Source organism: Pristiophorus japonicus, chromosome 6 (assembly GCF_044704955.1).
Source record: "Pristiophorus japonicus isolate sPriJap1 chromosome 6, sPriJap1.hap1, whole genome shotgun sequence".
Taxonomy (NCBI): Eukaryota; Metazoa; Chordata; class Chondrichthyes; family Pristiophoridae; genus Pristiophorus; species Pristiophorus japonicus.
The window spans coordinates 157,238,710-157,292,883 of NC_091982.1; the positions used below are offsets into that span (position 1 = coordinate 157,238,710).

The window sequence follows — 54,174 nt, forward strand, 5'->3', positions numbered from 1 at the left end:
CATAGACCTTTTGGGCTGGTTTTTATGCTATAAATACTATAACGTTCCTTGACCCAGTGAACCACAAATAGTGCTATTTTCAAAGAATGACTGGACACAGGCATTCAGTGGCGTGCTGAGTTGTGACACACCAAATTCCATTGCAAACACAATGTTTTTTCAAGGAACACTGAACAAGGAACAGCAGCAGCAAATATTACACAAAAGGGGAACAGGAGTTAAATTGTAACCTGCTTGATTTATAATCATAATCAATTGAGGACTATTGGTAGAAAAACATTGTGTATGTGACAGTTTATCTGTAGTTAAACTCTCAAGGTTCGCAAACCCCACTCAGTACTTAACTGAGAGCTGATAAAAGCATTGAGAAACAATCGATTATCGTTCATGGACATTATTTAAGTCTACACTTCACACTTTTAATTTGGTTAGCCAAGTATAATAGTCATCATCATCATAGGCAGTCCCTCGAATCAAGGATGACTTGCTTTCATGTCAAAAAGTTCACATGTATTTCAATGAAGGACCTAAAATTCGAGGTCCCGAACTAAATCTTGAAGGGTGAAAGATGCCTGTGCATGGATTTTTTTTTTTTTAAACGTGTGGTGACTGTTGCACACCAGCCACCACACAGGCTTGACAGAGCTAGGTCTTGGTCCAGTGGCAAGGATTATCCAAGACTGGAGACCAGCTCTGCTGCACAGACCTAGTGCGCACACATATCGCAGTGTGGGCTGGCCCATGCTAACCCTGGGCCCTCGCCTCTTCTGGGCTCTGAACTCATGCCTCTCCCGATCACATCGCTCTACAATCTCTTGCCGCTCCTTCGCCCCGACCTCGCTGCTCCTGCTGTACCTGCCCACGCTCCAATCACCGACCTGGATCTCGGTGACGTCCCTCTTCATTGCCGTTGCTCTCCTGCTCCAGCACGTGCTGCTTCCTGGAGTGGTATGCTGCCACGCTGCTCCTTCCGCTCCCCCGCCTGCGCTGACTGGATGGCTTACTTGTCTGAAGTATGCCTCTGTATTGGCTACAGAAGCCTTGAAGCTGGGTAGTTGGTTTGAGACAATGATAGCTGTGGCTAACAATGAACCTTGTTTCTTATTTACAAATAGTTGGGCTAAAAAGAACTTCTATTGAAAAACTATACCTAAATGCATTGTATTTAATCTGTACTTCATACTTTTAGTAGACTTGCTAAGTTAAGTATAATATACGGATTGAGGCGAGGTCACGCTGTCAAGGACTGAGTATCACAGCAATGTGGTAATTCATTGAAAATAGCATTGCAAAACAGTGCAGTAGTATTACAACAGTAATTACACAATGTGACAGATTGCAGCACTTCATTGAAATCTAAAAAACTTCTTTTATGTGTTAATACAAGGTGCAAGCACAGGAATTGTGTTATGAGCAAATGTCTCATATATTTGACCGTGGTGGTTGCTGGAAGCACAGGAAAACAAAGAAACTGTACGGGGACTTTGCAACGGAGAAGTCAGAGTTTTCTTACACTTAATGGGCTGAAAATTGTGGCCTCTCCGGGTGTGTACGATGTGCACACGCACCAGAAGAGACCCCGCAAAAGCCGGTTCTCAGCGCGCAATGTGCATGCACTAAAAACCGGCTTTTGTGATCTGTCAAAATTTCTTTAGACAGTCCCTATGCATCCCCGCAGGAAGGACATCCGTGGGGCAGAGAATGGGCTATTTGCCCAGCGAATGTCCTTCAAACTCAGGCATATAGCTTACTTTTACCAGCATAAGAGTTTTAAAACATAGAAAAATTTAATTTACTCATTTTCATATTAAAAACCATGTCCATTAATGCAAGTTTATTTTTAACCCTATTAAAACACATTAAAAAAAATTTCAAACAAATATTTTTTTTCTGAAATATTTAATTACATTCAATCCAATGAATTTTAAATATGGGAGCTGTTTTTAAAACATTTATTGTGCTGTGTTTCTTGTTTTAGGAAGGTATTGGAAGGCGTACAGAGTTTCCACTATCAATAATACCACGAGATCGTGACTGGTGGTCCAGTCCCAAGAGATTCCAGCAGGTGCGTTCGTAAGTGGAAGATACGTTCCCATGCACTGCGCAGTGAATGAAGGCCTCTGACCGGAATCCTACGTTCCTCTGGGACCACCAGGTATTTCCGTAGATTTTTTTTCGGGTAGGAGGCATTGGTCTGAAGCCTCCGACTGCAATTTTCGGCCCAATATGTTATTAGTCTCAGCTTTTTCATCTGGTGGCAGTGATGACCATTTTGTTCACTACACCCAGTATGACCCAGCTGTTAGCATCCTTGCCTCGGAGACAGAAGATTCTGGGTTCAAACAGCACTATATTCTTGAGCACATGATCTAGACCGACACTTCAGTGCAGCACTGTTGGGAGGTGCTATGATTCATAAGAACATTAACTGAGAACCTGGCAGTCTACTCAAGTGGACGTAAAAGACCCAATGGCTCAATCTGAAGAGTTCTCCTAGTGCCCTGGCAAATACCACCCAAAAATTTGACCGATCATTCATTTGCTCTTTGGTGGACCGAGCTGTGCCCAAAGTGGCTGCTGTGTGCAACTGCTTTTGAAGAAGTAACCCATTGGTAAAGTGCTTTGGGACATTCTGAGAATGTAATAAAAGTGCGATCTAGAGGTTAGCTGGTCCTTCAATCAATTTAGCTATTGGCTCTCGTGACGTTTCATTCTGAGGAAGGCACAATTAATCAAGATGGTGGTGGGGGTGAATTAGCTTTGCTAGATTGAGCATAAACTAGGAGAAAGACAATGGGGGGAAAATACAAATTCCAGGATTTGCAGAGCTCAAATTCAGGGACCAATGTATCTCTGTCCTAAAAATTATGAAATGAATACTTCAGTTTCTTCATTTTCATTATTAGATTGTACTTTGCATGCTCCAGCAGCCCTTCCTATTTTACCCCATCACCAACTTTTTTCAAAGAAAAAAGCCTGTGCCAATATACAATGTATACAGAAACCCCAGATTCACCTGCTTGAAATACAGGTTCCTTGTGCAAAGCCAACGAAATGACAAGAACAGATAGTGTTTCAAAGGAACTCCAGGCTCAACTTTCAGCCATCTGATGGCTGCTTCTATAAGGAAAATTGCTCTTAGTAACCTGAAAAGCAACCTGTTTTTTCTTTGCTCTTTTCCGTTCCAGCTTTTATATGAAGACATGCCAAATAAAATATGGAGATGATATTAATGAATCCAATTGATTTAGATGGACGCTTGGCGCTGATGTAATCTGAGTAGTGCACACAAAGCAATGCAGCATTTGAGACCTTGAAAACATAGGGTAGCCTTTTTGGAGCTGTGCTGACTCGGATGTATTCTTTCTTGTAATATGGTGAGATAAGTAAGATGGCTGAACGTGGGATGGAGTAGTCCCTTTACTGATTAGTAAATCTAAAGAAACGCCACGTCATCTGCAGCAGATAACATTCAGTTATTACATTCTGAGCATCCAAATATTTCAGCACTGGAGTTAAAGTTGAGCAGTTTATTTGCATCAGAGTTCATTGAACTTTTTCTATTTAAAATGCAACATGGTGGGGGAGGCACGGTGCATTGGACCCCCTCTCAAAGTGGGGGAACACAAGTCTGTCATTCTCCTGCACAGAGTCATTGAGAAATCCAGCCCATCCTTTGCACATACAGGCATGTGCCCAAGAGCAGGCTGCTCACTTGCTCAATCTGGCAACTAACCATGAATAGGCCATGGCAGGAAAAGGGAGTCTCAGACTTAAAACCATAATCGCAGCAAAGTATAAGCCTTCATAGCTGATCACTAAGCAATAATCAAATATGAATACCTCAATATTTCCAACCTTTAAGTCTGTCATTGGGGCTGATATTCTTCCCATTTGGCCCCAGAGAATCCTGCAATGCAATGGCCTAACAGGTAGGGAGGACCTGGCTTGGCAAGCAGTGGGAAGCTGCATGGGTTAAATTCCAGCAGTACCCACTCTGTGCAAATTGGGCTCCCTACAATCCTTGGCCCAGGATCTCTGAGCTTGAGTAAATAGGGTGTATCCCTTTGCATTCCATATCAGGCAAACGAACACCAACTGTGTAGATTTCTCAATCGTTCTCTTTGAAGTTTCTAAAACATGTGTTGGATTTGCACACGTCGGATACACTTGGCTGATCCAAAAAAAATTTTTTTTTTTTTTTTTAAATGCTTCAATTAGTTTAGTTTTTATTGGTAATCCATCCTACAGATAGGGAATGGGAGTGAACTGCTGGAAGTGTTTCTACAACATCACACATTATGGCATTTAACCTGAACAGGAACAGATTGCAAACGTAAATGATAATGGCAAATTCTAAAACGCTTCGAGCAACTGACTGTTTTTTGTTCCAACAGTTGATGTGAAACAGGTTTCAATTTTGTTTGTGGGGGGGTGGGGGAGGTAAATGTCTGGCCAGAACCTTTTCTTCTCAACGTTTGTTTACTTCTCACTGTACAGTTCTGCTCTGTAAATAGTCTAAATACACTCCTTCAGTAGCTAAAAATTTGCTGCAGTTTGAAGCTTTATATGAATTCGGGGTCTTGCTGTAAACTCCTGCCTTTGCCGGGGCTCAGTTTGCTTGATTATTGCCTCTGTCCCTCCAAAATAGTTCAGGATATCATTTTTTTTTCTAAAAAAATGCAACTTCTTGCCTAGGAGGGGCCATTTCCTCCATTCCCAGGACCCTTAGTCCTAATGTCATGCCACACCTTTACCAGAGGCTCTCTGTTCTTCCAAATCAGCTCGTGGCCGTAAAAGATATACCAACTGGAAGAAGAAAAAGGAGAGAGTTATTTTAATGAAGCAAATGCCAATCCCACAAGCGAGAATGCCACTTCAAACTATTTACCAGAGACACTAATTTCTGGGATCTCTCAGCAACTGTACGGGGACGCGGATGGGGTGTGTGTAAGGACATTTCAGTTAAATCATAAATGTTAAATTTTTGTTATTTACACTGAAAAAATTTATGATTTTAAAGTAAACCAGCTGTAATGGGAATTATTCCAATTATCGGAGATGATAACTGGGATTAGTTGGCTAGGTAAATCATTCAGTCAGGCGAACAAATGAGCTACTTTCATTAATTAGCTGCAGGGGAATAAAATGGCATCCTGCTAGGTTTCACATCACACCACCATGCAAATCACTTCTTTAGTTTCAAAAAGCTCTGTATTTTGTAAAATACATCAGAGCCAAAATACAGTGGATACCTGTGCTCTTTTGAGATTGGCAGTGGGGTGGGGGGGTGGGGGCGGGGAATGTGAACTGACGTGTGGCCTTTCACCTCTAGAATCTGGGGTCAAATCCAGCCCAGACACGAGATGGATGAGCTTGGGAGTCTCAATTCAGTTCCTACTTCCTTTGACCCCACAGCACAAAACCACCTCTAATTCAGTATTAAACCGTCAATGCCACTTCAGGATGGACAGTGGGAAGTGGTAAAATGTCACACTGGTGTAGTACAGAGTGCTGCAGTACAGAGGGAACTGGGGGTCCTGGTGTATGGAACACAAAAAGTTAGTATGCAGGTGCAGCAAGTAATCAGGAAGGCAAATGGAATGTTGGCCTTTATTGCAAGGGGGATAGAATATAAAAGCAGAGAAGTCCTGCTACAACTGTACAGGGTATTGGTGAGGCCACAACTGGATTACTGCGCACTTTTGGTCTCGTATTTAAGGATATAGTTACATTGGAGGTTGTTCAGAGAAGGTTCACTAGGTTGATTCCGGAGATGAGGGGGTTGATTATGAAGATAGGTTGAGTAGGTTGGGCCTATACTCATTGCAGTTCAGAAGAATGAGAGGTGATTTTATCGAAACATATAAGATAATGAGAGGGCTCAACAAGGTGGATGCAGAAAGGATATTTCCACTCATAGGGGAAACTAGGGGACATAGTCTCAGAATAAAGGGCCGTCCATTTAAAACTGAAATGAGGAGGAATTTCTTCTCTCAGGGGGTTGTAAATTTGTGGAATTCTCTCCCCAGAGAGCTGTGGAGGCTGGGTCATTAAATATATTTAAGGTGGAGATAGACAGATTTTTGAGCGATAAGGGAATAAAGGGTTATGGGCGGCGGGTAGGGAAGTGGAGCTGAGTCCATGATCAGATCAGCCATGATCTTATTGAATGGCGGAGCAGGCTCAAAGGGCCAAATGGCCTACTCCTGCTCCTATTTCTTATGTTCTTTTTCAACTTTCAGTTCTCTGGTGCTATCCTTAATCCAGTGAGCATTGGAAGATTATAACCAACACATTTCCAATTTCTTTCTACTTCTTTTAATATCCTTGAGTGGAAACCATCTGGCCGTGGAGATCTGTTTGGCTTCAATCTCATTATTTTGTTCTTTCCAACTGTTTTGTAAGTTTTTCCCCTTTACTGATCTCTCGTTTTCCTTGTATTTCTGCGATCACACGCTCCTTCTCATACGTGAAGATCCAACACTTCCTCTAAACCCCAATTCTCTGTCAAGCCTAAGTTTGTCTTTAAACTGGTCTACATCCATATTTCCCACTCTTTTTCTTGAGGTACTTATCAATACTATAAGCAAGTTTTTTCCCCAATACTCCCTCTTTGTCCTTATTACTTTCTTGTTCGCCCTTTGTTCCTTCTGTAATTCTCTCAGCTCATTCTTGTCATCATTCTTCACCCTTAAGTCATCTTCTTTTGTCTGACCACTCATAGACCACAGTTGGATGACCCCCAGAAGTATATTTTACTTGATTAATAATTCACTAATTACCCTCTAATAGATTACAACATTGGTCTGTAGATTAACAACTGATCATTTCTCCCAATCATTGTCTTTTGAAGTCATGATGCCCAGGTCACCTGGAGAGACTTTTCACTACATCATCATGACACAGACAGACACGGTGATGTGCCCACTAGATTCTTAACACAGATTAAAAGAAAATAGTTGATGACACTGAAAGGACCCCAGACTCACATTCCGAAAAGTGCACCACCCAAGTGAGCTGCATGGTCGAAAAACCTCCACTGCAGAATCAGGCCGACCGTATCCATGGCAATAATCGCTTTCAGAGCCTGCAACAGACAAAACCAGCTGAAAACACTGCTGCAAATACCCACACCAGCTGCTCATAGTTATACCTTAGATCAAAGTGCTAACTGAAACAAGCTATCCATAAATGTTAGTGCATCTTATATTTAGGGCAAGACATTGAGAGAAGTGCTAGGTCAGTGGCATATCTTGAGGTTCAGATAAAAGTGATGAAGTCATCGGAAAGAAAAAATAGCATTTATATAGCGCCTTTCACAACCACCGGACGTCTCAAAGCGCTTTACATCCAATGAAGTACTTTTGGAGTGCAGTCAGTGTTGTAATGTGGGAAATGTGGCAGCCAATTTGCGCACAGCAAACTCCCACAAACAGCAATGTGATAATAACCAGATAATTTGCTCTTTGTTATGTTGATTGAGGGATAAATATTGCCCAGGACACCAGGGATAACTCCCCTGCTCTTCTTCGAAATAGTGCCATGGGGTCTTTTGCGTCCACTTGAGAGCAGACGGGGCCTCGGTTTAACATCTCATCCGAGAGACGGCACCTCCAACAGTGCAGCACTCTCTCAGCACTGCACTGGAGTGTCAGCCTAGATTTATGTGCTCAAGTTCCTGGAGTGGAACTTGAACCATAACCTTCTGACTCAGGCGAGTGTGCGACCCACTGAGCCACAGCTGACACAGATCAAATCTGTGTTATTTTCTAATACATATAGAAATGTTTTTTTTTAAATACACTGAGCAGTTTTGAGACAACATTCTGCTGGGTACAGCAAATCTCGCTGAACACAGTTCTACTTTAAATGGCTCTCATGACTGTTCCACATGACTCATATGCATGGCTATTAATTTTACTTACACCCAAAAAAGTATAAATAGTATATAGATATGCAGTATGAATACTTTTATGCTACAGCAGCCTAGCAGTTATACTACTGCAGCCTAGCAACCCAGAGGTCACGAGTTCGAATCCCACCATGTGAACTTGAGAAATTGAATTCAATAAATCTAGAAAAAAGACCATGAAATTTATTGGATTGTCGCAAATACTCCACTGCTTCACTAATGCCCTTCAGGTAAGGGCCCCTGTCACTTCTACCAGGTTTAGCCTAGATGTAGAGGAACAAAGGGACCTTGGATTGCAAGTCCACAGATCCCTGAAGGTAGCAGGCCAGCTAGATAAGGTGGTTAAGAAGGCATACAGAATACTTGCCTTTATTAACCGAGGCATAGAATACAAGAGCAGGGAAGTTATGCTTGAACTGTATAAAATGCTAGTTAGGCCACAGTTAGAGTACTGCGTGCAGTTCTGGTCACCACATTATAGGAAGGATATGATTGCACTAGAGAAGGTATGGAGAATATTTATGGGGATGTTGCCTGAACTGGAGAATTTTAGCTATGAGGAAAGATTGGATAAGCTGGGGTTTTTTTTTCTCTGGAACAGAGGAAGCGGAGGGGAGACCTTATTGAGATGTATGAAATTATGAAGGGCCTAGATAGAGTGAATAGGAAAGATCTATTTCCTTTAGCAGAGGGGTCAACAACCAGGAGGCATAGATTTAAAGTAATTGGTGGAAGGTTTAGAGGGGATTAGAGGGGAAATCTGTTCACCAGAGGGTGGTGGGAGTCTGGAACTCACTGCCTGAAAGGGTGGTAGAGATGGAAACCCTCACCACATTTAAAAAGTACTTGGATGTGCATCTGAAGTGCCGTAACCTACAGGGCCAAGGACCAAGAGCTGGAAAGTGGGATTAGGCTGGATAGCTCTTTGTTGGCCGGCGCGGATATGATGGGTCAAAATGGTCTCCTTCCGTGTTGTAAATTTCTATGATTCTATGCGACTCTGAATGCTATTAGGCAATAAATGGTGACTTCAGTGTCAGTCACATCGCAAGACCTAATAACAAAGAGATTTATCGGCGAATGAGTCAATTACATTATTCTCCTTTATTGTAGGTGACAGGATGCGAATAGCCAGATGGATACAACCCGCTTTTCCAGACAGTAATTAAATTGCATCATACCTAGAGAGCGCAGCTAACACTTACATTGCTGGCTGTGAAGGTGAACATGGGCAGCAGGATGATGGCCAGCTTCGCTTCAGGCATTTTGGAGCAGACTGCAGCAAGGATAGCCATTATTGCACCGGACTGGAGTGAGGAGAAGGCAGAAAAGTAGGTTAAAAATGGTCACTATCTGGATATCAAAATAGGCTATAGGCAGTGTGATGTAAACTATCCTGGGTGTTGCCATACTGCACCAGGAGAATGTACACTGGGCACGTCCAAAGCCTTTATCATCATAGGCAGTCCCGCGAATTGAGGAAGACTTGCTTCTGCTCTAAAAGTGAGTTCTCAGGTGGCTGTACAGTCCAATGCGGGAGTTACAGTCTCTAACAGGTGGGGCAGACAGTGGTTGAAGGAAAGGGTGGGTGGGTGGGGAGCCTGGTCTGTGCTTGATTTCTGCATACTCTCGGCGATGAGACTCGAGGTGCTCAGCGCCCTCCCGGATGCTCTTCCTCCACTTTGGGTGGTCTTGGGCCAGAGATTCCTAGGTGCCAGTGGCGATGTTACATAGAAACATAGAAAATAGGTGCAGGAGTAGGCCATTCGGTCCTTCGAGCCTGCACCGCCATTCAATGAGTTCATGGATGAACATGCAACTTCAGTACCCCATTCCTGCTTTCTCGCCATACCCCTCGATTCCCCTAGTAGTAAGGACTACATCCAGCTCCTTTTTGAATATATTTAGTGAATTGGCCTCAACAACTTTCTGTGGTAGAGAATTCCACAGGTTCACCACTCTCTGGGTGAAGAAGTTTCTCCTCATCTCGGTCCTAAATGGCTTACCCCTTATCCTTAGACTGTGACCCCTGGTTCTGGACTTCCCCAACATTGGAAACATTCTTCCTGCATCTAACCTGTCTAAACCCGTCAGAATTTTAAACGTTTCTATGAGATCCCCTCTCATTCTTCTGAACTCCAGTGAATACAAGCCCAGTTGATCCAGTCTTTCTTGATATGTCAGTCCCGCCATCCCAGGAATCAGTCTGGTGAACCTTCGCTGCACTCCCTCAATAGCAAGAATGTCCTTCCTCAAGTTAGGACACCAAAACCGTACACAATACTCCAGGTGTGGCCTCACCAAGGCCCTGTACAACTGTAGTAACACCTCCCTGCCCCTGTACTCAAATCCCCTCGCTATGAAGGCCAACATGCCATTTGCCTTCTTAACCGCCTGCTGTACTTGCATGTCAATCTTCAATGACTGATGTACCATGACACCCAGGTCTCATTGCACCTCCCCTTTTCCTAATCTGTCACCATTCAGATAATAGTCTGTCTCTCTGTTTTTACCACCAAAGTGGATAACCTCACATTTATACACTTTATCAAGGAGGCTTTTAGGGAGTCCTTGAAGCGTTTCCTCTGTCCACCTGGGGCTTGCTTGCCATGTAGGAGTTCCGAGTAGAGCACTTGTTCAGGGAGTCTCGTGTCAGTCATTCAGACGACGTGGCCCGCCCAACAGAGCTGGTCGAGTATGATCAGTGCTTTGATGCTAGGGATGTTGGCCTGAGCGAGAACACAGACGTTGATACATCTGTCCTCCCAGGGGATTTGCAGGATTTTACGGAGGCAGTGCTGGTAGTATTTCTCCAGCGCCTTGAGATGTCTGTTGTATATAGTCCATGTCTCTGAGCCATATAGGAGGGTGGGTATCACTACTGCCCTGTAGACCATAAGCTTGGTGCAAGATTTGAGGTCCTGGTCTTCAAACACTCTTCCCCAGGTGACCGAAGGTTGCGCTGGCACACTGGTTGGACCTCGTCATCGATGTCTGCCCTTGCTGATAGTAGACTCCCAAGGTATGGAAAATGGTCCACGTTGTCCAAGGCCAAGCCGTGAATTCTGATGACCGGGGGGGGCAGTGCTGTGTGGCAGGGTCAGGTTGATGAAGGACCTTTGTATGCCTCGGTGAAGGTGTTGACAATGGCTTGGAGTTCAGCCTCTGAATATGCGCAGACGCAAGCATCGTCTGCGTACTGTAGTTCGATGACAGAGGCTGGGATGACCTTGGATCTATCCTGGAGACGACGTAGGTTGAACAGGTTCCCATTGGTTCTATAGTTTAGTTCCACTCCAACGGGGAGCTTGTTGAAAGTGATAGGGAATGTACACTGGGTGCATGTCCAAAGCCTTTAACACAAGCTTTGGGAGTGCTGTTTCAGCATGTCACAACAACTTACATTTATATACTGCCTTTAACATAACAAATCAGAGAACTCAGCATTTAAATTTCTGCACACAAGGGGAAAAGTTCAAGCTAGGGATCTTGTCCCTAGCTGAAGATCCTTCTGCACTGTATTGAGAACCATGGATGTGAATCCCTCTAACTGAATCTATGTGATTCAAAAACACTGGCAGCATGGAGGAGCAGTAGAACAGTTGAGCAACAGTGATCATAGGGTCATAAGTTTCACCGAAGGAAAAGGAATGAGTAGCAGGAGCATTAAGCTTTTAAAGTTTGGGAGGCAGATTTCATGGGGATGCACAAACTAAGAGAATGGACCATACCTTGATAATTTAGGCAGCAGTGACAATATGTGCAACGGAAGGTTAGAATAGAATGGTTACAGCACAGGAGGCGGCCATTTGGCCCGTCGCGCCTGTGCCGGCTCTCTGCAAGAGCACTTCAGCTATTAGAAATAAAATCGAGGCATAATTAGGAACTATAGAAAACATATGAGTTCTAATTCTGTGTCTGTCCTCATCATTGGAGAGGTAAAAACTGCGGGGGGCGGGGGCGGTGGCATCAGCGCTGAAACATGACTGAAGTAAGATCAATATGTAGAGGATTTAGTCAGGGCTATTTGATTTGGTACAGGACAGAAGAACAAGGGGGACACGGGGTATATGCTGAAAAGCAGTAGAAACAAGTAGGACATAAAAAGCATTACTGCACCGAGAAGGTGGGGGATTTTCGGAAAAGTTTACCAAGAAAAGCTGCAGGGGCCAGTAACTTAGACATCTTCATGGTCAAATTGGACAAGTATATTGAAGAGAAACACATGGCTGGTTATTACTATTAGGACAGCAGGAAGGTGGACTGGATGGGTCTATGGTCTTTTCCAGCCTCGAGATTTTCCATGTTTCACTCAATACCTTTCCAATACAGGGAATGGTGTTATTACATACTTCTCACTACTGAACATGACTGCACAGTTGCAGCTCTCACAACTTTATATACCTCACAACAAAACTTTTTAAAACAATTTAAAATCTGCCAAAATTTACAGCACACTTACAGCTCCAAGCGACGCCCCTAACCGGCCAGTGGCAGTTTTATAGACATAACTGGCAAAGGTGGAGATAACACCTAGAGAAACACAAGAGGCAGAAGGCAAAGAGCATTATCACCAGCTATTATACAGGGACATATAACAGAGGAAAAGAACAAATACTCAAAGAAAAATATCAGAGCTGAAGTTGCTAGAAATGTTAGAGTGATTCAAATCATCTTACAAAAATATAACTCTACAGCCCTCTACAGACTCAGTAAATCAATAATATGGAGCTGAACCACAGACCAGCGAGATCCCAATGTCACTGCTGCACTTTACTAAGCTTTTCAATCTTATGCAGGGTAGAAATGATGATGGTACAATCAACCTCTGTGTCTTTGACAAAGGAAGTGAAGGTACGAGCGACAACCTCCCCCACACACACTGTATCTGTCCCCTCACCTCCCCCACTAACACACTGTATCTGTCCCCTCACCTCCCCCACACACACTGAATCTGACCCCTCACCTCCCCCACTAACACACTGTATCTGTCCCCTCACCTCCCCCACTAACACACTGTATCTGTCCCCTCACCTCCCCCACACACACTGTATCTGTCCCCTCACCTCCCCCACACACACTGAATCTGACCCCTCACCTCCCCCACACACACTGAATCTGACCCCTCACCTCCCCCACTAACACACTGTATCTGTCCCCTCACCTCCCCCACTAACACACTGTATCTGTCCCCTCACCTCCCCCACACACACTGTATCTGTCCCCTCACCTCCCCCACACACACTGAATCTGCTCCCTCACCTCCCCCACTAACACACTGTATCTGTCCCCTCACCTCCCCCACTAACACACTGTATCTGTCCCCTCACCTCCCCCACACACACTGTATCTGTCCCCTCACCTCCCCCACTAACACACTGTATCTGTCCCCTCACCTCCCCCACACACACTGTATCTGACCCCTCACCTCCCCCACTAACACACTGTATCTGACCCCTCACCTCCCTCATTAACACACTGTATCTGTCCCCTCACCTCCCCCAACACACTGTATCTGATCCCTCACCTCCCCCACTAACACACTGTATCTGTCCCCTTATCTCCCCCACTAACACACTGTATCTGACCCCTCACCTCCCCCACACACACTGTATCTGACCCCTCACCTCCCCCACTAACACACTGTATTTGATCCCTCACCTCCCCCACTAACACACTGTATCTGTCCCCTTATCTCCCCCACAAACACACTGTATCTGTCCCCGGACCTCCCCCACAAACACACTGTATCTGTCCCCTCACCTCCCCCACTAACACTGTATCTGTCCCCTCATCTCCCTCACCAGCACACTGTATCTGTCCCCTCACCTCACCCACTAACACTGAATCTGTCCCCTCACCTCCCCCACTAACACACTGTATCCGTCCCCTCACCTCCCCCACTAACACACTGTATCTGTCCCCTCACCTCCCCCACACACACTGAATCTGACCCCTCACCTCCCCCATTAACACACTGTATCTGCTCCCTCACCTCCCCCACTAACACACTGTATCTGTCCCCTCACCTCCCCCACTAACACACTGTATCTGTCCCCTCACCTCCCCCACACACACTGTATCTGACCCCTCACCTCCCCCACTAACACACTGTATCTGTCCCCTCACCTCCCCCACTAACACACTGTATCTGTCCCCTCACCTTCCCCACACACACTGTATCTGTCCCCTCACCTCCCCCACACACACTGTATCTGACCCCTCACCTCCCCCACTAACACACTGTATCTGACCCCTCACCTCCCTCATTAACACACTGTATCTGTCCCCTCACCTCCCCCAACACACTGTATCTGATCCCTCACCTCCCCCACTAACACACTGTATCTGATCCCTCACCTCCCCCACTAACACACTGTATCTGACCCCTCACCTCCCCCACACACACTGTATCTGACCCCTCACCTCCCCCACTAACACACTGTATTTGATCCCTCACCTCCCCCACTAACACACTGTATCTGTCCCCTTATCTCCCCCATAAACACACTGTATCTGTCCCCGGACCTCCCCCACAAACACACTGTATCTGTCCCCTCACCTCCCCCACTAACACTGTATCTGTCCCCTCATCTCCCTCACCAGCACACTGTATCTGACCCCTCACCTGCCTCACCAGCACACTATCTGTCATGTATCCTACATGGCTACTGTTTGTACTATCACCAGATGTGCCACCAGAGGGCACAGTAGTGGGAGACTTGTAGGTTACCTGTACAGGTGTGCCTGGCCCAGTATAAAAGGCAGGCCACCAGATGAGATCCTCACTCTGGAATGAACAAATAAAGGACTAAGGTCACTACAGTTCAAGTACAACCTCGTGGAGTCATTATTAGAGCATCCAAGGATAAAATAGTATCTATCCCTGACCTCCACCTCTAACTCATACACTGTGTCGCCTCATCACTGGGCTCTCTGGTCAATGTCTTCGATTTTCTGCTTGCAGATATCTTGCAACAAATCACAATCTAAAATTAAAGACCATTTTATTTAGCGCTGTAAGTCAGACATTGGAGCATTTCTGCTGCTTTTCCCTCGTCTAACAACTGTGTTCACTCTCCTGATCCTTCTTTCTGAATCAATAAGTTGCTGATGTTATGCTAGCCATATGGCAGGTTCCATACCCACCCCTCCCCTGTTTGACTCACAGATCTTGGTACATAACACGCTCTACTCTGTTATACTGTGATGGCTGACATCAAGTCTTAGCTCTGTGTTATCTGTCAAATCATCTGCTTTCTAGACACCAATAATCCTGATGGTACCTTTTCTATTATTCTCAAGATGTGTGCCTTGGAATATTATTCCTACCCCTTATGTCTCAAGCCATTCTTACCCCGGTCAACCTTGTCCTCAAGAAAATATACTCATTAATCAAAATACTTTGACTCGTCATGATCTTGGACATCTTCAAATCCCTTTTCAAGATCTGCCACCATGCACTTCTAAACAATGTGCCATTATATGGTCTTTCACAAAGCTCTATTCAGGGCTATGTAGCTTCCTCTCACATGCCTCTACCTCTTATGGTTGATGGCTCCCCCTAGTTATTCACCCCCACCTCCATTAACTCAGGATTTCCTCAAGGCACGGGTTTTCTCTCCCCTCTGCCCCATCTCTTACCTCAGTCAGCTCCACTTCAAGTCCTTTTTCATTTATTGGTACTCTGGTTCTCACTGTCTCCTTCGAACTCAAACGCATTAATGATGCTGAAGTTTTGGTTTCACCTTGTGTGCTAAACACTTTTTTATCCTTAATATTCTGTAAATTAATTCTATAAAGTTCATCCAAGACTTGGATCCTGCTACCATCTCTGGGGAGGCTCTTTCAACATGTCACAATCGTGGACAGGATAGAAAAAAAGGCCAATAGCCGATTCATCTCTCACTGCTAGCCATTTCTTGTGTCTCTTGTGTCTTTGCCGTTCTGAATTTTCCTCACTTGTTTCTCCAAGATCCAAATATACTGTGGTACATATTTTTTCGCCTTCCTATAATCTGACAGTTGAAATAAAGGCTCATCGTCTTGTCTCCGAATCTAATTCATTCATGCCCAGTGCTTCACAATGAATGCTTCACTTACACAAATATAAATTGTACGGGGAGAATATATATTTTAAATAAAGTGCAGTTCCTTAAATTCTACCTCTAATCAAAAGAAATTGTGTTACCTGCTGATAAGTAGACGGCCACAAACTGCTCCTGCCCGAGAAGTGACACGATGCTGGAGGAGAAGCTCCACAGGACGTACATGTTTGCTGCCATGTGAAAGAACGAATAGTGGCTGAAGGTCGACAGGACCATGGGTAAGCACAAAGTCTCTGAAAACAAGAAATAAAACTGCCCATGAGTTACAAGCATTCCCATGCAAGGACTGCCCGTCCTTAAACAGTCCTAAATATTGTGGCTAAGCAGAATGGAGTGCCAGCAAAGCAATGTGATTCAGGGTTATATTGGTGTTCTCCACAGAAGGGATTTCCAATCTAAGGAGGCACAGAGTGATGGCAGCATTATCACCTCATTAGTCAACGTGAAACCAGTGTTACAAAGCACAAGTCACGGAGTCCTGGGCTGAAAATATCTGCAATTACACTCCCCCGATCAAAAATGCAGAGAGTAACAAAATGATCCACCAATACTTGCAGCACAAATGGAGGAGTCAGTAACCACACATATTAAAACTTCAGTTTCAGAGTGCAGTTACACTGTAACTTCACCATTAGGATGTAGTAACATTATAGAATCATAGAAATTTACAGCACGGAAGGAGGCCATTTTGGCCCATCGAGTCCGCGTCGGCCGACCAAGAGCTATCCAGCCGACTCCCATTTTCCAGCTCTTGTAGGTTACAGCACTTTAAGTGCACATCCAAGTATCTTTTAAATGTGGTGAAGGTTTCTGCATCTACCATCCTTTCAGGCAGTGAGTTCCAGACCCCCACCACCCTCTGGGTGAAGAAATTTCTCCTCATATCTCCTTTAAAGCTCCCCTCAATTACTTTAAATCTATGCACTCTGGTTGTTGACCCCTCTGCCAAGGGAAACAGGTCCTTCCTATCCACTCTATCCAGGCCCCTCATAATTTTATACATCTCAAATCAGGTCTCTTCTTAGCCTCCTCTGTTCCAACGAAAACAAACTCAGCATTTCCAATCTTTCCTCAGCCAAAATTCTCCAGTCCAGGCAACATTCCTGTAAATCTCCTCTGCACCCTTTCCAGTGCAAATCACACCTTTCCTGTAATGTGGTGACCAGAACTGCATGCAGTACTCCAGCTGCGGCCTAATCAGTTCAAGCATAACCTTCTTGCTCTTGCATTCCATGCCTCTACTAATAAAGGCAAGTATGCCATATGGCTTCGTAACCACCTTATCTACCTGGCCTGCTACCTTCAGGGATTTTGCGGTTAAAATAAAGGAGAGGCTATCAGCACTCACCGTTGCTATGTGTAAATCTGACAGTAACTTCCAGCATCCACAGTTAAACAGGGAAATCTGAAAGTACTACCAAACAATCTCTCTGGCATGAAAATTAACTTTTATAAGTGTGAAATAATTTTTAAAAACTTTTTCTTTGTCTCTTTTATCGTTCCCTCTTAATCCCATCTTTCTCTGCCTCTCTTTATTTTGCTTTTTGTACATGATTTTACATTGAATTAAATATTTTAACTTATAGTTCCTGGTTTAGACTCTGCGGGGCCAAAATTGCCTCCCTCCACAAGGTCCATGGCGGTAAGGCCTTTCCCACTGGGGACAAGCGGATGGGCCAACCCATCAGAAATTGCCCCCAGGCGGGGGAAGTGGAAACAGGTTTCCGTCCCACTCGTGCTGCCGCCCTGTCGGGCGCGGGCCGACGGCGACCCGTTTCTGCCCCGTGGGAGTGGCGTGCCCACCGGCCGTTGCCACCGACAGTTTTTCCCAACGGGAAACTGCTAATGGCTGGGTGCTCCGCCGTGGCCACCATTTTATTTTAATTGTCGACCAACTCTGAAGTCGGCCCGACAATGGCGGCCACGGAGTTCGGCCGGGCTGCCTGCACCTCTCTTTGGTGCCGGACCACTGGCCAAGCCGAAGCCCTCCCTGGTGGTCCAGTGGGCGCCACTAAAGTGGCTGCAGAGCTCGCAGCGGCCCTCCCCTTTAATTGGAGGGACGTTGCAAGCATCAGCGTGACGCGACACATCCTCGTCGCGCTGACATACTCAGCACGGCGCTGATGACACCATCCGCCTTCCGCCCTGCTCCCGCCCCGCAGCTGCCCGAAACACCACCCCAACTGAAACTCAAACAAACAGAAGGCAAAATCCCTCTCTTCTCTGGGGTGGAAATTAATCAATCATTCATTTCGAAAGGTGCGCCTCGTTTGGAGCGGAGGGCAATTTCGGCCCCTGCATGGCTCAGGAAAGGATTCTTCAATCTGACTGGTTGAAGAGACACCCTGTTCACACAGGTCACAGATCCCCTGTAGAAGGTGCCATGCTGAAAAGGCTCTCTAATTACCATAGGTTGCTGGCAAAAGGGATGTGTTTATTTATAACACCTAAAGATCAGATTGGGCCCCCTAGATGACACGGCCCGATTGCTGATTGGTCCCCTTGGAGGATAAGACACACCTAGTAGTCTTTGCAAATTGTAATTTGAGATATTGATAGAACAGAAGAGAACACTCTCACAAGTTAAGACCTTTTCCCACAACCCTAAAAAAGTTCCTGCCCCCACCCCCCAAGTTCCTGACCTTCTTCCCCCACTGCACTCCTCCCCCTCCCCGGGTTCCTGACCACCTTCCCCTGCCCAAGCTTCTCCCCACGGATTCATGACCTTCTCCCCCCAAGTGCCCCTCGCCATAGATGGGGGCACTGTGTGTGGGTCACTGATTGCTAACAGATTTATTGGGTATGAAGTGAATAGTGAGTGTCGTGACTTCTGAATTTGTGACGTTTTCTGGATCACATTCTCGCTCTCAACCCCCCCTTTAGAATTGGAAAACGTTCTTCCCCCATTCTCACTATGCACTTTTTACCCCCACCGAGTTCCTGATATCCTCTCTTCCTCAAATCTCCCCCTCTCTCTTCCCCCACCCCTCCAATCCCCACTCTCTCTCCCATTTTCCTTTCTCCAATCTCTTCACTCCCCCCTCCCATCTCTACCTCTCTGCCCCCCTCTCCGATCTCCCCAGTCTCTCTCTCTCTTTGTCTCACCCCCCCCACCTCGTTCTCCGCCGTCTATCTCTTCCCCGTTTCTCCCCTCTCCCCTTCCCTCCCTTCCCCCCTCCCCCCCCCCCACTTCCCTTCCCTCCTCCTCCTCCTCCTTCCCTTCCCTACAACCCCCACCCCTCCCGAAAATGTTCATGCAGATAATCACTTCACGGCAAAAGCCTACGGGCAGCTGTAAGCATAATGTATGGTGAGCGCCGTTCATTTGCCGCTGACCGCAAAATTCGGGCCTAGATATTCAGCATTAGCATGTAGTTACACTGTAACTTCAACATCAAGATGCAATTACAGCATCTTGGAGTCATTACACTATAAATTCGGTATTAGGGTATCGTAAATCTTGAGCATCAGATTCCAGCTATACTAACTTCTGGTACACTGTAACTTCAGCATCAGGGTACAGTTACACTGTAACTTGAGCATCAAGATTCATGTACCCTATAACTACAGCACAAGGTTGCTCTCTCCGAGGCAGCAGAATTAAAGAATTATCCTGATATTCCAAACCAAGCGCAACCTGACTGAAACATGAACAGCAGCTACTGGTCCCAGTGCAAGTGCCTCAGTGGTAGACCAGTTATAAACTTATTTTTAAAAAGATCCTCAAATTTAAAAATACATTTTCTTTGAAGGAGATGTTGTTTGAAACCACTGCACTACTTTTGATCCAGGTGGTTCGCTCTTTGTATCAACAGCCAGAAAATCAGATTTCAGGCCTGTGTCACAGCTCTGTGGGGACCTGGCAGTTTGCAACAAATGAGTGCCCCTCCGCTCCCTCCCCCAAATTCCAGCAAGGTTCTTGTCTGAGGCAAACATCATTGTTCTCTCCCTTCCTGGATACGGATATGAAAGTGCAGAATAAATGCTTTAAATGGAAAGAAAAATAATCAGTGAAGCCTGGAATGAATGCACGAGCCTTCTATTTGACAAATGCAACACACTGGATTGTAGTAACTACACAGCCCTGCAACTCAATTCTAGTATCTTCTGAAATGCAAATATGCATAGATAAACAGATAGGCCTTGAGTACTCAATATCAGCATTAAGAATGCCCAGATCAGCACAGTATAGATTAGAGAGCAATGCCCTTCTACACAGTCCCATCAAGTGTTTCAGGTCAGATACAGCATGAACCAGGTGCATAATAAAGCTCCCTCTACACTGTCCCATCAAACACTCCCAGCTCAGATACAGCACGGGTTAGATACAGAGTAAAACTCCCCCAATACTGTCCCATCAAACACTCCCTGGACAGGTTCAGAACAGCTACAATTCTTGGCCCTCCAAGTCAGAATGCCACAATTGTGGGTCCACACCCACCAGGAATTTGGTTAAAATTGCTTCAAATTAATTTCATATAGAACCCGCACAGGCAGCAGCAAGAGATTGTGGTCGCTTAAGTCAGGCCTGGATTCATTGGTCTATCCCTTCTTCATATTAGAATTGTCAGCATTATATATTTAGATAAAATATAAAAGTATCAGACAGAAAATGTGTCTTTTAAAAGCTACAAAGGGAAGCTCAAAGCATGCAAAGAATCCCAGAAGACAGCTCGGAAAGCACATTGGAAATGCCTGTAAATCCTGATGGATATAAACTATAAATCCGGAAGAAGATTTGTCATACTTACTGGAAGCAGGATTTGAGGTGAAATATTTCACCATGGACCGCTGCATTGAAGGAACTCTCCACAAACAGAACACTAACGCATTGGCCGCTATAATCCCTGCAAAAGAACAGAAAAACTTAAGACTGTGAAATGATTTAATTGCCGAGCACAATAATCAGTAAATGGCATCCAAGATGCGCGTGTTGGCGGGTAGTTTTAACAGTTTCCACAATATGTAAGGCAGCTACTGAGAACCAAGAATGTTGAGTGCTTAGATCTCCATTCCCAAACTTTCACAACACTGATTTAACATTTTGTAATAGCGAATCAGAGCAGAGGCACCCTAAACTATAAACACCAAAAACAGAAGGTCTGTCAGCATCGGCCAAAAGGAGATGGGATTTTCCTTTAGGTTATCGCCTGTTTTCTGCCGTTACTCAGCCAGGCAAAGCGAAACATTGGTCAGGGACTCGTCCTATGAGATCTATGCCCATTTGTACGGCCATAACCTCACCTCTGGCATCACTTCTGCCAGACCTGCCTAAATACAGGTGGCAGCTTTGCAGCAAGATGGTAATGTTTTGGTGGCATCATGCATCGCACTATCCATCATTTTTGTTTCTGCAGCACATGTCACTTATACCCACACCCAAATACAACAGGCACCCCATATTACCAGGAGAATCATTACACATTTAGAGTAACACAGCAGTCAATGTAATCGATGCCAGGGGGTGATCACTGGATAAATCCACAACAGTGAGCTCAACTGATGCCAGAACACTCGACGGACAGATCCACAGCAGTGAGTACAATCAATGCCAAGGTGATCAACAGGCTAAGCCACAGCAGTGAGCACAAGCAATGCCGAGCGATCGGACCGGCAGCAGGGAGTAGAATGGATGACAGAGTGATCGATGGACAGACAAGCAGGGAGTGCAATCAATATCGGAGCAATCAATGGACAGACCTACAGCAGTAAGTGCAATTGATGCAGGAGCAGTTAATGGACAGCTCCACAACAGTGAGTGCATTTGAATATTTTTCAGCTGTCAAGAAGGGTCCACACCTGAAACATTATCTTGTCTGTTCTCTCCACAGATGCTGACTGACCTACTGTGTGTGTTTCCAGCATCATCTGTTTTTAACTGCTCATTGATCTAATTTGCTGTCTGTTGGATCCTGCTACTTGCAAATTTAACAAACGCTGCTCATCAAAAATAATCTACAGGCTGTGAAGCCCTTTGGGATTTCCAGAGGATGCATTAAGGCTCTATTTAAATAAAAGTTCGTTAGTTCTATCTCTCAGGCAGGAGTTTTTATTGTGATAGCAGTTTCCAGCCTCAAAGAAAAATGTACGGAGACATTAAAGTCTACTACTAATGGGGTTTCCAGGTGGAGGGTTAGGTAGCTGAAAGAGCGCAGGAAGGTCTCAGGGGCACCTCTGGTCAAGACTGAGTTAACTCGATTCAGCTGAGGTGGCGGTTGAAGTTCTACAATTGGCCTCAGCCCGTCAATGTGGGGGGAGGGAGAAGAGAATGGGGGAAGAAATATCAGCAAGGGTATCCGCTCCGGATCGTAATCCCGGTACTCATGCATCAAAGTCCGCAAGTGCAGATGTTGGGTGAGAGTAGGATTAGAATCAGCAGCGAGGCTTCACCCAGCAAGCTGATGCTAACTGGCTCAGATGAAAGGAATGACCACTTGAGCAAGGTAACAGAAGACACCTGGTGAACAGTACATCTGTAGCCCGTTCAGGAGTGAAAGCCTTCGGGAGAGAAGGGGGTGGAGGACAGAATACTGACAGCAAATGGAGCAAGGAAAACAAAAATTGAGCGTGCAGGGCACAGGCTGACTTCCTGCACTTTGCAGCTTGCATCAGATGGCTGGAGCCAAAAGTAACAATTAAAAATAAATTACTTGTAGTAATTTATTTTTAAATTACCGTATAAGGGAAGTGTTTAGATGCAGAAGACCATAAGCTGCACAAGAGTTTATGATCTGAACACACACGGCTGTAAATCCCAGACCCAGAGATTCCCACCTCAATCCCCTCAATGTGACACAGGTTCTCTGGACTCGCTAAGCACCTCATCAGAGGGGTCGGTCCCTGGAGGGGGGGGGGGGGGAAAGAGAGCCGATGGAAGCCAGGTATGGGGGGGAAATAAATTAGACGGGCTTGTATCAGGTGGGAGCAGATCTAAAGCAGGTCTGTGTAAGTGAGTAGAGTCATGGCACAGATCTAAGAGCAGGGAGACATGACACTAAGTTTGGGAGAACATAGGAAGTTAAGGGCCCAACAGCAGGGAAACTGTGGGACACTCAGTATGAGCAGAGTGTGAAACTAGCAGGGGATTCCTGCAGTCTCAGGGTGAAAGGTTGATAGGTCATGTGGTTGTAAGATATGAAGGAGAGCATCAGAAGACATCACATCTTCAAAGCCCAATGGGAGGTAATTTTGACTTTGGCCTCGACTGTTCAGATCATAAACTGTTGTGCAGCTTATGGTCTTCAGCGTCAATATGGGATCAGCTAATATTTTCATTTGGAAATAAAAATCGGGAAGATGTACAACAGATGGCCGATCCAATTTCGGCCGATCTACACTGTCGCACAAACTAAAAACTACCCCCAAATGTTTTTTTTAAAGAATAAAGGCCAACTGCTGATAGTTTTGTATCAAACAGCACCACCCTGTAGTATCAATGGCACAGTGCAAGAAGATATAATTAACCGTGATTCTCCTCAGCAGTACGTTGCAATGCCAAACAAGCCTCATCACAATGGAATGTGACAGCGGGATAATGGACTGTTGGGATTGAAAAAGCATTTACTGCTACTGTTAAACAAAAACAGCCAGCAGAAATTTGACCTCTATACTTTGTTACAAACATCTTTTTGGAGCAGTTGAAGGAGCCCTCAATACCGCTCATCCAAATCTTTGACTTAAGGGGATACCACTAAGACCTCAAAATGGTCCTGTTACAAGATGTATACAGAAAAACCCTTGAAGTAAGTTTCAGCATTGTAGCGGAGATGGCGGAGGTGGACAGTTGTCCCCCAGTATTCTTCTCCACTTTCTCTCAGCTTTCCCATGAGCGTCCATTGCATTTAACACACACCTGTGATGGTCCGCTGGCCCTCAGTAAGGCTGTTCCACCACTGGTTCACCTGAAACACAACAATTGGTTTTGAAATATCCGAGAGCAAATCCTTGTATGGTGAATCATACACGGTCATTGAAGTCCATCCCTCTAATAACAAAGTTCTCCCACCAAAGCACATCCCTCCAGTGCCCCAACTCTCTCATCAAAGCTCATCCCTCTCGAACATTAACTCTCCCAACGAAGCTCACCTATGTTGTACCCACACTTTCCCGTTAAAACTCATTCCACTCGTACCCCAACACTTCTTTAATATAGAAAAATGTCCCAAGGTGCTTCACAAGGGAAAACATGGATATAAAGCCAACAAAGGAGATATTAAGCAGTAAGTTTGGAAAGTTTCTATTTTCCTCAGTAACATTTTTTATTTTAATTCATCCCTAAGATCTATGATTTTTTTTGGATAGAATATATATTGTTATACTGTTCCTGGTTCAATAAAAGAGAGACAATCCCTCCCCCACCTCAGGAGAAACACACTGTCACCTTCATCCTACTGGAAACATACACGAATATACAGCTGGTACCCATTGTGTACTGTTGTCCTGTGACATAAAAGTGGTATCTTGTCTATCTATCTTCTCATCTAGATGTGGCAACACTGCTGAGGTACAGTGCCACAGCAGTGATGACTCTACAACACTGAATCTCTTTTGCATGTGAGACTTGACAGTATTGCTCGTCCGCTGGTTGATGTTGGGAGCTATCAGAGTCTATTCCGACTGTCCAATTCTGGAATTGGCACATTTTTAGCCTTTTATCCCAGATACTTACCTTGTGCTCAGCAATAAAGGCCACTCTGTTAGCAAGCCCTTGCTCTGCAAGAACCTATATACAGCCACTATCTGATAATGTAGTCAGTCAGTGGGTTTGAACAGAAAACCCTGTTAATTAACTTCGGGAAGCTGGAGAATAAACTTTCTATCAGACCATGGTGCAGGCTGTAATCTACTGAACAGATTTATTAACAGATAAGCTGTATAAAATAAATACACAGAAGTTACAAGGCGAACACAAGCAACAAAGTTCAATCAGTCCATGTTAGAATTTAACCCCCATGCAAATAAATATTCATCAAATTTACTCACTCTGTTTATCCCATTTCCTTCACCCATCTATCCAATCTAAACTTGAATGTTGACATAGTTTCTGCCTCAACCACTACCCCTGGAAGTGAATGTCAGTCTCCATGTAAAGAAGTTTCCACTGCCCTCTGTTCTAATCTGTTACATGTCATCTTGTACCTGTAGGCCCTTGTACTCAACTCCTCAACTACTGGGAGTCTATCTACCCTGTCCCATCCTTGCATTATTTTAAACACATCTATTATATCATCCTATAGTCTGCATTGTTCTAATGAAAAAAAGACTCAACTTTCAAGTCTTTCTTCATATTTGTATTTTCTCATACTAGGCAGTGCCCTAGGGAATCTGTGTTGTATGTATTGTACGGTGTGAATATCCCTCCTATGGCGTGGGGCTCAATACTGCACACAGTGCTCTAACTGAGGTCTTAAGGTTTTACAAAAGCTCATCATTACCTTGTGGCTTTAATGTTCTATATCTATTATGATTAAACCTAGAATGCCATTAGTTTTTTTGTTAAAATTGGCCTTAATCAATCTGAGAGGTTGTCTTTTATGACCTGTGAATTAGTACTTCGAAGCTCTGATCATCCACAGAATTGAACTTACTTCCATTCAGAGTATAATTACTCCTGTTTCCTTTTACCAAAATGTATCACCCCCACACTTACTGGCACTGAATTCCTTGGGCCACTGTTCAGCAGATTCCCCCAAATCCTTCAATACGCAAAGAACAGAAGCGGCCCCAGCTGGTGCGACACCACAACCCAATCCCAACCACTATGGAAAAACTGTCCAGCTCTTACTCTTGTGGTTTACTCTGTCCAGCTCCCTCTCAATTCCACACCCCTTAACCTTCTTGGTGATATTTTGTAAAGGCTTTCCTAAAGTCTACGTACACTATATCCACTGCATTTCCCCCATCTACCATGTCTGTTACTTCCTCAATGAATTCTAGAGCACTTGCCGCATGCCCAACAAGAGTCTCCCAAAGCAAGTGCTCTACTCGGAACGCCTACACAGCAAGCGAGCCCCAGGTGGGCATAGGAAACGCTTCAAGAACACCCTCAAAGCATCCTTGATAAAGTGTAACATCCCCACCGGCACTTGGGAATCCCTGGCCCAAGACCACCCAAAGCGGAGGAAGGGCATCTGGGAGGGCGCTGAGCACCTCGAATCTCATCGCCGAGAGCATACAGAAACCAAGCGCAAGCAGCGTGCGGCAAACCAGGCTCCCGACCCACCCTTTCCTTCATCTACTGTCTGCCCTACCTGTTACAGAGACTGTATTGGACTGTACAGGCATCTGAGAACTCACTTTTAAAGTGGAAGCAAGTCTTCCTCGATTTCAAGGGACTACCTATAATGATGAATTCTAGATTTGTGAAACATGACCTTCCCTGTTGAAATCCATGCGGTCTACTTCTGACATTTTCTCTTTATCTAGCCATGTGTAAATGTCATCCTTCAAATGTTCCCTGCGACTGATAAACTATCTGGCCTGTAATTACCTGCATTGGCTCGGTCTCCCTTTTTAAAAATGGTTACTACATTGGCCACTCTGTAGATCTCCGGCACACATCCACTATCAATAGAGCCCTGATATATAATAATATAGCAGATGTACAGTGACATAAAAACATAACTAATCCTCACAAATATCAAAAATAATTCAAGGAGAACCCTGTGCCAATCTGCTTAGAAAAACTGGACACAAGATAGCGCCCCTTAGCAACTTTGTGGGAATCATTGTCCTCTCTAATTTTTGGGGGGGATGCACGGCTCATTAAAACTCCCGCGCATGCACGGTTTTTCCATTTACAAGCCGGTGAGGCCATCCAGACATGGCCTCAGAAGAATTCTATAACTGGGCGTATTCTCCCCTATTACCCTTTGAAGTTTGACAGGAACGAAGGAAATCAAATTAAGTATCACTTGTCACTGCATCAGGCTGTCAAACAATCCACAGTATTTTACCGACGATGCTTCTGGGACCTGGGGCACATCCTGATAAGCCAGATTTAAATAGGTCAGGTTGGCTCGTTCATAGGACGGACTATGACCTCTTATCCATCAGCCGTGGCTCAGTGGTGGCACTCTCACCGCTCAAGTCCCACACCAGACACTTGAGCACAAAAGTCCAGGCTGACACTCCTGCCCAGTACTGAGGGAGTCTTTCAAATGAGATGCTAAAACGAGGCCCTGTCTGCCCTCAGATGGTGGTTAAAGATCCCATAACACTATTTGAAGAAGAGCAGGCGAGTTGGCCCCGGTGACGAACTCCCCTGCCTCTGCGAAAGGTCATTGACCTGATACGTTAACTCTGTTTCTCTCTCCTCAGATGCTGCCTGACCTGCTGAGCATTTCCAGCATTTTCTGAACATATTAAAGGCACCATCCTGACTGCAGTGACCTCGAAACATGTTGCTTGTGGAGCACAATTTCTAATCACATTACAGTGGATCCTCCCTCTCCCCCGTTTAAGTGACCATCGATTTCCTATACAGTTATTAAAATACATATACTTACTCATGACTAGAATTGTGAGTGAAACTCTGTACTGAAACACAATAAGCTATTTGAGCTTGGTAGCTTTTATAGCCTAGCTTGTCCCAGTATTTCCACAGAAGCACTTTCATTCGGAGATTGCTGGATGGCTAGCAGGAGTGAGCACTCTGGTTAAGTTTCCTCTGTCTGGCCAAAGGGAACAAATGGCATTTCTCTCGCCAAGCCAGCTGGCACTAATTTGGGTTATTCTGGTCAATGTGCCTCAGCTCACTGAGTTAGCAGAGTGCTGATCCAAATTACACCTTACTGTCACTTGAAAAGTATACCAATCAACTGCACACAAGCAGTATTCACTGGTCGAGAGGGTGACCATGCAGTGGCGTGCTCCTAGGCCTATGAAAGTGGCAGTATCGATCTGCCTCCCCTCCTCCTCGTGACTTTACTGTCGGCTTATTACCCCACACCCAGGAAATAAAAGCCAAGATGTAAACTTAATAATCAGTAGCCTGCAACTTAATAGAAGCTGGAAAAAGCAAAAAAAAATGAAAAGTAGCGGAAGTTTTGCGAACCATTTACCTGCTTCCTGATGTCGCCTGCTTTAGGTGGTTGATGTTTTTCCAACCATTCCAATCGCAGATCATTGAAGTAGCTTTGGACTCTGGATTTGAGAGATTCATACTGCCAGATGGCTGCAACTCCGAATGAGGATCCTGTGAACTACACGAATTAGTGCTCAGTGTTCAGCTAATAACTCAGTTTAGTATACAGCACTCCTGCTGGATTAACCCAGCCTCTTCTCCCACGCTGTTCAACCGTGAAAGGACAAGGTCTATAGTGCAATCCCCCAGGTAAAAGAGCAACGACCATATTACAGGGAAGCAGGCAGAAGGGCCAAGGTGCACACAGCAGGATACCTGGCGAAGGGCCCAGGCCCACAGTATAACATACCAGGTAAAGAACCAAGGCTCAAAGTGCAGGACACAACGTGAAAGGCCATAGTACCGGACAGCACCAAGACTGAACAGATTATAAGAGAAATTGAGGCATCCTTCATACTAATGACAATCAAGAAAATACATGGCTACCCCGCACCAAGGGTCTTTTAACCTTCCACCCAGAATGTTCCTACCTCCATCCGCTTCCCAAAGTTCCCACAAAGATGAATCGGACACTCGAAGTTCATAATGAGGACACTCAGGACTGAATATTTTCATTGGAGAATGTAAGCATATTTAGAAACAAGAAAAGGCTATTCGACCTTGCAGAGCAGGAGGGTTGAGAGTTGAATTCCCGGGCTGTGCTGAGGCTCTGATGTCGGTCAAGGTGGCAATACGAGCAGACGAACAAAGGGATTCAGGAATCTGGGTGTATAAATTAACAGAATACTCGCAGATACAAACAGGCTAACGCAGCCCTGTGCTTCATCACATACTTGGCAGAATTTGAAATTAAGGACATATCACTGCAGCTACATACAGCGGTGGGCAGATTCACTTGGAATAGCTGGTTCAGTTTTAGACTATTTTAAAATGCAGATACTGCCCTGGAGAAAGGTCAGCAATCTAATTTGAAGGGTCTGAACTCTGATGAAAGAATGAATAAACACGGGTTATATTCTCTGGGTAGGAGTTGCTTAGAAGTGATCTGATCGAGGAAGGGGATTGATGGGGTAGAGAGGGTTCAACTCTTCCATCCACATCAAGGGGACATCTTAGGATTTGAGCTAAACTGGTTAACAAATCTAGGAAAAAAACTTCTGCATACAAAAGGATTGCGAGAACGTGGAATGCACGACTCCAGCAGGTTGCAGACGCAGAATCAACAGAGGTGTGTAAAAGGGAAATACTTAGTTGGAAAGTAAGGACATGGTGGAGGATCGGGATTAAAGAGATACAGCAGTCATGACTCATTGGGCTCAATGACTGTTCCAGTGTAAATATGGCCTCAGCATCCCAGGCTAGGGAGCGGAAATGATCAAGCCGAGTTCCTGCTCCTGAGCGCAGTGCAGTGACAGCACACATGAATATGCTGGGTGAAGACAAGATGCGCAGTCAACTAACAGCCTGCTGGCACTCACTGTCCAGGGACACACATGAAGAATGTCCGCTCAGGGGAAGTACCAGAGGGTAGCCAGTTCCTGTGGAACTGTACCTCAGCATTCCTCAGAGTCTTCAAGAGAGGAGGGAATAACTTCATCAATGCCAACTCACCCCGACAGTAAACACAAAGGGTTTGATAAGCTGTCTGAACGAGCGTGATGATGATTTAGACAAGATGGGCTCTTCCAGCAGTGAGGTCAGGCTGCTTTTGCTTGTCTGTTTGGTACCCGAGGCCAAGTCTTTTGGAGTCGTTTCCTCCGGCTCCACTTTCCGGGGTTCATTTTTCTTTGGTGCTTTTTTAAACCCACGTCTGGGTTCAGTGTAGAAAATTAACCTGCAAGAAAAGAGGTTTATACTGTTTACAAATACTTCAAAACAATCACTGTACATACACTCAGCACTGGACTAATGCCACACAAAACACAGTACTGTATGCATCAGCACTGGACCCACCGCTGCCCCGGGTGCTGCACTGCAGTACAGGTGCTGCCAGAACTAAACAGCCACAGCTGGCATTGTTGGCCAACACACGGTCTCAGTTTACTGTGGATATTAACCTGCTGAAACACGGAGCAGGCCAATATCTACGAATGGAAACACATTTAGCCTGTTTCATGTAATAGAATAGGATTATTAACTCTCAAGTCTCAAAAATCCTGAACAAATGTTACCCACAGCTCTTTCAAATAGTGAAAATGTTATATCAATGTGTTCCTGGGGGAGACAAGTCTTTAGTTCCCTTAAGCCCACGCGCTAAACGTAGGTTTAGTACAAGAGGCCCAGATTTTGACCTCATCCCACCCATCTCTCCATGTACTGCGCTGCAGTATAACTCCTTTTTAGGCAGTCCCCCAGAGTTGAGGATGACTTGCTTCCACATTAAAATGAGTTCTAATGTGAGACCAATGCGGGATCTGCAGTCTCTGTCACAGGTGGGGCAAACGGTGGTTGGAGGGACGGGTTTGTCGTACGCTCCTTCCACTGTTTGTACGCGGCTTCCACGGGCATCCGGCGAAGAGACTCCAAGTGTTCAAAGTATAACTAGTCCATTTGATTTTATTCCTCTGCTCCATACCTCCCTCACTACACTCTACACAATGGGGGTGTGGAGGGCAATACTAGTGTTAAATCATATTTAAGGTTATTGGTTTAAAGTGACTCCAAAAAAAACAAATTCTCATTTTTATTCCATGGGATTCCAAGATTCTTAACCACTGCAGGAATCACATCCCTCAAATCCAAATCAAAAAAAAAAAATCTGAAACCAGTAGCCTTGACCACCAAAGGGGAGACTTCCGCTTCAGCACCCCCAACATATCAGGAATGTGTCCTGCCAGCCTCTGATCTTCCCTCCATTTGGATGGAGTGTAACAGTCTGAGGGCACGCATTTTCCCAATATGCGCCTCCAGCATGACGCCTTACCTCATTGCCATTTATGGGACCTCGGCTGTGCACAAACTGGTTGCTGTGTTTCCCTAAATATAAGTGACTACACTTCAAAAGCACTTAACTGGCTGTAAAGTGCTTTGGAGTGACTGTGCTCGATAAATGCAAGTTTGTTAAATATCTGCATTTTTGATTAAGCCAGAGGTCACAGACCTTGTTACTATCCACTGACTGCAGAGCCAAACTATCACTGCTTTATTACACAAATAAGCCGTAAACAGCAGGAGCCGCAGATATTTTGTATGCATAGCTTTGCTGTTGGTTTCTGAGCTGCATATTCAAGGATTGCTGCACTGAACAGTATTCTGTGTCGCAATTGGGATTGAAGTAAAGTTCAAGGCGGTGTGTGTGAAATGTTCCTACTATGTCGATGTAAACAGTGAAAAACACCAGTATTAAGAAACTCCTCACATTTACATTGCAGCTCATCACATCCTCAGGAAGGCGCAAAGTGCTTCACAAACAAAGCAATCGGGGAGGGGGGAATTGTGGTCGGAGGCGAGCGTCTCCGACCGGAATTTTTCTTTTTTTAATAAAACGAAAATACCTGGAGGTCCCGGAGGAACGTAGGATTGCGGTCGGAGGCCTGGTTTCGTAGTCCAGCATACGAGAACATATTCGTTTTCCAGGTACATATTCGTTTCCTGGGATCACGTGAGCCTGAACCGCCAATGAACATCTAGTATTCTCATTGATAATAATGCTGAGTTCCGTTTGTACGAGCTTCCATTACAATCAATGAGAATATTCCCCAAAAACAAGAAACACAATAAATTTTAAAAGCACCTCACACATTTAAGATTAATTGAAATTGAATGTAATTAAATGTTTTAGAAAAATAATTATTTTTTTGAAATATTTTTGAATGTGTTTTAATAGCGTTAAAAAGAAACTTACCTTAATGGACAGGGTTTTTAATATAAAAATCAAATTTAATTTTTCTGTTTTAAGACTCTTACGCTGGTAAAAGTAAGCTATACGCCTGCTTTTACCAAGCGTAAGAGTTTGAAGGACATTCGTTGGGCAAAGAGCCCAATCTCTGCCCCGCGGATGTCCTTCCTGCGGGGAAGCGTGCGGTCTGTCAGAAATTGACAGACCGTAAAAGCCGGTTCTCGGCACATGCGCATCGTGCACCAAGAACCGGCTTTTGCGAGGCCTCTTCAGGTGGGTGCGCACATCGTACACACCCGGAGAGGCCACAATTTTCGGCCCAATATGTTTGAAGTTCAGTCACGCTGTGGCTCAATAGTAACACTCTCACCGGAGTCAGAAGGTTGTTGGTTCAAGTCCCACGCCCACTTGAGCACAGAATCTAGGCTACCATCCAGTGCAGTACCGAGGGAGTGCTGCACTGCTAGAGGTGCCGTCTTTCTGACGAGGCGTTAAAATGAGACATCGTCAGCTCTTTCAGGTGGACGCAAAACATCCCATGGCATTATTGTGAAGAGCAGCTCTCTCTGGTGCCCTGGCTAATATTTATCCCTCAACCAACATTACTAAAACAGATTATCTCATCATCACCACATTTGTGGATCCTTGTTTTGCACAAATTAAATGCCATGTTTCATATAATTACAACAGTGATTACACTTTAGAAACATAGGGCCCAAGTTTCCACAAGAAAAATAACAGGCGCCCCTCCGAGCTGGACGCCCGTTTTTCGCGCCTAAAACGGCGCCTAAAAAAAGAAATCGCGATTCTGGAGCGTTCTGCAGCTCCTTGTCTGCCTGGCGCGGCGCCCAGGGGGGCGGAGCCTACACTCGCGCCGATTTTGTAAGTGGGAGGGGCGGGTACTATTTAAATTAGTTTTTTCCTGCCGGCAACGCTGCACGTGCGCGTTGGAGCGTTTGCGCATGCTCAGTGTGAAGAAAACATTGGCACTCGGCCATTTTTGTAGTTCTTTGTAGCTGTTTAGTTTTTAAAATTTTTTTAATAAAAGTACATTGCCATCAGCACAGAGGCTTCTTGTAGCAGTGAGAAGGCTGCAGGAAGCCTCAGAAAGTTGAGGCAGCCGATTCCCGACGACCTCCGCCTTTTGCCGTCGGGAAATGGCTCCTCAATTTCTGAGGCTTCCTGCAGCCTTCTCTCTTTCCCGCCAGCGGTCTGGAACGGCTCCATTCCCTTCCCCCCCCCCCACCCGCGTTCGTCGGCTCCCTTCCCTCCCCCCCCCGCGTTCGTCGGCTCCCTTCCCTCCCCCCCCTCCCGCGTTCGTCGGCTCCCTTCCCTCCCCCCCCCCACCCGCGTTCGTCGGCTCCCTTCCCTCCCCCCCCCCCCCGCGTTCGTCGGCTCCCTTCCCTCCCCCCCCCCCGCGTTCGTCGGCTCCCTTCCCTCCCCCCCCCTCCCGCGTTCGTCGGCTCCCTTCCCTCCCCCCCCCCCGCGTTCGTCGGCTCCCTTCCCTCCCCCCCCCTCCCGCGTTCGTCGGCTCCCTTCCCTCCCCCCCCCCCCTCCCGCGTTCATCGGCTCCCTTCCCTCCCCCCCCCCCCCGCGTTCGTCGGCTCCCTTCCCTCCCCCCCCCCCCCCCCCCGCGTTCGTCGGCTCCCTTCCCTCCCCCCCCCCCCCCGCGTTCGTCGGCTCCCTTCCCTCCCCCCCCTCCGCGTTCGTCGGCTCCCTTCCCTCCCCCCCCTCCGCGTTCGTCGGCTCCCTTCCCTCCCCCGCCCCCGCGTTCGTCGGCTCCCTTCCCTCCCCCCCCCGCGTTCGTCGGCTCCCTTCCCTCCCCCCCCCCCGCGTTCGTCGGCTCCCTTCCCTCCCCCCCCCCCCCCCCGCGTTCGTCGGCTCCCTTCCCTCCCCCCCTCCCCAACGTTCGGTCGGCTCCCTTCCCTCCCCCCCCTCCGCGTTCGTCGGCTCCCTTCCCTCCCCCCCCCCCCGCGTTCGTCGGCTCCCTTCCCTCCCCCCCCCCCGCGTTCGTCGGCTCCCTTCCCTCCCCCCCCCCCCCCCCGCGTTCGTCGGCTCCCTTCCCTCCCCCCCTCCCCAACGTTCGGTCGGCTCCCGCCCGCCCGCGTTCGTCGGCTCCCTTCCCTCCCCCCCTCCCGCGTTCGTCAGCTCCCTTCCCCCCCCCCCACCCGCGTTCGTCGGCTCCCTTCCCTCCCCCCCTCCCGCGTTCGTCAGCTCCCTTCCCCCCCCCCACCCGCGTTCGTCGGCTCCCTTCCCTCCCCCCCTCCCGGGTTCGTCAGCTCCCTTCCCTCCCCCCCTCCCCAACGTTCGGTCGGCTCCCGCCCGCCCGCGTTTGTCGGCTCCCTTCCCTCCCTCCTCCCGCGTTCGTCGGCTCCCTTCCCTCCCCCCCTCCCCAACGTTCGGTCGGCTCCCGCCCGCCCGCGTTTGTCGGCTCCCTTCCCTCCCTCCTCCCGGGTTCGTCGGCTCCCTTCCCTCCCCCCCTCCCCAACGTTCGGTCGGCTCCCGCCCGCCCGCGTTCGTCGGCTCCCTTCCCTCCCTCCTCCCCACCCCGCCCGCTCCCCGTTCAGTCGGCTCCCTCCTCCCTCCTCCCCCCGCCCGCATTCGGTCGGCTGCCTCGTTTTGTGAGGCTTGCTGCACCATTCTTCCTGGCTGAAGCACTTTCACACAGGTAGGAAGATGGTTTATTTAATCTTTTCCTTGCTTATAAATGTTTATTCAGGTTGGATTTATTTGTATAATATTTGTATAAGTATAAATAAGGATTGATTGTAGAATTTAATGAGTTCCCCCCCACCCCCCACCTCGTTCTGGATGCCTGATTTGTAACCTGCGCCTGATTTTTTAATGTGTAGAACAGGTTTTTTCAGTTCTACAAAAATCTTCACTTGCTCCATTCTACTTTAGTTTGGAGTACGTTTTCACTGTGGAAACTTTCAAATCAGGCGTCAGTGGCCGGACACGCCCCCTTTTGAAGAAAAAATTCTGTTCCAAAGTAGAACTGTTCTACCTGACTAGAACTGCAGAAAAAAAAATGTGGAGAATTGCGATTTCTACGATAGTCCGTTCTCCACCAGTTGCTCCTAAAAATCAGGCGCAAATCATGTGGAAACTTGGGCCCATAGAAACATAGAAAATAGGTGCAGGAGTAGGCCATTCGGCCCTTCGAGCCTGCACCACCATTCAATAAGATCATGGCTGATCATTCCCTCAGTACCATTTGTACTTCATTTGTACTTCATTTGTACTTCATTTGTACTTCATTTGTACTTCATTTGTACTTCATTGATGTAAAGTGGTTTGAGACATCCCAAGGTTGTGAAATGTGTTATATAAAATATTTTTTTTTATTTAGGCAAACACGATACAGCAGCAAGATCCCTCAAATAGCAAATGAGATTACTCTATTTTTGGTGGTGTTGGCCAGGGAAACAAGGTCTTTTACATCCACCAGAACAGGCAGATGGTTTCAGGCACCTCTCACAATGCAGCACGCAGTGCTAGTCTAAATTATGTACCTAAACCCTGGAGTGGGGCTTGAAACCATGACATGCTAACTCAAGAGGCAAGAATGCCACTAATTCAACCAAGCTGCCATTTTTATGCACAAAAATGTTTCACAATTACAAATTTCACCCTTTCAAGTTGGGATTGTCTGGAGTTGGTATTTTGAGCTGTATAACACTGGAGTAACATAGCGGAACAATTTGAGTAGATGATTTAAGATTATCGCAACATCATCATCATAGGCGGTCCCTCGAACGAGGATGACTTGCTTCCACGAGTTCACAGGTGTTTCGATGAAGGACCCGATGTTCCAGTCCTGAACTCCAATCGAGGGGGTGGAAGATGCCTGTGTGTGAATTTTTTTAACATGTGGTGACCGTTGCACACCAGCCACCACATGGGCTTGACAGAGCTCGGTCTTGGTCCAGTGGCAAGGGTTAATCAAGATGACTGGAGACCTGCTCTGCTGCACGGACCTAGTGCATACACATATCGCAGTGTGGGCTGGCCCGTGCTGCCCCTGGGCCCTCGGCTCTTCTGGGGCCCATAACCTCATCAGTTGCACCTCCGCCACGATCTCTCACCGCTCCTCCACCATAAACATTCACCGCATCTCGCCACAAACACTCGTCGCTCATTTGCCCCGACCTTCTCACTCCTCTGTACCTGGGCCCTGCCGATGTTCCTGTCCACGCTCCAAAACGGCGACTGGGTTTTAATGACGTCACCCAGTCGCCCATCAGGGATTCATTGCACAACTTTACAGTATCTTAGCTTAAATAGGATTTTTCGTACTCCCCTACCGGCAACAATATACCGAATTCGTCAGGTCGGAGTTGGAACCCACATCCTAAATGTTACCCTGTCTATTATCCACCAGATGTGGACTGGCCTTTCTCACGTTTCTGTTTCCTTGGCTAGCTGATGGAGCTGGGTGGAGGGGAGGTGGTGCAGCTGGTGATGGTGGCTGGGGGGGAAACCAGGCGACGGTGGGGGGAGTGGAGATGTTGGGGCCAGGGGCAACGGGTGACAAGAGTGGGGTGGGGTGGAGGTGACGCTGGGGCTGACACTGGGACTTGGGGTGGGGTGGGGGTGAACACCGGGGGGGGGTTTGGGAGCCTCACCTGTCCGCTCGCTCTGCCACTCTCTCACAATGACAGGCCCCTCCCTGTATTGCCAGCCCCGGTGCCGCCGTTCCCTTACCTGCCGCCCCGCGCTCTCCCTGTCCCCGGGCTCGACCACGACAGCAGCCCGTAACCACGCGCCGCGCAGGTCCGGTACGCCATCTTTCCCAGCTTTCGCTGCCGGGTCACGGGGCAACATCCGGCTCGCTGACCTCAGGTAGCCATCTTGGTAAAGGGTCGGCGAGCGAGGGACATGGAGAAAGAGACAGTCATAGAAAGTGGCAGAGACCTTGAGGGGAAGACAGTGAAGGAGAAGGGGCACATAGAGAGGGCAAGTAAAGCAAAATACTGCGGATGTTGTAATTCTGAAAGGAAAAGAGAAAATTCTGGAAGCACTCAGCAGCTCAGAAACAGGGTTAACCATTCCTCAGAACTGGAAAGTGTTAGAGATGAATAGCATTTGTGCAAATACTGAGGCAGGGAAAGAACACAAGGGAAGGCCTGTGATAGGGTGGAGGGCAGGAGTGATTAAATGACAAAAGGGATGGTGGTACAAAGTAAATGGAAACAAACAAGACTGGAATGCATAGTCGACACGGGCAACAACATTGTGATTTGATTTGACAATGTCATCCTAATTGACATTTTAAAAAGAGTAGAAACAAACAATGGATCCAGAGACGGTTAACACAATGTCCAAGAGAAAATGGGAGAAATGGTTTAAGATCTAAAATTATTCAACTTAATATTAAGGCTGGAAGACTGTAAAGTGCCTCGTAGAAAAATGAGGTGCTGTTCCTCGAGTTCAGGTTGAGCTACATTGGAAAGTGTAGGAGGTCAAGGACAGGATGGCAGCAGCTCGAGCAAGAGGAGGGCAACAGTTAGCTGATGGGATTGGTGCCATTGACTCTTACAGCTCACATTTCCCCCACACTCGCCACCAATAAAAATGTGATTTGCTGAACATCTGCTCAGCTTATCATATATTGCCCACCAAAGCTCACCTGAAAGGAAAGAAGTTAAAAACAAACAGAAGCACAGGCAGGAGTGAAAAAGGAAAGATACAGGCACAGAACAGGACAAAAACAAAGAAACAGCAACACAAAGATGACAGACAAGTAAGAAAGGCACCATATCCTCTACTTACCATGTGTAATGTCAAATATATATGTGTGTGTATATATATATATATATATATTTTATATATATTGATTTGGACTAATCGGGTACATGTATAATAGGCACTTTGAATGTGTGATGTACATTTTCCACACTCTGAATGCTCACTAGATGCAAAACTCATGAGACACAGCATTCAAGTGAGATAAAAAAATGTGCTTGCTAAAATTTGGAAATTTGTCGCCTTTAAGTACCTTCATTCAGAATTTTACTTCAAGGCCTCATTCAACTTGGCTGAAAAGCTTGGCCTTCAAATTGACCAACAGCAATTACTGTCAGTTTTAGAGAGCTGCTGCAGTCTGAGCATGTGTGGGGTGCACAATTCCCCAGTAACCAGCGGCAGGATTTTCGCACTGCAACTGGAAGACACTTTGTCCAGTTAGACTGTTTTTGCTTCTTCACTCCCCACTTTTCAAAAAGTAATTCTCACTTTTCTTCAGCTAATATATTTAAAGATATTTTCTTAAAACCAAATTCTACCAATAATTTCTTGAATTTTTCTAGGTTGGTGGATCGGGTAAAAACTGATTGTGATCTGATCCTGAGCTGACAAAATTCTCCCTGGTCTTGGTGGATGAGGGCATTCGGGATAGTGACATCATCATATGTTACTTGACTTAATATATACAATGCGCACAGTGACATAAGAACATAAGAACATAAGAATTAGGAACAGGAGTAGGCCATCTAGCCCCTCGAGCCTGCTCTGCCATTCAACAAGATCATGGCTGATCTGGCCGTGGACTCAGCTCCACTTACCCGCCCGCTCCCCGTAACCCTTAATTCCCTTATTGGTTAAAAATCTATCTATCTGTGATTTGAATACATTTAATGAGCTAGCCTCAACTGCTTCCTTGGGCAGAGAATTCCACAGATTCACAACCCTCTGGAAGAAGAAATTCCTTCTCAACTCAGTTTTAAATTGGCTCCCCCGTATTTTGAGGCTGTGCCCCTAGTTCGAGTCTCCCCGACCAGTGGAAACAACTTCCCGATCTCTATCTTGTCTATCCCTTTCATTATTTTAAATGTTTCTATAAGATCACCCCTCATCTTTCTGAACTCCAACGAGTAAAGACCCAGTCTACTCAATCTATCATCATAAGGTAACCCTCTCATCTCCAGAATCAGCCGAGTGAATCGTCTCTGTACCCCCTCCAAAGCTAGTATATCCTTCCTAAAGTAAGGTGACCAAAACTGCACGCAGTACTCCAGTTGCGGCCTCACCAATACCCTTTACAGTTGCAGCAGGACCTCCCTGCTTTTGTACTCCATCCCTCTTGCAATGAAGGCCAACATTCCATTCGCCTTCCTGATGACCTGCTGGACCTGCAAACTAACTTTTTGGGATTCATGCACAAGGAGCACGACCCATCTCCTCTATCTGGGAGTCTACCTTAGCCCCGACGAGGGAGCCTGGCCGGCGAACTGGCAGAAGCTGGAGGCCAAGGTCGCCGCTCGCCTAGGGCGCTGGACAGGACTGCTCCGAGTGCTGTCCTACAGGGGTCGAGCGCTAGTCATAAACCAGCTAGTGGCCGCAATGTTGTGGTACCGGCTGGTCACTTTGACCCCTCCCCCTGCGTTTGTCGCCAAGATACAGAAGAAGCTGGTGGACTTCTTCTGGAACAACAGGAAGCACTGGGTCTCTGCTGCGGTCTTGAGTCTCCCGCTTGAGGAGGGCGGTCAGTCGTTGGTGTGCGTCAGCGCCCAGCTCGCGACTTTCCGTCTTCAGACCCTGCAGAGATACCTTTACGTCGAGCCCCCTCCTAGGTGGCGTGCTCTGGCGACGTATTTCTTCCGCCAGCAGCACGGCCTCAACTACGACACGCAGCTCCTGTTTGTGAGTGTGGGGGGCGTCAGGACCGCCCTCCGGGAGCTGCCTGTCTTTTACAAGGAACTCATCAGGGTCTGGAACAAAGTCTCCACCAAGCGCAGCTCTCCGCCGGCTGGAGTGGCGGCTGTCCTGCAGGAGCCGCTGCTCGGGAATCCGTACCTCCACGACCGAGGTTTTATGTGGTGGTCGGAAGAGAGGGCTGTGGCTGGTGAGGTGACCAGGGTAAGGGACCTGCTCGATGGCGGAGGAGCGGGCTGGATGGCGCCAGGCACGCTGGCGCGGCGCCTAAATTCAGCCGACGTCCGCCGCGCGGCCGAAGCCATCGAGTCGCTAAAAACAACTTTGGGCCCTGACTCCGTTAGGTGCATTGAGGAGGCTCAAGCACATGCGGAGATCCCGTCCGAACTGACCCCCGTCCGGACGGAATTCCTCATCGGCGCCAAAACCCGGAACCTCCCTCGGGGGCCGGCGCCTCACAACTTGAGCCGCCTCGGGGAAATCCCCTCCGTGCCTTTCAGTTCCACGCGGAGGGGTTTCCTGTACGGGCTGCTCCTGCACACTCTCAACTTTGCCATCCTCGCCGGCCGTCCGGACACGCCATGGCGCACCATCTTGCCGTCCGGAGGAGGCGGGGGTCCCCGATGGAGGGCACTCTACGCAGGGGTCCTCCCACTATTCATCGGGGACTTGGCCTGGAGGGTGGTGCACGGAGCAGTGCCGTGCAACAAATTTTTAAGCCGGTTCACGGACTCCCAGGCCGCCTGCAATTTCTGCGGTCTGGAAGAGTCCGTGTTCCATGTTTTTATGGAATGCACAAGGGTGCAGCCCCTGTTTTATTATTTGAAGGGGTTGCTCCTGAAATTCTGGCTGCACTTCACTCCCACTCTCCTGATCTTTGGGCACCCTGTGCGGAGGGGAGCGGGTAGGTCCGAAGGCCTCCTCGTAGGACTGCTCCTGGGCACGGCCAAGGGTGCCATCAGCCGGTCCAGGCAGCGGGCGGTCGAGGGGGTCGTTCAACCTGACTGCCTGCCTCTCTTCCGCTCTTACATCCGGTCCAGGGTGTCCTTGGAGATGGAGCACGCGGTGTCCACCGGTACGCTCGCGGCCTTCCGCGAGAGGTGGGCACCAGAGGGACTGGAGTGCATCATCACGCCCGGCAACCACATTTTAATTTGATTTTACGTTTTAAAGTTTAATTTGTTTTAATTGCCGGTGCTTTTAGTGTCTCCCTCCCCTTTTATAGGGGGCACTTGGAAAAATGTGATTTTAGCGCCCCAAAAAAAAAAGAAAAACACAAAAAAAAACACAAAAAAGGAAAAAAATGGGCCTTGTAAATGTCTGCTGTGTCATCCAGGGCGGGTGGCACGGTTTAATGTTTTTTAGTTTACAGATAAACTCAAAAGAGTTTCATGCACAAGGAGCACGACCCATCTCCTCTATCTGGGAGTCTACCTTAGCCCCGACGAGGGAGCCTGGCCGGCGAACAAGCAGGAGCTGGAGGCCAAGGTCGCCGCTCGCCTAGGGCGCTGGACAGGACTGCTCCGAGTGCTGTCCTGCAGGGGTCAAGCGCTAGTCATAAACCAGCTGGTGGCCACAATGTTGTGGTAATGGCTGGTCACTTTGACCCCTCCCCCTGCATTTGTCGCCAAGATACAGAAGAAGCTGGTGGACTTCTTCTGGAACAACAGGAAGCACTGGGTCTCTGCGGCGGTCTTGAGGCTCCCGCTTGGGGAGGGCGGTCAGTCGTTGGTGTACATCAGCACCCAGCTCGCGGCTTTCCGTCTTCAGACCCTGCAGAGATACCTTTACGTCGAGCCCCCTCCTAGGTGGTGTGCTCTGGCGACGTATTTTTTCTGCCAGCAGCACGGCCTCAACTACGACACGCAGCTCCTGTTTGTGAGTGTGGGGGGCGTCAGGACCGCCCTCCGGGAGCTGCCTGTCTTTTACAAGGAACTCATCAGGGTCTGGAACAAAGTCTCCACCAAGCGCAGCTCTCCACCGGCTGGAGTGGCGGCTGTCCTGCAGGAGCCGCTGCTCGGGAATCCGTACCTCCACGACCGAGGTTTTATGTGGCGGTCGGAAGAGAGGGCTGTGGCTGGTGAGGTGACCAGGGTAAGGGACCTGCTCGATGGCGGAGGAGCGGGCTGGATGGCGCCAGGCACGCTGGCGCGGCGCCTAAATTCTGCTAACGTCCGCCACGCGGCCGATGCCATCGAGTCGCTAAAAAGAGCTCTGCGCCCCGACTCCGTTAGGTGCATCGAGGAGGCTCAAGCACGTGGGGAGATCCCGTCCGAACTGACCCCCGTCCGGACGGAATTACTCATCGGCGCCAAACCCCGGAGCCTCCCTCGGGGGCCGGCGCCTCACAACTTGAGCCGCCTCGGGGAAATCCCCTCCGTGCCTTTCAGTTCCGCGCGGAGGGGTTTCCTGTACGGGCTGCTCCTGCACACTCTCAACTTTGCCATCCTCGCCTGCCGTCCGGACACGCCATGGCGTACCATCTTGCCGTCCGGAGGAGGCGGGGGTCCCCGATGGAGGGCACTCTACGCAGGGGTCCTCCCACTAGTCATCAGGGACTTGGCCTGGAGGGTGGTGCACGGAGCAGTGCCGTGCAATAAATTTTTAAGCCGGTTCACGGACTCCCAGGCCGCCTGCAATTTCTGCGGTCTGGAGGAGTCCGTGTTCCATGTTTTTATTGAGTGCACGAGGTTGCAGCCCCTGTTCCACTATTTGAAGGGGTTGCTCCTGAAATTCTGGCTGCACTTCAGTCCCACTCTCCTGATCTTTGGGCACCCTGTGCGGAGGGGAGCGGGTAGGTCCGAGGGCCTCCTCGTAGGACTGCTCCTGGGCACGGCCAAGGGTGCCATCAGCCGGTCCAGGCAGCGGGCGGTCGAGGGGGTCATTCAACCTGACTGCCAGCCTCTCTTCCGCTCTTACATCCGGTCCAGGGTGTCCTTGGAGATGGAGCACGCGGTGTCCACCGGTACGCTCGCGGCCTTCCGCGAGAGGTGGGCACCGGAGGGACTGGAGTGCATCATCACGCACGGCAACCAAATTTTAATTTGATTTTACGTTTTAAAGTTTAATTTGTTTTAATTGCCGGTGCTTTTAGTGTACCCCTTCCCTTTTATAGGGGGCACTGGGGAAATGTGATTTTAGCCCCCAAAAAAAAACCAAAAAAAGAAAAACACCAAAAAAAAAAAGGGAAAAAAAAGGGCCTTGTAAATGTCTGCTGTGTCATCCAGGGCGGGTGGCACGGTTTAATGTTTTTTTGTTTTACAGGTAGACTCTAAAAGAGTTTCATGCACAAGGAGCACGACCCATCTCCTCTATCTGGGAGTCTACCTTAGCCCCAACGAGGGAGCCTGGCCGGCGAACTGGCAGGAGCTGGAGGCTAAGGTCGCCGCTCGCCTAGGGCGCTGGACAGGACTGCTCCGAGTGCTGTCCTACAGGGGTCGAGCGCTAGTCATAAACCAGCTGGTGGCCGCAATGTTGTGGTACCGGCTGGTCACTTTGACCCCTCTCCCTGCGTTTGTCGCCAAGATACAGAAGAAGCTGGTGGACTTCTTCTGGAACAACAGGAAGCACTGGGTCTCTGCGGCGGTCTTGAGGCTCCCGCTTGGGGAGGGCGGTCAGTCGTTGGTGTGCGTCAGCACCCAGCTCGCGACTTTCCGTCTTCAGACCCTGCAGAGATACCTTTACGTCGAGCCCCCTCCTAGGTGGCGTGCTCTGGCGACGTATTTTTTCCGCCAGCAGCACGGCCTCAACTACGACACGCAGCTCCTGTTTGTGAGTGTGGGGGGCGTCAGGACCGCCCTCCGGGAGCTGCCTGTCTTTTACAAGGAACTCATCAGGGTCTGGAACAAAGTCTCCACCAAGCGCAGCTCTCCGCCGGCTGGAGTGGCGGCCGTCCTGCAGGAGCCGCTGCTCGGGAATCCGTACCTCCACGACCGAGGTTTTATGTGGCGGTCGGACGAGAGGGCTGTGGCTGGTGAGGTGACAAGGGTCAGGGACCTGCTCGATGGCGGAGGAGCGGGCTGGATGGCGCCAGACACGCTGGCGCGGCGCCTAAATTCTGCTAACGTCCGCCACGCGGCCGATGCCATCGAGTCGCTAAAAAGAGCTCTGCTCCCCGACTCCGTTAGGTGCATCGAGGAGGCTCAAGCACGTGGGGAGATCCCGTCCGAACTGACCCCCGTCCGGACGGAATTACTCATCGGCGCCAAACCCCGGAGCCTCCCTCGGGGGCCGGCGCCTCACAACTTGAGCCGCCTCGGGGAAATCCCCTCCGTGCCTTTCAGTTCCGCGCGGAGGGGTTTCCTGTACGGGCTGCTCCTGCACACTCTCAACTTTGCCATCCTCGCCTGCCGTTCGGACACGCCATGGCGTACCATCTTGCCGTCCGGAGGAGGCGGGGGTCCCCGATGGAGGGCACTCTACGCAGGGGTCCTCCCACTCGTCATCAGGGACTTGGCCTGGAGGGTGGTGCACGGAGCAGTGCCGTGCAATAAATTTTTAAGCCGGTTCACGGACTCCCAGGCCGCCTGCAATTTCTGCGGTCTGGAGGAGTCCGTGTTCCATGTTTTTATTGAGTGCATGAGGTTGCAGCCCCTGTTCCACTATTTGAAGGGGTTGCTCCTGAAATTCTGGCTGCACTTCAGTCCCACTCTCCTGATCTTTGGGCACCCTGTGCGGAGGGGAGCGGGTAGGTCCGAGGGCCTCCTCGTAGGACTGCTCCTGGGCACGGCCAAGGGTGCCATCAGCCGGTCCAGGCAGCGGGCGGTCGAGGGGGTCATTCAACCTGACTGCCAGCCTCTCTTCCGCTCTTACATCCGGTCCAGGGTGTCCTTGGAGATGGAGCACGCGGTGTCCACCGGTACGCTCGCGGCCTTCCGCGAGAGGTGGGCACCGGAGGGACTGGAGTGCATCATCACGCCCGGCAACCAAATTTTAATTTGATTTTACGTTTTAAAGTTTAATTTGTTTTAATTGCCGGTGCTTTTAGTGTACCCCTTCCCTTTTATAGGGGGCACTGGGGAAATGTGATTTTAGTGCCCAAAAAAAAACCAAAAAAAGAAAAACACCAAAAAAAAAAAAAAAAAAGGGAAAAAAAAGAGCCTTGTAAATGTCTGCTGTGTCATCCAGGGCGGGTGGCACGGTTTAATGTTTTTTTGTTTTACAGGTAGACTCTAAAAGAGTTTCATGCACAAGGAGCACGACCCATCTCCTCTATCTGGGAGTCTACCTTAGCCCCGACGAGGGAGCCTGGCCGGCGAACTGGCAGGAGCTGGAGGCCAAGGTCGCCGCTCGCCTAGGGCGCTGGACAGGACTGCTCCAAGTGCTGTCCTACAGGGGTCGAGCGCTAGTCATAAACCAGCTGGTGGCCGCAATGTTGTGGTACCGGCTGGTCACTTTGACCCCTCCCCCTGCGTTTGTCGCCAAGATACAGAAGAAGCTGGTGGACTTCTTCTGGAACAACAGGAAGCACCGGGTCTCTGCTGCGGTCTTGAGTCTCCCGCTTGAGGAGGGCGGTCAGTCGTTGGTGTGCGTCAGCGCCCAGCTCGCGACTTTCCGTCTTCAGACCCTGCAGAGATACCTTTACGTCGAGCCCCCTCCTAGGTGGTGCGCTCTGGCGACGTATTTCTTCCGCCAGCAGCGCGACCTCAACTACGACACGCAGCTCCTGTTTGTGAACTTGGGGGGGTGTCAGGACCACCCTCCGGGAGCTGCCTGTCTTTTACAGGGACCTCATCAGCGTCTGGAACAAAGTCTCCACCAAGCGCAGCTCTCCGCCGGCTGGAGTGGCGGCTGTCCTGCAGGAGCCGCTGCTCGGGAATCCGTACCTCCACGACCGAGGTTTTATGTGGTGGTCGGAAGAGAGGGCTGTGGCTGGTGAGGTGACCAGGGTCAGGGACCTGCTCGATGGCGGAGGAGCGGGCTGGATGCCGCCAGGCATGCTGGCGCGGCGCCTAAATTCAGCCGACGTCCGCCGCGCGGCCGAAGCCATCGAGTCGCTAAAAACAGCTTTGGACCCTGACTCTGTTAGGTGCATCGAGGAGGCTCAAGCACGTGGGGAGATCCCGTCCGAACTTACCCCCGTCCGGACGGAATTCCTCATTGGCGCCAAACCCCGGAACCTCCCTCGGGGGCCGGCGCCTCACAACTTGAGCCGCCTCGGGGAAATCCCCTCCGTGCCTTTCAGTTCCACGCGGAGGGGTTTCCTGTACGGGCTGCTCCTGCACACTCTCAACTTTGCCATCCTCGCCGGCCGTCCGGACACGCCATGGCGCACCATCTTGCCGTCCGGAGGAGGCGGGGGTCCCCGATGGAGGGCACTCTACGCAGGGGTCCTCCCACTATTCATCGGGGACTTGGCCTGGAGGGTGGTGCACGGAGCAGTGCCGTGCAATAAATTTTTACGCCGGTTCACGGACTCCCAGGCCGCCTGCAATTTCTGCGGTCTGGAGGAGTCCGTGTTCCATATTTTTAGTGAGTGCACAAGGTTGCAGCCCCTGTTCCATTATTTGAAGGGGCTGCTCCTGAAATTCTGGCTGCACTTCAGTCCCACTCTCCTGATCTTTGGGCACCCTGTGCGGAGGGGAGCGGGTAGGTCCGAAGGCGGCCTCGTATGACTGCTCCTGGGCACGGCCAAGGGTGCCATCAGCCGGTCCAGGCAGTGGGCGGTCGAGGGTGTCGTTCAACCTGACTGCCTGCCTCTCTTCCGCTCTTACATTCGGTCCAGGGTGTCCTTGGAGATGGAGCACGCGGTGTCCACCGGTACGCTCGCGGCCTTCCGTGAGAGGTGGGCACCAGAGGGACTGGAGTGCATCATCACGCCCGGCAACCAAATTTTAATTTGATTTTACGTTTTAAAGTTTAATTTGTTTTAATTGCCGGTGCTTTTAGTGTCCCTCTTCCCTTTTATAGGGGGCACTGGGGAAAAATGTGATTTTAGCGCCCCAAAAAAAAACCAAAAAAAAGAAAAACACAAAAAAAAAACACAAAAAAGGAAAAAAAAAAGGGGCTTTGTAAATGTCTGCTGTGTCATCCAGGGCGGGTGGCACGGTTTAATGTTTTTTGTTTTACAGGTAGACTCTAAAAGAGTATCATGCACAAGGAGCACGACCCATCTCCTCTATCTGGGAGTCTACCTTAGCCCCGATGAGGGAGCCTGGCCGGCGAACTTGCAGGAGCTGGAGGCCAAGGTTCGCCGCTCGCCTAGGGCGCTGGACAGGACTGCTCCGAGTGCTGTCCTACAGGGGTCGAGCGCTAGTCATAAACCAGCTGGTGGCCACAATGTTTTGGTACCGGCTGGTCACTTTGACCCCTCCCCCTGCGTTTGTCGCCAAGATACAGAAGAAGCTGGTGGACTTCTTCTGGAACAACAGGAAGCACTGGGTCTCTGCTGCGGTCTTGAGTCTCCCGCTTGAGGAGGGCGGTCAGTCGTTGGTGTGCGTCAGCGCCCAGCTCGCGACTTTCCGTCTTCAGACCCTGCAGAGATACCTTTACGTCGAGCCCCCTCCTAGGTGGTGTGCTCTGGCGAGGTATTTCTTCCGCCAGCAGCACGGCCTCAACTACGACATACAGCTCCTGTTTGTGAACTTGGGGGGGTGTCAGGACCACCCTCCGGGAGCTGCCTGTCTTTTACAGGGACCTCATCAGGGTCTAGAACAAAGTCTCCACCAAGCGCAGCTCTCCGCCGGCTGGAGTGGCGGCCGTCCTGCAGGAGCCGCTGCTCGGGAATCCGTACCTCCACGACCGAGGTTTTATGTGGCGGTCGGAAGAGAGAGCTGTGGCTGGTGAGGTGACCAGGGTCAGGGACCTGCTCGATGGCGGAGGAGCGGGCTGGATGGCGCCAGGCATGTTGGCGCGGCGCCTAAATTCAGCCGACGTCCGCCACACGGCCGAAGCCATCGAGTCGCTAAAAACAGCTTTGGGCCCTGACTCTGTTAGGTGCATCGAGGAGGCTCAAGCACGTGGGGAGATCCCGTCCGAACTGACCCCCGTCCGGACGGAATTCCTCATTGGCGCCAAACCCCGGAACCCCCCTCGGGGGCCGGCGCCTCACAACTTGAGCCGCCTCGGGGAAATCCCCTCCGTGCCTTTCAGTTCCGCGTGGAGGGGTTTCCTGTACGGGCTGCTCCTGCACACTCTCAACTTTGCCATCCTCGCCGGCCGTCCGGACACGCCATGGCGTACCATCTTGCCGTCCGGAGGAGGCGGGGGTCCCCGATGGAGGGCACTCTATGCGGGAGTCCTTTCACTATTCATCGGGGACTTGGCCTGGAGGGTGGTGCACGGAGCAGTGCCGTGCAACAAATTTTTAAGCCGGTTCACAGACTCCCAGGCCGCCTGCAATTTCTGCGGTCTGGAGGAGTCCGTGTTCCATGTTTTTATTGAGTGCACGAGGTTGCAGCCCCTGTTCCATTATTTGAAGGGGCTGCTCCTGAAATTCTGGCTGCACTTCAGTCCCACTTTCCTGATCTTTGGGCACCCTGTGCGGAGGGGAGCGGGTAGGTCCGAGGGCCTCCTCGTAGGACTGCTCCTGGGCACGGCCAAGGGTGCCATCAGCCAGTCCAGGCAGCGGGTGGTCGAGGGGGTCGTTCAACCTGACTGCCAGCCTCTCTTCCGCTCTTACATCCGGTCCAGGGTGTCCTTGGAGATGGAGCACACGGTGTCCACCGGTACGCTCGCGGCCTTCCGCGAGAGGTGGGCACCGAAGGGACTGGAGTGCATCATCACGCCCCGCAACCAAATTTTAATTTGATTTTATGTTTTAAAGTTTAATTTGTTTTAATTGCCGGTGCTTTTAGTGTCCCCCTTCCCTTTTATAGGGGGCACTGGGGAAAAAAATGTGATTTTAGTGCCCAAAAAAAAACACAAAAAAAAAAGGAAAAAAAAGAGAAAAAAGGGCCTTGTAAATGTCTGGTGTGTCATCCAGGTCGGGTGGCACGGTTTAATAATTTATGTTTTACAGATAAACTCCAAAAAGAGTTTCATGCACAAGGACCCCCAGGTCCCTCTGCACCGCAGCATGTTGTAATTTCTCCCCATTCAAATAATATTCCCTTTTACTGTTTTTTTTTCCAAGGTGGTTGACCTCACACTTTCTGACATTGTATTCCATCTGCCAAACCTTAGCCCATTCACTTAACCTATCTAAATCTCTTTGCAGCCTCTCTGTGTCCTCTCCACAACCCGCTTTCCCACTAATCTTTGTGTCATCTGCAAATTTTGTTACACTACACTCTGTCCCCTCTTCCAGGTCATCTATGTATATTGTAAACAGTTATGGTCCCAGCACCGATCCCTGTGGCACACCACTAACTACCGATTTCCAACCCGAAAAGGACCCGACATGACTAACACAATGAACGCGCTTCCTGGGATCCAGCTTTCAGCTCCAAATTTTGGAAATGCGGTAATGTGAGGTAAGTTCGTTAAGCATGCGGAGTTTGAGTGTGGTCTACCACATATGACCTGTGGGCCAAAAGGAAAATAAAGGTGGTATTCAAAGCAGCATTAAGACAAAATTTAATAGGCGAGCAAACTTAACGGCCAACATTCTGGTTACTTGTCACCCAAGCAGCAGCCTGAAATACAGCACTGATCAACATCCAAGTGGCGCAATTAAGCAATGTATGACAAATATGAAGAAAAAGAAAAAGCATTGAGAGCGAAAAAAAAAGGGAGAAGCACTGAAAATAGTGAAGAGAGCAAAGAGAAGTAAAGAGGATTTTCTGAAGCTAGCGATGAAGATCATGATCGACAATACAAGGAGCTTGAGGAGCATTGGCCTTGTGATGGACATCGAGAAAAGCGACAGAACAAAAGGAATGAGCCTCGTCAGGAAGGTAGGGTTGAAGAAGCGGAAAGGAAACACACACAGAGAAAAGACAAAGAATCCAAAGAAGATGGGAAAAAGCTACCGTATATAGATGTTAAAGATCCTGCTCTGGAGTGGAGGGATAGCCAGCGGGAACACAGAGACAGAGAAAAAAAGAGATCGGGAAAGAAAGAGGAACAAAAGCGGTGCCGGCTCAAAGGGCCGCATGGCCCACTCCTGCTCCAATTCTTATCTAATGAGCATTTATGCTTATGCTAATAAAGTTGACTCAAGAAAGGAATGAAAAGCTGTCCATTAACAGTTTTTATACTGTGGAACGATGATAGGCTTTGAAGCACAATGTACAAGATGAAGTGTATCTGAAGAGCCTTGATAAAGGCTTTGTTACTTAAAGAAAAGGATACATTGCATTCAGTGATCGTAATATGCAGTTAATAGCACACACTACAAGATTGCATTTTAGCTTCTGCTATTATTTCAGTTATATGTTCAAAAATACCTGTGCTTCACACCACTATGATGGTGATGCACTGCTTTAAACATGCATTTTAGCATGGATGAGGGTTTCAGTAGCCAATAAGCTGAGGTAGGAGTGGAGGCAGATGATGTTATGGAAATAGAAATAGGTGGTCTTTATGATGGCGAGGAAAAGGGGCTGAAAACACAGCCCAGGGTTGAATAGGACACAGAGTTTACAAACAGTCTGTTGCAGCCTGAGGTAGCGGCTGAGAAAGGGGATGGAATCAATGGGAACGGTGCAGAGTTTGTGACTGGGACGAAGATGACCGAATCATAGAATCATAGAAATTTACAGCACAGGGAAGCCATTTCGGCCAACTGTGTCCACGCTGGCCGACCAAGAGCTATCCAGCCTAATCCCACATTTCCAGCTCTAGGTCCGTAGCCCTCTAGGTTACGGCACTTTAAGTGCACATCCAAGTATTTTTTTAAATGTGGTGAGGGTTTCTGCCTCTACCACCCTTTCAGGCAGTGAGTTCCAGATCCCTACCACCCTCTGAGGAAATACATTTTCTCTCATATCTCCTGTATACCTCCCCCCAATTACTTTAAAGCTATGCCCCCTGGTTGTTGACCCCTCTGCCAAGGGAAACAGGTCCTTCCTATCCACTCTATCGAGGCCCCTCATAATTTTATACACCTCAATCAGGTCTCCCCTCAGCCTCCTCTGTTCCAAAGAAAACAGACCCACCATCTCCAATCTTTGCTCATAGCCCAAATTCTCCAGTCCAGGCAACATTCTTGTAAATTTCCTCTGCACCTTTTCCAGTGCAATCACATCTTTCCTGTAATGCGGTGACCAGAACTGCCGCAGTACTCCAACTGCGGCCTAACCAGTGTTTTATACAGTTCAAGCATAACGTCCTTGCTCTTGTATTCCATGCCTCGACTAATAAAGGCAAGTATTCCATATGCCTACTTCACTACCAAAACACCTAGCCTGCTACCTTCAGGGATCTGTGGACGTGCACTCCAAGATCCCTTTGTTCCCCTACACTTTTCAGTGTCCTACCATTTAATGTGTATTCCCTTGCCTTGTTAGACCTCCCCAAATGCATTATCTCACACTTATCTGGATTGACTTCCATTTGCCACTGTTCTGCCCACCTGACCCGTACATTGATAGCTTCCTGCAGTCCACAGCTTTCTTCTTCATTATCAACCACGTAGCCAATTTTAGTGTCATCTGTAAACTTCTTAATCATACCCCCAACATTCAAGTCCAAGTCATTGATATATACCACAAAAAGCACTGAGCCCTGTGGAACCCCACTGGATACAGCCTTCCAGTCACAAAAACACCCATCAACCATTACTCTTTGCTTCCTGCCTCTGAGCAACTTTCATTAGGGTCGCTCCAGTGCTGTGGCAGGGACTGAAACCTGATTCGAGAGATTCAAACAGCGAGGTGCAGGAAACATGGGCACAGATTTGGGAGGCGATAACGCATTCAAACAGTTTAGAGAGGGTGATTGGCGATTAAAGGTCCTGAATTTAACTGTTGTACACTGTTGAATTCAACTGCTTAGATTTTACTCAGAGACAGACACAGCTATTTGAAGGAAAGGGTGATTATGGGAACAGGGCAAGACACATGAGATTAGGACTACTGCTGCTGTGAAGGATAAACACCAACATGGACTGGTAATGTTGATCAGCCTGATTCTGTGTTGTAATTTCTATGTAATGAAGTGTGAAGTGATGCATTTTGGAAGGAAAATTGAGGGGAGGTAATGCAAATTAAATGGTACAATTTTAAAGGGGGTACAGAAACTGAGAGAACTGGGGGTTCACATCAATAAATCTTTGAAGTTGACAGGGCAAGTTGATAAGGCTGTTAAAAAAACATACAGGATCCTTGGCTTTATAAATAGAGCATAAAAGCAAGGAAGGTATAGTAAACTGTAATGTATTTGCTTCATGGTTCTTTGCTTAAGAATTCATAGCAACACATTGCTATTAAGAACTAATTGGTTTATTAACAAAGGTTTAACAATCACACTTCACATTACCAGTTCATCCACAAGGCTCACAACTGCATGCCTCATCGTGGATGACCTAGACCCAACTGACTGGGATTTTATTGAGTCTTGTGAACATCATGTGACTGGCTAAACCACTCACAATCATCATCATAGGCAGTCCCTCGAAATCGAGGAAGACTTGCATCCACTCTTCAGTTCTCAGGTGACTGAACAGTCCAATACGGGAATTACAGTCTCTGTCACAAGTGGGACAGACAGTCGTTGGAGGAAAGGGTGAGTGGGGAGCCTGGTTTGCCACACGCTCCTTCCGCTGCCTGCGCTTGTTTTCTGCATGTTCTCGGCGACGAGACTCAAGGTGCTCACAATGCAACAGCTCTGTAAACCCATCAGCATCCTCAAAGGTGCATACATTACATAAACCTTTATAAATCACTGGTAAGGCCTCAGACAGACTGGGCAACAGACTTTAGGAAGGATATCAAGGCCTTGGAGAAGTTTCAAGGGAAATTTACCAGAACGGTACCAGGAATGAAGGTTCAGTTATACAGAGAGCCTAGAGAAGCTGGAATTGTTCTCCTTAGAGCAGAGAAGGTTAAGGGGAGATTTAATAGAGGCATTCAAAATTATGAAGTTTTGATAGATAGATAGATACGTAGATACATAGATAGGAAGAAACTGTTTCCACTGGCAGGAGGGTCGGTAACCAGAGGACACAGGATGGTGATGTAAATATTATAATGAGGCCTGAAGCCTCTACTTTACTGCAAGTTTTACTGCAGGCAGCCGGGGATCCCAGGGCTTGGCCTCAGGGAGCACTCCTTGGGGGCCGGGAGGTGCAGGAGTGCTTCCTTCCGGCCCTCCGAGCTCCCCCACCATCAGCCTGCACACCCCCGGAGTTGGGGTTCAGCACCTCCCCCGGGATCACGACTTGTCCCCGAGATCGGGGATTGGACCCCTCCCGGAAATCAAGCTCAACCACCCTCCCCCAGGGGATCGGACCTCCCTCCGGGGCTTGGAACCCCCCCCCCCACCATCCTGAGCCGAGCACTTACCTGGCCCCGCGGCCTCTCGGCCTGCATTCCCTGCACAACTGGAAGGCAACCTGTCAACCTAGAATCATAGATGGTTACAGCAGGAAGAAGGCCATTCGGCCCTTCAAGCCCACGCCGGTTCTCTGCAAGAGCACTTCAGCTAGTCCCACTCCCCGCCCTCTCCTCGTAGCCCTGCAAATATTTTTCCTTTAGATGCTTATCCAACTCCCTTTTGAAAGCCACGATTGAGTCTACCTCCATCACCTTTTCAAGCAATGCATTCCAGATCCTAACCACTCGCTGCGTAAAAGTTTTTCCTCATGTCATCTTTGGTTCTTTTGCCGATCACCTTAAGTCTGTGTCCTCTGGCTCTCGTCCCTTCCGCCAATGGGAACAGTTTCTCTCTATCTACTCTGTCCAGACCCCTCATGATTTTGAACACCTCTATCAAATCTCCTCTCACTCTTCTCTGCTCCAAGGAGAACAATCCCAGCTTCTCCAGTCTATCCATGTAACTGAAGTCCCTCATCCCTGGAATCATTCTTGTCAATCTTTTCTGCACCCTCTCTAAGGCCTGCACATCCTTCCTAAAGAGCGGTGGTCAGAATTGGACACAGTACTCCGGTTGAGGCCCAACTAGTGTTTTATACAGGTTCATCATAATTTCCACGTTTTTGTACTCTATACCTCTATCATGAAGCCCAGGGTCCTGTGAGCTTTTTTAACTGGCTGGCGTTCGGGTGGGAAACCCTCCCTATACGTCACGCGCATGCTGTGGAGTTAAACCATCACAGTGTGTTGGGAAACCTGAGTTTCCCGCTGTCTCCCGGGTCACCCCGCACCATGCGGGTGGGACCCGGGAAAATTCAGCCCATTGTTTTAAAAAACAAACGTGTTCATCTGCACCATCAGAAGTGGCTAATGCTGTTTCGTGCTGTTCAGGGAGAGGTTGTTTAGTTGCTGTTACTCATTCAGAGGCTGATTTAAGTAAACCAACCCTTCTGTTCACTGGCATTGGCCAGGTAAAGTATGTGTCCAATGAAGTGTCAAATCAAACAATTAGTCATCCAGCTTATGACAAAGGAAGTTGCCGTGAATCTCTGCTCGACTGGGAGCGACAGTTATTGGTGTTGTGCTGTAACTGAGGATACTACACTTATTCTGTGTGAAGATCATTGTTGAAGACGTCCATTGATTTTCACAAGAAT

The 54,174-nt window shown here is 48.3% G+C and overlaps 1 protein-coding gene across 2 annotated transcripts; it reads right to left on the minus strand.

Moving 5' to 3' along the window:
- Positions 1 to 3,515: 3,515 nt before the first annotated feature.
- LOC139265832 (presenilin-associated rhomboid-like protein, mitochondrial) lies at positions 3,516 to 36,746 on the minus strand. 2 transcript variants are annotated; one of them, XM_070883307.1, is made up of 11 exons: positions 36,654 to 36,746; positions 29,720 to 29,942; positions 28,768 to 28,870; positions 28,086 to 28,219; positions 23,876 to 23,924; positions 20,775 to 20,870; positions 16,107 to 16,256; positions 12,378 to 12,448; positions 9,121 to 9,222; positions 6,993 to 7,090; positions 3,516 to 4,809 (listed from the first exon to the last, which is right to left on the minus strand). In XM_070883307.1, exons 1-11 carry the CDS (start codon positions 36,734 to 36,736, stop codon positions 4,695 to 4,697), a joined length of 1,224 nt encoding a protein of 407 aa, XP_070739408.1. In that variant the 5' UTR covers positions 36,737 to 36,746; the 3' UTR covers positions 3,516 to 4,694. The 2 variants fall into 2 exon arrangements, with proteins under 2 accessions (XP_070739408.1, XP_070739409.1); XM_070883308.1 differs by lacking the exon at positions 28,768 to 28,870 and having other exon boundaries at positions 28,086 to 28,226.
- Between the last annotated feature and the right edge of the window lie 17,428 nt (positions 36,747 to 54,174).

Bases quoted from the DNA above. Each gene is read 5' to 3' on its own strand.
- LOC139265832 (XM_070883307.1), bottom strand. From the start codon at position 36,736: ATGGCGTACCGGACCTGCGCGGCGCGTGGTTACGGGCTGCTGTCGTGG. The intron at 16,257-20,774 runs GTAAGTATGACA...TCTTGTTTTCAG, and splicing joins CACCTCAAATCCTGCTTCCA to AGACTTTGTGCTTACCCATG. The intron at 7,091-9,120 runs GTAAGTGTTAGC...TGTCTGTTGCAG, and splicing joins TCACCTTCACAGCCAGCAAT to GCTCTGAAAGCGATTATTGC.